Raw genomic sequence first — 72,089 nt, forward strand, 5'->3', positions numbered from 1 at the left:
TACATTGTATACGTGTAGTCCAACAACTGTTACATACCTTGGATACGTGTAGTCCAACTACTGTTACATATCTTGGATATGTGTAGTCCAAGTACTGTTACATACCTTGGATATGTGTAGTCCAACTACTGTTACATATCTTGGATATGTGTAGTCCAAGTACTGTTACATACCTTGGATATGTGTAGTCCAACTACTGTTACATACCTTGGATATGTGTAGTCCAACTACTGTTACATACCTTGGATATGTGTAGTCCAACTACTGTTACATATCTTGGATATGTGTAGTTCAACTACTGTTACATACCTTGGATATGTGTAGTCCAACTACTGTTACATATCTTGGATATGTGTAGTCCAAGTACTGTTACATACCTTTGATGTGTGTAGTCCAACTACTGTTACATATCTTGGATATGTGTAGTTCAACTACTGTTACATACCTTGGATATGTGTGGTCCAACTACTGTTACATACCTCGGATATGTGTAGTCCAACTACTGTTACATACCTTGGATATGTGTAGTCCAACTACTGTTACATACCTTGGATATGTGTAGTCCAACTACTGTTACATACCTTGGATATGTGTAGTTCAACTACTGTTACGTATCTTGGATATGTGTAGTCCAAGTACTGTTACATACCATAGATATGTGTAGTCCAACTACTGTTACATACCTTGGATATGTGTAGTCCAAGTACTGTTACATATCTTGGATATGTGTAGTCCAACTACTGTTACATACCTTGGATATGTGTAGTTCAACTACTGTTACGTATCTTGGATATGTGTAGTCCAAGTACTGTTACATACCATAGATATGTGTAGTCCAACTACTGTTACATACCTTGGATATGTGTAGTCCAACTACTGTTACATACCTTGGATATGTATAGTCTAACTACTGTTACATAATTAGTTTGACAAAACTTGTACAAAATGTTTATAGGACAAAGACGTAAATAATTTAAAATATTAAGTGCTGGTAGTAAAAGTAATGAACTTTTAATGAGTTTTAAACAAAACTTAGCTTTATCAAGAAACAAATAACATAAAGTGTGTTAGGTGACAATAAATGAACTTGTGTTTACGACGATTTATTTATGAAAACAAGTTAGCGCTGTTCTTGTTATTGTAGTTTTATTCAATGAAGATGACAAATTATTTAATATTTAGTACATCATTCTGCTGATTCTAAATTAAACTCAGTAACGTATTAGTTTTTACTATAACACATGTAAATTGTTTGTTTAATAAACGTAAACTTCGACATTAATTTGTTGTTTGTTTCTTTCTCACATCCAATCAGTTGAAGAAAACACGTAACACTAACTACGAAACAGAAATGTCGGACGACCATTACACACACTTTCATCGTACTCAAAATGAGCGTTGTTTCTCTTTGCACCAAACGAGACTACTGTTCGCTCGGGTATCCTTTTGTCAGTATCTGTAACATATATCTCCTAGTAACATATGTACTTCCTACGCGTGTTTCATGTCACTTAGTCACCTCTTTACAATTTTTTTTTTCCACAGATGAATAGCTCAATACAGAACAAACGGAGGTATCTGTATATGCAAAAACGGCTCGTTTGGGTTGAGAAAATATTTTACATAGAAGAGCGAACAACGTTTCGACCTTCTTCGGTCATCGTCAGGTTCACAAAGAAAGAGGTAACTGACCGGAAACTGACCACATGTTTGAAAGGGGTTGTGTAACTCAGTGTCGGAATGTAGAGGGCGGTATTAGATGTTTGAATATACAATTTTATTTTATTTTATTATATCAATATAGGTATAAAGGCGTTCCTTTATATTGGTTTATTTTGGGTTTAAGTTGTTGTATAAGTAAGGCTTCTTTAATTTTGCGTTTGTTTATGTTTGTTTCTTTATTTAGTATTTGAGTGTTTTCTATGGTTATGTTGTGTTTATTTGACTTGCAGTGTTCGAAAATACGAAACCATATACTCCTGTATACCATATATTCCTGACATCAGCAAACAAATAACCAACATTTGGCAAAAACTAGTAACAAAATATGACATTCCAATTAATATCAAATTTATTCAAAAACCAGGCACAAAACTGAGGTCGAGACTATGTAAAAACTACATTGACAAACACCACACCAACATTATTTACAAAATACAATGTGATAACTGCCACGACTTCTATATTGGAGAAACAAGTAGAAAAATGGAAACCAGATTCAAAGAACATAAAAAGTCACCTTCACCCGTTTTCGAACACTGCAAGTCAAATAAACACAACATAACCATAGAAAACACTCAAACACTAAATAAAGAAACAAACATAAACAAACGCAAAATTAAAGAAGCCTTACTTATACAACAACCTAAACCCAAAATAAACCAATATAAAGGAACGCCTTTATTAATATAATAAAATAAAATAAAATTGTATATTCAAACATCTAATACCGCCCTCTACATTCCGACACTCAGTTACACAACCCCTTTCAAACATGTGGTCAGCTTCCGGTCAGTTACCTCTTTCTTTGTGAACCTGACGATGACCGAAGAAGGTCGAAACGTTGTTCGCTCTTCTATGTAAAATAGTTTCTCAACCCAACGAGCCGTTTTTGCATATATATTTCTCAACAAGTGGGTTTCTCGACATCACTGAAACGGAGGTATCAACATAGAGGTTTCAGGTCTAGCTATAGAGGATGAAAGTTGTACTCAGTGTTTATCATCATTGTAACCCCATGAAACCAAGTCCTACTGTATTTTCCTTTCCTCTTTTGAACGAGTATTTTAAGAACCATTTCTTTTACTGTTAAATGGTTCATTTCTAGTTGTGAGTCGTTCTGGTCTATGAATATAATATTACGGTAACACAACATCCTTAAATCACTCCCCAATCTCGTGAATCACTTCTTTTGGTTATTGTTTACACGAAAAACTCATCACGACAACTTTAGAAAAAATCTGTCACAATTTTAACAAAATAGTGATTATTAACCTGAGAAATTTGGAAATCAAACAACAAAACAAGAACATTTTTTACAACTAGATGTAGTTCTAATTAAACAATAGTAGTTTTTTACAACTAGATGTAGTTCTAATTAAACAATAGTAGTTTTTACAACTAGATGTGGTTCTAATTAAAAATAGTAGTTTGTCATAATTAGAAGTAGTTCTAACAAATCAAAAGTAATTTAGTAAAATTAAAAGCTTGTTTAGTACATCTAAAACAACTAATAACATATTGGTATCAATTACTCGGTTTTCCATAACACAGATTAATGTAAATAAGATACATGAAAGAAAACACAATTTTAATCAGAAATTGAAATGTAGTTATTAATAACGGATTACTTGTAACCGGTAATTAACATTGCAGGTGATAATAACAGATTATTCATAACTGGTAATTACATTGCAGGTAACAATAACGGATTACTTGTATTCGGTAATTAAGACTGTAGGTAATAATAACAGATTACATGTAACAGTTAATTAACACTGTAGGTGATAATAACGGATAACTTGAAACAGATAATTAACACTTTATGTGATAATAACGGTTTACTTATAACCGGTAATTAACACTGAAAGTGATTATAACGGATTACTTGAACCCGGTAAATAACACTATAAGTAGTAATAACAGATTACTTGTAACCTGTAATTAGCACTGTACATGATAATAACGGATTCCTTGTAAGTGGTAAATAACATTGTAGGTCATAATAACGGGTTACTCAAAACGGGTAATTAGCACTGCGCGTAATAATAACGGATCACTTGTTACCGGTAAATAACACTGAAGGTGAAAATAACGGATTACTGGTAACCATTAATTAACACTGTAGGTGATAATAATGGGTTACTTGTAACCGGTAAATAACACTGTAGGTGATAATAACAGATTACTTCTAGCCGGAAATTAGCACTGTAGGATTACTTATAACCGGTAATTAACACTGCGTGATAATAACGGATTACTTGTAACTGGTAAGTAAGATTGTAGGTGACAATAACGAATTACTTGTAACCGGTAATTTGGTCTTTAGGTAATAATAACGGATTACTTGTAACTGATAAAAAGATTGTAGGGGATAATAACGGATAACTTGTAACCGGTAATTTTGTCTTTAGGTAATAATAACGGATTACTTGTAACTGATAATTAAGACTGTAGGTGATAATAACGGATTACTTGTAACCGGTAATTAAGTCTTTAGGTGATAATAACAGATAACTTGTAACCAGTAATTAACTCTATAGGTGATAATAACGGATACGGCCCGGCATGACCAAGTGTGTTAAGGCGTTCGACTCGTAATCCCGGGATCGCGGGTTCGAACCTCAATCGCACCAAACATCCTCGCCATTTCAGCCGTGGAAGCGTTATAATGTGACGGTCAATCCCACTATTCGTTGGTAAGAGAGAAGCCCAAGAGTTGGCGGTGGGTGGTGATGACTAGCTGCCTTCCCTGTAGTCTTACACTGCTAAATTAGGGACGGCTAGCGCAGATAGCCCTCGAGTAGCTTTGTGCGAAATTCAAAAACAAACAAACAGTTCATACGTACGTCTTACTGCTTTTGTAAATTGTTTAATTTTCCGGTATCTACTAGTTGATTACTAAGCCTGATACACCTACGAATTTAACATGTTTTCAACTTCATGTCAAAAAATAAACGTTTTAAGTACAAGAATATTCACATGTGGTTTATTTTTATTTGGTATTTTTAAATGGTTATAAATGAAGATTCCAGCGCGTGTCAAAAGCAACAGCTGCTACAAGAAAATTGTTGTAATGTTGTAAACATCTTTCTTAACTGATCTGCCTGAGAGAAGATAAACCTAACCCTCTAGTTAGAAATAGTAACACCACGTGGCTTGTTACAAAGCAGGAGTTTAAAACGTTCAGAGGTTCAGTCTCCTTAGTTGAGTCGTGTAACCCATGCCGATGACTCAGTTTTATTCATTAGAAACTATATTTGGACAAGAACAGAATTTTTCCGAAAGGAAAATAAACTGATTTTTATTTTATTTTTTCTCACTGGATTTTAATGGATATTTTCGAGTGGTCGACGTCGCTATTTCGTACATTAACAACATAGGATTACAGCAGATTGTTAAGACATCTAGCACAGAATATGTAGGTTACATCCAAAGAACTTTGAGCTTCATTCTGACGTTACAGTCCATACTGTCACAACTGTTCACGCTCTCTCTTACGGCTGTGCAACATGACAATACTCCTACACCACAAATTCCTTTGCTTAAAGCTGTGTCATGAGGCATAACATGTTAAAAGCATATAGACTCTAATTGCATGCTTTTAATCAGCTAACTAGTATACATTATAAATGGTTTCCATCTCCTGTTTCAAACGTTCGTTCTCACAGACACATAATGATGATCACGCTTCGATTTCCAATAACATTTAACACGTATGTGACTGAAGCACGTTAGAACAAACGAATTACGTCGGTTTCGAAACATAGATCCTTCTAATGTGTTGTTGTTACAACAGTTGTTGCCTTTCATCTCTGTATTCGTTGACTTCCATCTGTAAAAAGGAAGCTACAACCTACTGCAGGATTCCTTGTGTAACTGTTTACGAATCAAATGTTGTGAACTGCTGTTCAATCTCTGAAACATTCAAAATATACGAGAGCTGTTCAAAAAATACGCGGACTGACGTCATAAAAGAAAATGTACTTTATTTAGAAGTTACAGGTCTGGGACCCCTTCAAGGTACCCTCCTCCCCAACGCACACACTTATCCCAAGGGTGTTTCCACTTGTTAAAACAGTCCTGGCACGCTTCTTTTGTAATGTCCTCCAGCTCCTTCTTCGCATTTGCCTTAATCTCGGAAATCGTCTCAAATCTTCGTCCTTTCCAGGGTCTTTTGAGTTTGGGGAACAAGAAAACATCGCTAGGAGCAAGGTCAGGTGAGTAGGGGGTGGGGAAGAACAGTAATCGAGTGTTTGGCCAAAAACTCACAAGTTCTGAGGCACAATTTTCGCAGCAACCCGGTGCATCTTCAATTTTTCGGTCAAAATCTCGTAGCAAGATCCAACTGATACCCAAACTCTTCAGCAAGCTCCCTAACAGTCAGACGTCGATTTGCCCGCACCAGGGTGTTGATTTTGTCGACGTGTGGGTCGTCAGTTGACGTGGAAGGACGTCAAGGACGCTCATCATCTTCAATGGACAGTCGACCATCCTTAAAACGTTCATGCCACTTGAAACATGCCGTACGCTTCATAGCAACATCACCGTAAGCCGTGTTAAGCATAGCAAAAGTTTCAGTCGCAGATTTTCCAAGTTTAACACAAAATTTCACAGCAAGTCGTTGCTCCTTCAGGTCATTCATTCTGAAATCCGCCAAACGAAAAAATCGCACTTTACTTAAAACCGCGTAGCTAATACACAAATGAAGATATCTGCAATCGGGAAATGGCGTCGTAATCAGCTGATCTGTGCGAACCTAGCGACACCAAGCGGATTCCACTGAAACCAACTGGAGCCGCGCAATTGAAACAGTCCGCGTATTTTTTGAACAGACCTCGTATCTCAACCACATTCATGCACAAGTATTCAAACATAGACACAATATCTGAAAGACTCTTGCATAATTCTCTAAAATATTTCAATAAAAATTGGCATAAAAATGACTTTATGTGTGATCTCGACAGATATCACGTACATGATGTAAATAGTCCTAAATACCTCTCCCCTTTTAACATATATTTAAAAAATGTAACACAAGCTGGCCACTATGCACTAGACACTTAGTCCTTGTTTCTTTTTTATTATTATTATTTTTCTTCTTTTTTTAATCATTTTTTCTCTTATTGAATTATTATTCAAGTATTGAATAATAATAATTATTATTTCTTTCTTTTTTTGTGCGTGTGTGTGTTACTACAAGTAGTAGTAGCATTCTCTCTATCGTGAAAAAGGAGAAAAATACAAAAATATATATATATATATATGAAAATACAAAAAATAAAGAAAAATAAGAAAATGAAGAAAAAAACACAAGAGAAATAATAATAATAAAAAAAAAACTTCTTGTTCGTCCATGCATGGACTGAGTCCTGAAATGGGCCTGAGTATGATGTTATACTTTTACTCTGGCCCAAAGCTTGAAAAAAAAAAACCCTAAAGACAGACGCTATAATCGTTCGGGAGGGAGGAAGAGGTCAAATGTACCTGACCCTCCTGGGTATTTAACAACATCAATACCCAAATACCGACACAGTCAAACTTGGAACAGACCTCGTATATTATCACTTAAAGAGTATACTGTTCTATACCGAAATTGATAAATTAATCCTTAGTAATTGCTAACTACTCATGATTGATAGATTAATTCTAAATTTATTATTCTACTATTGTTGATAGATTAATCCATAGTTTGTTATTGGTTAATCCTGTTGAGAGATTAATTCTATGTTTGCTATTAGCTACTCCTTTTGATACATTAATTCTAACTTTGTTATTAGCTACTCCTGTTGATACATTAATTCTAAGTTTGTTATTAGCTACTCCTATTTGATACATTAATCTTTAGTTTGTTACTAAGTATTTCTGCTTGATAGATTATTTTTAATTCACTTACTACATATTTCTAATTCGTTCATTAATCCTTAATTTGTTATTAGCTACTCCTGTTGATAAATTATTTCTAAGTTTATTATTAGCTACTTCTGTTCACAGATTAATTCTAACTTTGTTATTAGCTACTCTTGTTGATAAATTAATTCTAAGATTTTTATCAGCTACGGCTGTTGATAGATTATTTCTAAGTTTGTTATTAGCTACTCCTGTTGAAAGAATAAACCTTAGTTTGTTATTAGCTACTCCTGTTGATTAATTAATTCTTAGTTTGTTAATAGCTACTCCTGTTGATAAATTAATCCTTAGTTTGTTATCAGCCACTCCTGTTGATAAATTAATCCTTAGTTTGTTATCAGCCACTCCTGTTGATAAATTAATCCTTAGTTTGTTATTAGCTACTCCTGTTGATAAATTAATCCTTAGTTTGTGATTAGCTACTCTTGTTGATAGATTAATTTTAACTTTGTTACTATTTACTCCTGTTGATAGCTTAATTCTAATTTTGTTATTTGCTACTCCTGTTAATATATTAATTATAAGTTTGTATTAGCTAGTCCTGTTGATAGATTAAACCTTAGTTTGTTATTAGTTACTCCTGTTTATAAATTAAGCCTTCGTTTGTTATTAGCTTCTCCTGTTCATAGATTAATTCTTCCTTTGTTATTAGCTACTCCTGTTGATAGATTAATTCTAAGTTTGTTATTTGTCACTCCTGTTAATAGATTAAGTATAAATTTGTATTAGCTAGTACTGTTGATATATTAGTTTAATCTTTCTTATTAGCTATTATTGTTGATAGATTAATTCTAAGTTTGTTATTAGCTTCTCCTGTTTCATACACATTTTGTTTCTTACTAGGTATTTCTGTTTCAATCATTGTTTCTAAGTCACTTACTACGTATTCCTAGTTCGTTTATTAATCCTTAGTTTGTTATTTCCTACTTCCGTTTGATATATTAATTCTAACTAACTTAATAGCTACTCTCGGTTAATAGATTAATCCTTAGTTTGTTATTAGCTACTCCCGGTTAAAACATTAATCAGTAGTTTGTTATCAGCTACTGCTGTTGATTGATTATTTCTATGTTTGTTACTCTGCTCCTGTTGATAGGCTAATCCTTAGTTTATTATTAGTTACTCTTGTTGTTAGATTAATTCTAAGTTTTTTACAAGCTACTCTTGTTGACAGTTTAATTCTTAGTTTGTAATTAGCTATTTCTGTTGATAGATTAATTGCAAGTTTGTTATTAGCTACTCCTGTTCATAGATGAATTGTACGTTTGTTATCAGCTACTCCTGTTCACAGATTAGTTCTAAGAATCTTATTATTTTCTCCAGTTAACAGATTAATTCTAATATTGTTATTACCTACTTTTGGGGATAAATTAATTCTAAATTTGTTATTTGCTACTCCTGTTTGATGGATTAATTCTAAGTTTGTTATTTGCTACTCCAGTTATTAGATTAATTATAAGTTTGTATCAGCTAGTCCTGTTGATATATTTATTCAAAGTTTCTTATTAGTTACTATTGTTGATAGATTAATTCTAAGTTTGTTATTAGCTAGTCTTGTTTAATAGTTTAATTCTAAGTTTGTTATCAGCTTCTCTTGTTGATATATTAATTTTGTTTTTGTTATTAGCTACTTGTGTTGGTAGGTTAATTCTAAGTTTGTTACGACCTTCTCTTGGTTGATACAATAATACTTCACTCTAAATAAAAGTGTTTCATTTCGACTACCAGGTCATAGTCACGTTTGTTTTCTGCTTTAGAGATATCGTTGTCGCTTTCAAATTGACTATCTAAAATGTATCAATAATGAAGATGACTATGAATTTGTAATCGTATATATGAAATTGACTTTTAAGTTGTAACGATGCTCTATTACTCGTCAGTTTGTCTGACTCTTTGTCAATTTAAGCAATTAGTCACCTTGACTACTTCATAGTGTTATGCTAGTCTTAAGGACTACTTTGTGGTCAGGAAGACCAACACCGTAGGCAGCATTATCTCATGTATTGACACCCTTGATGTTTCTTATAGTATTAAGGTGCAGTTCAAGCCGATGACTGTATACATGCATTTTGTTCCATAAATACAACGATTGAAACGTAACCAGGGCTAAACTTTACAAGAATTTATTTATTTATTTACTTTTTATTTTCTTTTTTTTGGGGCGGAGAGGATAAATTTCTTTGACACAAAATAAATCCTACCTAAATAAATCTTATTTATCGACCACTACTATTTCTTCATTGTTTTATTTGACAATTGTGTTTTTATATTGTTGTGTGCGTGTGTTGGAATATTTGAATATGACATCCAATAATCAATACGTTTGTTATGACAATCCACAACCTCAGTTATGACTGAAATAAGCTTTACTCACGTGGTTAACACTCGCGCTGACACTACACGTTCGGAAAATGAATCCGATCCGTCTGGTGGTCCGCAACGCAAATCGAGTTCAAACGAAAAGCAGCTTCATTAGTCGTGAGCGAGACTATCTCTTTTCCAGAGGGGTGTACCAGGTCGAGTTTATCTGAAGGCGGGAGTTCCTTGAGCAAGGAGGGCTTGTAGGTGGTATTTGTGGAGAGAGGTTGATCATTCCTCAAGGTGGTCGAGGGGGGATTTAAGGGTTCACATACAATAATACATACACAGGGGGGAGTGAAGACGGCACTGTCCAATCCTAACCGGCAGCCGAAGGTAGAGATGACACTATAAACCTAAATGGGGAGGGGGGAGAGAAATCACACACTGCAATATTTTGTCGCACATAGGAGAATTACATATGACGTTTATAAAATTTATAATGACCGAAACTTGACATTACACAATTGCCATGCAACCGCGCGGAAGACGGGAAGAAGAAATCCAGGTAAATATTAATCGTTTATGTCTTATTTTCCTATAATATGTTTCAATAAAACAATATAAGTATACGAATGTTTAACTTCAGATTAGCTGAAATAAATCCATCCGTATTTTTTGTACAACTCGTTATGTAAACAAGGATAGTTGCCCGTTACATTGTGTAGGTCTGTACGACTGTTGTCTTGTAGTAATAGAGTAGGAATATTTATATTAAGGAATTGCTTTGAAGCAAGTATGAAATCAAAAACATTCTCCAGTCTTGACATCACAAATGTACATATTTGGTATCTTGAATGCATATCCTGTGTTAGAATCAAAAGCCCGCAATGATCCATGTTGCTGCTCTGTTACATTTAGCGCCAACTACACCGCTGCTAAAAAAGATTTGTTACGGCCACCGCTACACAGATGAAAGTTGTATACTCATTAAAAGGGACCTCGTCTGTTATTATTTTATAGACATTTGATAATGAAAGATGACATACGATAATACATAAATAATAAATCCTTATTTTTAATACATCAGCAGAGCTACAAATGCTTAAGTGTACACACTTTGTGCAACGTGTGTATTATGGCGGGATCCACTAACACAGTCAACAATGGAGTTACAAATGGAGGCGGCAAGACAACTCATTTGAAAACAGTAAAAAAGTGAAACATATATTGTGTTTAATGTGTGTTTCTTTAATATTGTAAACTATCTAAAAATCTCTTTAGGTAAAAAATGTATTCAAATTTTTAAACTCTATTCTTTGAAATCGAATGGTGTGAGATAGGAGCCAGCACCAGGCCATACACTATGAATAGAAGGCCTGTGATCCTGCAAAATATTTTCTCAACCCTCTCCCTTTCCAGGGAACTTAACTCAGACTTTGGGTCCCTCCCATAATCCATACCACATTCATACCGTGAGAGAAATGTAGGATCCGGGGAATATTGCATCGAGACATGAGCAACAGAGTTGTGTAGTAAAATAATAAAAATTGTATACCCTTGGGAACATCGGGGGATACTCACACATCAGCATGCGTATGCGTCTGCAGAGATTTCCTTGTGTTCACTTTACAGTCCACAATTCCTTTCGGATTTCTGTCCAATTTGGTGAATATGTTAGTTAGGTTGTGGTCTGGCCAAAGAATATTTTTGGCCACCCCTGGCGGGAGGCTGTGGCAAGAATTTGCATTTTGAAATACGTTTTTATTCGCTAGATTGAGGGCAAGTCCGAGAATACACCGTCGGTTCGCGGGCGACCAACATTTGCTAGTTGTTATTGTTGAAATTTATCATTAAATTTAGTTAAATAAATGATACATTTTACGTTCCAGAATGAAAACCCGTGACATTTGGACGCATGTCTTGCATGATATTTATTAATAGACACTGAGAATTTTGGTAAACTTTGGAGTTAAACATGGCAGAACAGTCAGAATTTTTCAATATTTTCCCTTGCATTAAATGTAGTTATAAGGTTAGGCATTTTAGCAAGCTTCTTTCACATTTTTCTTTGGTTCATGAGCATGAGCCTGGATTTGTTGTCCCGTGTGGGGTTAATGGATGTGAAAGACCATTCAAAAACATCAGATGTTTGAAAAAAACACATAAATAAAAAGCATAGATGGTTTGCTACTACCAGTATGCATGATAATGAAGCTGGTGGTGAATGTGCCGAGCATTTCATGGAACAGAGGTATAAAAACTCTGACAGTGATGAGACAGTTGATGGTAATAAGGAGATGGTTGTCACAGACAAGTGAAGAACCTTAACTAAAACAATTCTGCACTGTGTGAAACAGTGATGAGACAGTTGATGGTAATAAAGAGATGGTTGTCACAGACAAGTGAAGAACCTTAACTAAAACAATTCTGCACTGTGTGAAACAGTAATAAGACAGTTGATGGTAATAAGCAGATGGTTGTCACAGACAAGTGAAGAACATTAACTAAAACAATTCTGCACTGTGTGAAACAGTGATGAGGCAGTTGATGGTAATAAGGAGATGGTTGTCACAGACAAGTGAAGAACCTTAGCTAAAAGAATTCTGCAGCTGCGTGAAACAGTGATGAGAAAGCTGATGGTAATAAGGAGATGGTTGTCACAGACAAGTGAAGAACCTTAACTAAAACAATTCTGCAGCTGCGTGAAACAGTGATGAGAAAGCTGATGGTAATAAGGAGATGGTTGTCACAGACAAGTGAAGAACCTTAACTAAAACAATTCTGCAGCTGTGTGAAAATGAAAACATTACTTACAAAACTACAAGTAATTATTTTAATTTTTCCTGTTCTATTATGGCTGCCAAAGATGAAAATTTATTTCAAACCATAACAAGAACGTTGATCAGTGAGGGGGTTCCTAGAAATAGTATAGTTACAGTGATGGAAGCTTGCAAGAAAGAAAGTCTTGACTTTCATTCCATTATTGAAAATTTCACTGACCACAATAATTTCCAGCCTTACACTGAAGATAATTTGTCATTTGTAAAACCTGTTGAGTATGACTTGGGAATTACTGGTGATGGGAAACATGACACAATCCAGTAAGGTTCTTTATTAGATACTCTGAAGTGTTTGCTTAAACATGACGATATTTTTAACCAGGTTGTTTATCCTCGCCAGTCAGCTAATGATTGTCTTAGAGATGTCGTTGATGGTGAACATTTCAAAAACAATCCATTCTGCCAAGAAACTTCCCTTCCCTTCAAATTATTCTCTATTTTGATGAGTTTACAGCTGTGGCTAGAATACGAGCTCCTGCTTACTGATATTTTGATGAGTTTACAGCTGTGGCTGGAATACGAGCTCCTGCTTACTAATATGCTGCTTTCTGCTATCAGTTAGTCAATATTGAACCTGCTTTGAGATCTCAGCTTTATTATGTATTCTTAGCAATCTTGGTGAAGAGCTAACACGTAAAAATAACATGGGCTAAATACAGTGATGAGACCTTTGATTGAAGAACTATCTGTTTTTTAAAACATTGGTATTGACATTGTCAAACCAGAGAGAACATTCAAATTCAGAGGTGCACCTCTTCTTGTTGTTGCAGATAATTTGGGAAGCCATGCTATTGGAGAGTTTCTTGAATCATTTTCTGCTCTCAGATCATGTAGATTCTGCGTGGTAATTCGGGATGATTTAAGAAAGTTAACTGATATTTCAAAATGTCCAGAGAGATTTATTGCATTCTATAATTAACGAATTGCAATGGTCGAAACTGAACCGACTTTGTCAAGTACATATGGGGTTAAAATAAGATCGCCTCTGAACGTTCTGCAGCAATTTCATGTGGCAAATGCTCTACCACCTGATATATTACATGACCTTTTTGAATCTGGCTTGGTGTCAGAAATTTATGTTTACTCATAGATCAGTATGTCTTGTCTGGATACTTCAGCCTTCAGTACCTTGCAGGCAGAGTGAAGGAGTTCCACTAGAAAGGAACTGATAAAATCAATCGGCCTGAGCTTGTTATTTTGAGAGGGTCTGTACACATTAAGCCAAAAGGTGTGCAAGTTTGGTGTCTCTTAAGGTTATTTCTATTACTGGTGGGTGATGGAGTGCCAGAAGGCAACAACAAATAGGAAGTTCTGTTGGATATGGTAGAATTGATAATGTGTCCATCAATGCCATATGCAAGCATTGAATTCTTAAATGATGTGATACAACAGTTCCATTCTCTTAATGAAAAAGAATTTCCAAATAGAACTCTCAATCCAAAGGAACATTTTACTTTGCATTACCCAGAGATGACCCGCAGATTTGGTCCACTGAGGAATGCGTGGATTATGAGATTTGAGGCCAAACGTAGTTTTTGGTTGATGTTGCAAGACGTACCAAAAACAGGAGGAATCTAGGCAAAACAATAGCAATGAGACACCAGTATAAACTCTGTTCACATCTGGAAAGCAATGGATTTCTTGGAATAGATGTCTTTGACCTGACAATCCTGTCAGATTGCCTGTGAACTCACTCGAAGAAGAGCGAAATCTTGTCAGTGCATTTGTTGGGAAGGCGATTTTGTCACTAAAGCATCAGGTTGTACAGTGAACTGCCTCACATACAACACCAGGACAATGGTTGTCAGTAGCTATGAATTCGACAGTCTTCAATTTTCTTCAGTGATCTGTTGCTTTGTTCTTTGGACAAAACCTTTTTTGTATTGTTAAAGATACCAAACTGTTGATTATTACAGGCATCTTCATGCTTACATTGTAGAGCCAATGAGAAGCTATGAACTCCTGAGCATTCCAGATCTTTATGATCATTACCTTGTTATGTGAACAAAGGTGAAAATATGATCATCCTACACCACTACATTCGTGGCGAATGATGGATGACAAATTTGAAACAGAACTCGGTAATCAGTGGTAAATTTTAACTTATTTTATGTAACTTGGTTTGTACCTTCCAGTGACAAATTTCATCAAAATATTTGACATATTTTATGTAAATTTGTTTCTGCCTTTTTGTGACAAATTTCATCACAATTTTCAAACAGAGAGAACTTGTGTCATATTAATATGTATCATGCATATTTGCACCAAAATCACCACTATCATCACCATCTATTGAGGTCAGACTACTTATATTTGCTTTCACCTTTTAAAGGCTACTACTTGTTAGGAAAAAAACCAAATTACTTATTTAGTTGATTTATACCAGTCCTGCTGATGTTAAATTTATGGAAATTTAATATATCTTTTTGTTGTTTTTCTTCAATGATAACCTTTCTGCATGTGTATACATAATAATAATTTTTTATCAGAACCATACTTTTAGATTCTAGAGAGATGGCTTTATCTTACCAGTTACCTACAATGAAATAAAAATTGTGGTGTTAGTAGATGATCTGAGATTGTTGCCCAATAAGATTTCTGACAACCTAAATCTGGATGTATATGCTACCAACTTGTCTGCTCAAGTGTACATGGAAAACTGGCAGGACTGGATGGATGTTCAATTGTCTGAAATTCCAAAACCACAAGCAAAGTTGCGCGTTTCTCTAGTTTCTAATGCTGTGGCCTCTGACGGAGATATAGTTGTTGTGGTAAATCGTTTGTAAGAATGCGCAACCCATTTAGATATGAGTGATTATAATCATTTATGTAGTCATTGGAAATCACGGAAACTTTATTCCGAATAAAAGAAGTAAAACTGTTCAATATACATTATTCAACATAACACAATTACTGTTCTTAATATTTTAATTACAAATTTAGACCTGTTAAAAATTTATTTTTGACCATAATCCACCGAACCCTGAAGTGCCTTCAAGCAAGCAGAGTGCATCTTCATGCGGTCCCAGTACTGAACGAATTCAGTCCATATCATCATGGTAGGATATGTCCTAATGAATGTCAAACAGATCTTTCAATCTGTTGGAGAAATAGTTTCATCTTTCACTTGAGACAATTAGGCCTTAGTTAGTATTTCATTGCAATCAGTCGACCCCAATTTGTAAGTGTTTTGAACTATTTGATATATTCTTTAGTCAGCATCTTAGCATTCAAGCCTTGCCCAGTACCCTTTAAGCTGGAAAATTTGTCAAGTCTGCCTAGATCTACTGCTTTGCAGTTGTCGCAAGGGAAGCCTGTTGAGAAAGAATGTCGCTTCCATTTACTGGATGCAGTCTACACTGAGGTTTCCAACTATACCTTGTAAGTGCTGTGCAGTGAATACCATGTGTACCATTTCTGATTACAAGCGTGTAGTTACATCTCTTCAGATGTCTTAATATGTACTTATAGCTTGCCCAACCTCTATTTTTCAGATATCCCACGTCAAGGCAGTATGACCAAGTAGCGGATGAAATATTTAAGCACTACCCTCAGCTGTCAGATGCCCCAAATCTAACATTCCAAGGTGTTCGTGTAAGTTCTATCCACATGTGCATTATGTTATGTTTGTTGTGAAATATATTTCCATCACAAATATATTCTTTTATCTATACAATTGGCTATATAAGCCCAATAGCCAATAAGCCCAATAAAATTCGTTTCAAGGTGCATAACAGGAATGACCATATCACCACTTGTAAGGGTGTAAAAGTATTCTGAAAGAAATATGTTCATTAGTTACAAAATAACTTAAATGGCATTTTTGTGTTGCATAATATTAGTGAAGAAACAAGTGAAATTTTGTGGGACGCTATGTTTTAAAATACACACAAGTACATATGTCTACCAAGGAGGAGCTGTGGAAAATACTATTTTGATACTTTGAAATATTTGTTTTGTTTGTATATGATGTAACATGACTCATCTAATGAAACTCAACTAATTTGACGATAAAGAGAATACATTGTCAAGATGAACTCGTACAACTGATTTATTAACCAGTATGTGTTTTACTTTCAGTTTCTCAGATTAAACCTGCAAAATGCCAAAAGTGGTTTAAAAGAAATACTGTTTAAAATAATTATAGTTATACCAGGGCGGTTTTGTTATTCATTCTCAATAGAACTAATTCTGTTAATTCTAATTGCATGAGCTTTGGAGGATGAGGCTTCGTCAGAAATTCCAGAATAATAGAAAGCGGAAAGATTCATCATTGCCTATAGTCCAAGAAAGAAAGAAAATGACGAAAACTGCAACAGATGAAACCCCATCTCCAAACCACATCTCAGAACTGAGGCTATATGGATTAAAGCAATACTTGTGTGAAAAGCCAGTTGAGGAGGATGAAACTTCCACCGAAAAACACAAGGAATGGATGAAAACTCGACTGTATTGCAGAAAAAATGTGATCTTTGTAAAGTGGACTTGCTTATGGACAAAACTTTGCATGATCGTAGTAAACTGGTCATTGACAACACTCCTGTCAATGAACTTATAGAGCATTATCCTTTCCTTGTAGCATCACCAGCACAGCTATTGAATGAATTTAAGCGGCTAGGAAAAGATGCAGAAAAAGGGGGTGTCCAACTTTCTCAATATAAGGACTCAGTAAATTCTAACCTGCAGGACAGAAATATATCACCAGAAAATAATCCATTGCTAGCATTTCTTATGAAACAGTCCTCACACATGCCTGATGTTACATCTAGTATTGTCATTCTTGCTATCCCTTTGCTTCTAAAAGAAAGTAAAAGTATCATGGTGGGTACTGAAGTTAGGGAACCTGCTGAGAGTGGTATATACATTCAATGTGGTTCAGTTTTGTGATCAGGAATTCAAACCATATGTTGAAAATGAAAGTATCATGGTGGGTACTGAAGTTAGGGAACCTGCTGAGAGTGGTATATACGATCAATGTGGTTCAATTTTGTGATCAGGAATTCAAACTATATGTTGATGGCTTTGATATTTGTGCCACTAAAGGTTTTGTGGAAGCATTCACTATGTATGTAGGGAGTTTTTATATCTTCAACTTTGCATTTCCAACAAAACTCAAGAAAACTTTCAACTTTGTTGAAAGAGTTGTCCTGAAGCTCTATGATGAGTCCAGGATAATTACCAAATCTGATAAAGATGCAGACAGATGTGTTTTTCAGTTGCTTGATCCCTTGAATGTCAAAAAACATAGCAGCGGGAAATCTGTCAAAACGTCCCAGGTAAAGGAAGAGGAAAGTGTTCAAAGCCATAAGGTTATATTAGATCTGGTAATAGTACCTTGTCATGTGGATTTGATCCAGAGTGATTTTTCAAAAAACATGTGTAAGTTCAGTTGTTTATTTTCAAATTGTTGCTGCATTTTGAATTTTATTTGGGTACATGTATATTGAAGTACACTTGAGTTCAGTTTGAAATCAAAATGGTGCTGCTAAAATGCATTTTATATTTTTCAGGATGGTGGCAGGTTACTGGGACTTAGGTTGAATGATCAGATGGCTGTGGGATTGACTACTCAGTGATAGTTCTGCTGACCACAATTGACTGAGGATGGTGTCTTTGCCTAGCAGTGACATTGCAGAGGTGGTCCTGACCGAGTCAACATGACTTATCTTCCATGGTCGTTGGATAGTCATAATGACAAGAGTCCATTGTTTATGTATGGCCATAATGACAACCGCTCCTGGAACGAATAGGGTCACACTAACTATGTCATGACTACTCTGTAGTGGTTTGCAGGTGGGCAATGCGACTATTCTCAGGTAGTCAGCATTGGTCAGAATGACTACCTAACGAAAGTCATAACGACTATCATAGAGCAAGCAAATTTATTACCTGCCACGTATCCTGCCACCATCACCTGGCTATTTTCCGACTACACAATAGTAAAAATGACTAATATTTAATAGTCATATTAGGTAGTCATCGATTTTAGCGACTACTTGGAGGGTCTTTTTTGGCACCGCTTGACTACCTGATTCACTATTCAAAATTCGTCGCCTTCACTAGTTCTTATTTTAAGTGTTTGTTACTTACAACTCCTTGTTCATACATTAATCTTTAGTTTTACTCATGTTTTATACATTAATTATAAGTTTGTTACTATTACTTCTATTTTATTAATTAATTCTGAGTTTGTTACTAGCTATTCCTGTTTGACACATTAATTCTAAGTTTGTTTCTCCTTACTCCTGGTTAATACATTAATTTTCAGTAGTTTGCTAGCTACTTATCTTTTATACATTAATCCTTAGTTTGTTATTGCCTACTCGTTGTTGATACGTGAATCTCTAATGTTTTACTTGCTTCTCCTGGTTGCTAGGTTAATCCTTAGGTTCTTACTACCTACTCCTGGTTGATACATTAATTTTCAGTTGTTTGCTAGCTACTTATCTTTGATACATTAATCCTAGGTTTGTTATTGCCTACTCGTTGTTGATACGTGAATCCCTAATATTTTACTAGCTACTCCCGGTTGCTAGGTTAATCCTTTGTTTGTTAGTAGCTATCCTGGTTTGCTAGGTTAATTTTTTGTTTGTTAGTAGCTATCCTGTTTGATAGATTAAATCTAAGTTTATTAATTGCTACTCCTGGTAGATACATTATTTCTTAGTTTTTACCAGCTACTCTGTTTGACGGATTAATTTTAATTTTTATAACTACTAGTTAATCCTTTGTTTGTTACAAGCTATATCTGTTTGATAGATTATTTTTGAGTTTGGTACTAGGTACTCCTGTTTAATAGGTTATTTCTTAGTTTGTTACAAGTTATATCTGTTTGATAGATTATTTCTAAGTTTGTTATGAGTTACTCCTGTTTGATAGATTAATCAATATCTACAGTTTATTACTAGCTACTCCTGTTTGTTACATTAATCCTTAGTTTTCACTACCTACTCCTGGTTGATACCGTAATCCTACGTTTATTACTAGTTACTTCTGTTTGTTACATTAATCCTTAGTTTTCACTACCTACTCCTGGTTGATACCGTAATCCCACGTTTATTACTAGTTACTTCTGTTTGTTACATTAATCCTTAGTTTTTACTACCTACTCCTGGTTGATACCGTAATCCTACGTTTATTACTAGCTACTCCTGTTTGTTACATTAATCCTTTGTTTGTTACCAGCTATATCTGGTTTGATACCGTAATCCTTGAGTTTGGTACTAGTACTCATGTTTACTAGTTACTTCTGTTTGTTACATTAATCTGTTTGATAGATTTTTTCTAACTTTGTTACCTTACTCCTGTTTGATACCGTAATCCTACGTTCATTACTAGTTACTTCTGTTTGTTACATTAATCCTTAGTTTTCACTACCTACTCCTGGTTGATACCGTAATCCTACGTTCATTACTAGTTACTTCTGTTTGTTACATTAATCCTTAGTTTTTACTACCTACTCCTGGTTGATACCGTAATCCTACGTTCATTACTAGTTACTTCTGTTTGTTACATTAATCCTTAGTTTTCACGACCTACTCCTGGTTGATACCGTAATCCTACGTTTATTACTAGTTACTTCTGTTTGTTACATTAATCCTTAGTTTTTACTACCTACTCCTGGTTGATACCGTAATCCTACGTTTATTACTAGCTACTCCTGTTTGTTACATTAATCCTTAGTTTTTACTACCTACTCCTGGTTGATACCGTAATCCTACGTTCATTACTAGTTACTTCTGTTTGTTACATTAATCCTTAGTTTTTACTACCTACTCCTGGTTGATACCGTAATCCTACGTTTATTACTAGTTACTTCTGTTTGTTACATTAATCCTTAGTTTTTACTACCTACTCCTGGTTGATACCGTAATCCTACGTTCATTACTAGTTACTTCTGTTTGTTACATTAATCCTTAGTTTTCACTACCTACTCCTGGTTGATACCGTAATCCTACGTTCATTACTAGTTACTTCTGTTTGTTACATTAATCCTTAGTTTTCACTACCTACTCCTGGTTGATACCGTAATCCTACGTTCATTACTAGTTACTTCTGTTTGTTACATTAATCCTTCGTTTTTACTACCTACTCCTGGTTGATACCGTAATCCTACGTTCATTACTAGTTACTTCTGTTTGTTACATTAATCCTTAGTTTTCACTACCTACTCCTGGTTGATACCGTAATCCTACGTTTATTACTAGCTAGTCCTGTTTGATTGATTAATTCTATGTTTGTAACTACTGTTTGACAGATTATTCCTTAGTTTGTTATCAGCTTCTCCTGTTTGATTGATTAATTCTATGTTTGTAACTAACCGCTACTGTTTCACAGATTATTCCTTAGTTTGTTATCAGCTTCTCCTGTTTGATTGATTAATTCTATGTTTGTAACTAACCGCTACTGTTTCACAGATTATTCCTTAGTTTGTTAGCAGCTTCTCCTGTTTGATTGATTAATTCTATGTTTTTAACTAACCGCTACTGTTTCACAGATTATTCCTTAGTTTGTTAGCAGCTTCTCCTGTTTGATTGATTAATTCTATGTTTGTAACTAACCGCTACTGTTTCACAGATTATTCCTTAGTTTGTTAGCAGCTTCTCCTGTTTGATTGATTAATTCTATGTTTGTAACTAACCGCTACTGTTTCACAGATTATTCCTTAGTTTGTTAGCAGCTTCTCCTGTTTCATTGATTAATCTCTTCTTCTTTGCTACTTACTTCTAGTTGATATAATAATCCTTAGTTTGTTATATTAACTACTCCTGGTTTTTGCATTAATTCTAAGTTTTTAACTTTCTACTTCTGTTTGATTCATTAATTCGAAGTTTGTTACTAGCTTCTCCTGGTTAATATATTCATTATATTGATTGATACATTTATTCTGAGTTTCTTTCTGTCCACTTCTGTTTGATATATTAATCCTTTTTTGTTACAAACTACTCTTGGTTGATACACTAATTCTTTGTTTGTTACTTGCTATACTGTTTGATACATTAATATTTAGTTTGTTATTACCTTCTCCTGATTAATAAATTAATCCTTAGTTTGTTACTAGCTACTCCTGATTTATACATAAATTACAAGTGTGGTACTAGCTACTCCTGTTCGATAGGTGACTTTGTTTCGACCTTCTCCTGGTTAATACGCTAATCCTAAATTTGTTACCAGCTATTCCTGACCGATACATTATTTTTAGATAGTTACTACCTACTCCTGGTTGATACAGTACTCATTTGTTGATTACTAGCTACTAATATTTACAAATTAATCCTTAGTTTGTTAGTAGCTACTCTTGCTTGACAAATAACTTGTAAGTTTGTTACCAGCTACTTTAGTTTTATACATTAATCTTCAATTTGTCACTAACTACTCCTGGTTGATAGATTAATTCTAAGTTTGTTAATAACTACTTCTATTTGATATAATAATTCGGTGTTTGGTAATAACTACTTGTATATGATAGATTAATTCAAAGTTTGTTACTAGCTACTCCTGTTTGATAATATAGCATTTTGTTTGTTATTAGGTACTTCTGTTTCATAGGTTATTTTTTAGTTTGTCTCTATCTACAAATAATTACTATATTTAAGTTTTTATAAACTTTGTTTAACGGAAGTACAGATTAGGAGCGGATTTATTTGTGTATAATTGTTTTATAAACTTTGTTTAATGAAGAAAAGGTTTGATGCTGGTTTAACTATGTTTAAGTTCTTGATAAAGTTAGTTTAATGGATGTAGAGGATTGAAACTTGATATACTCTGTTAGAAGATGGTTTGACGCATTGTAATTGTTTTATAAACTTTGTTTTATGAAAGTACAGATTAGAAACGAGTTTAACTGTGTTTAAGTGTTTTATAAACTTTGTTTTATGAAAGTACAGATTAGAAGCGAGTTTAACTGTGTTTAAGTTTATTATAAACATTATTTAATTGAAGTAAGGTTTGAAACTTGCTTAACTCTCATTAGGTATTTATAAACTTTGTTTGATGGAGGTACAGGTTAGAAGCGGGTATAACTATGTTTAAAGCTTCTAAAAATTTTGTTTAATGGAAAGAAAGTTTAGAAGCGAATTTAACTGTGTTAAGGGATGAATAAACTTAGTTTGAGGGAAGTACAGGTCAGAAGCTGGTTTAACTATGTTTAAGTAGTTTATAAAATTTATCTAGTGAAAGTACAGATTAGAAACTGGTTTAACTATGTTTAAGTAGTTTATAAAATTTGTCTAGTGAAAGTACAGATTAGAAACTAGTTTACCTATATTTCATTGTTTAATAAATTTTGTTTGTTTGAAGTACAGGTTAGAAACCAGTTTAACTACGTTTAATTGTTTTATAAATTTTGTGTATTTGAAGTACAGATTAGAAACGAGTTTACCTATGTTTAATTGTTTTATAAATTTTGTTTGTTTGAAGTACACGTTAGAAACTAGTTTAACTATGTTTAATTGTTTTATAAATTTTGTTTATTTGAAGTACAGATTAGAAACGAGTTTACCTATGTTTAATTGTTTTATAAATTTTGTTTATTTGAAGTACAGGTTAGAAACCAGTTTAACTACGTTTAATTGTTTTATAAATTTTGTGTATTTGAAGTACAGATTAGAAACGAGTTTACCTATGTTTAATTGTTTTATAAATTTTGTTTGTTTGAAGTACACGTTAGAAACTAGTTTAACTATGTTTAATTGTTTTATAAATTTTGTTTATTTGAAGTACAGATTAGAAAAGAGTTTTCCTATGTTTAATTGTTTTATAAATTTTGTTTGTTTGAAGTACAGGTTAGAAACTAGTTTAACTATGTTTAATTGTTTTATAAATTTTGTTTATATGAAGTACAGATTAGAAATGAGTTTACCAATGTTTAATTGTTTGATAAATTTTGTTTATTTGAAGAACAGGTTAGAAACCAGTTTAACTATGTTTAATTGGTTTATAAATTCTGTTTATTTAAAATACAGGTCAGAAACCAGTTTACCTATGTTTAATTGTTTTATAAATTTTGTTTGTTTGAAGTACAGGTTAGAAACCAGTTTAACTACGTTTAATTGTTTTATAAATTTTGTTTATTTGAAGTACAGGTTAGAAACTCGTTTAACTATGTTTAATTGTTTTATAAATTTTGTTTGTTTGAAGTACAAGCTAGAAACCAGTTTAACTATGTTTAATTGTTTTATAAATTTTGTTTATTTGAAGTACAGGTTAGAAACTAGTTTAACTATGTTTAATTGTTTTATAAATTTTGTTTGTTTGAAGTACAGGTTAGAAACTAGTTTAACTATGTTTAATTGTTTTATAAATTTTGTTTATTTGAAGTACAGGTTAGAAACTAGTTTACCTATGTTTAATTGTTTATAAATTTTGTTTATTTGAAGTACAGGTTAGAAACCAGTTTAACTATGTTTAATTGTTTTATAAATTTTGTTTATTTGAAGTACAGGTCAGAAACCAGTTTACCTATGTTTAATTATTTATAAATTTTATTTATTTGAAGTACAGGTTAGAAACTAGTTTAACTATGTTTAATTGTTTTATAAATTTTGTTTAATTCAGTACAAGTTAGAAACTAGTTTAACTATGTTCAATTGTTTTATAAATTTTGTTTGTTTGAAGTACAGGTTAGAAACTAGTTTAACTATGTTTAATTGTTTTATAAACCTTTGTTCATAGATATACAAGTTAGAAGCTTGTCTGTTTACGACTTCAGTTACCAATCTGGAGAGGACGTGTAAAGAACGTTATTCACTACTCTCATCACACACAAGGAGAAGAGAGAGAGAGCAGCTTAGGTACAGGGAATTATGGGAAACTATTGAGTTGCGATTCTGCACGCGTCAGTCACGAACAGATTTGAAGGACGTCGAGCTCCTCTGAAAGACTGTTTGTAATGTTCTCTGTAATTCCTTCAGTATTCTAGTGTACAGAGAGAGACTAACTTCCATAACCTGCATCGTCCATATAAACAAGGTTCTGGGATTTCAGGAGTACTTCACTGCGGTACGTTCTATCTTGGTGATGTTGGTCTCTGATTAATTGTTTCCAATAACAGATATTACGAATATTAAGTAATCTTAACTATATGGCCAGAAAACGTAAATTAGAAAAAATAATGGTAAAACATAACTTACGAAAGAAGTGTATGAATTGTAAATCCTTGAAAATCTGTGTATACAGCTATAAAATTAGATAATAAATAGATGTTTCACATAAAAATATACACTACGGAATAAGTAACATGGTTTATAAGTGTTAATTATTCAATTGCGAATCATGGTTTATAAGAACTAATTATATCAAGGTGTAACATATTTTTTATAACTTCTAACTATACAATTGTAAAACATAGTTTATAAGTACTAATTATGCAATGACGTGACATAGCTTATAACTACTAATTATGCAAATGGATAACGTACTTTATAACTACTAATTATATAAGTGTGTAACATACTAAATATACAATTCTGTAACATAGTTTGTAAAAAATAATTATACAATTGTGTGATATAGTTTATTATTACTAATTATACATTTGTTTAACATGGGATATAACTACTAGTTATATTATATATTAATATATATATAAGTTATAATTTATATTTATTATTTATAATCATATATTAATCAATAGTGTAACATAGTTTATACCAACTAATTAATCAACTGTGTAAAATGGTTTATAATTACTAATTATGCAATTGTGTAACTTAGTTTATAACTACTAATTACACAACTGTATAACATAATTAACTACTAATGATACAATTGTGTAACATAATTAATTATTAATGATACAATTGGGTATCATAGTTTATAACCACTAATTATACTATTGTGTAACCTAGCTTATATCTACTAATTATTCAATTGTAGAACAAAATTAAGTATTGACAATACAGTTGTGTAACATAGTTTTTAACTATTTATTGTACAATTGTGTTACAAAGTTTATAGCTAATAATTACACAATTGTATAAAATGGTTTATAACAACTAATTATACTACTGCGAGAAATACTTTATAAGTAATAATTATGCAAATATGCAACATAATTAATAACTACTAACTATACAATTGTGTAACATGGCTTATTACTACTAATTATACAAATGTGTAACATAGTATATAAGTACTAATTATACTATGATATAGCATAGCTTATAACTACTAATTATACAATTGTACATAATTATACATTGATAGAATTATATATCGTTTGTAACTGCTAATTATAGAATTGTGTTACATGATTTATAACTACAACTTATACAATCGTGTAAGATGATTTATAACTACTAATTATACAAACTGCTAATTATAGAATTGTGTAACATGATTGATAACTACAATTTATACAGTTGTGTAAGATGATTTATAACTACTAATTTTACAATTGTGTAACATAATTTGTAACTACTAATTTTACAATTGTGTTACATAATTTGTAACTACTAATTCTACAATTGTGTAACATATTTTACAACTACTAATTATAAACTTGTGTAACATTGTTTATTACTACTAATTAAATAGTTGTGTAATATAATTTATAACTACTAATTATATAATTGTGTAACCTGGTATTTAACTACTGATTATACAACTCTGTAACACAGTTTATACGTACTAAATATACAATTGTGTAACATAGCTTATAACCAGTAATTTTACAATCGTATAATATGGTTTATAACTAGTAATTCTTCAAATGTGTAGCATAGTTTGAAACTAATAATTAGACAATTCTGTTATAACTACTGATCATACTGTCGTGTGACATGTTTATAACTACTAATTATAGAAGTCTTCAACACAGTTTATAATTACTAATTATGCAATAGTGCAACATAGATTATAACTATTAATTACACGATTGTGTAAAATAGTTTATAATTACTAATTACACAATTGTGTAACATAATTTCTAACTACTAATTATACAGTCGTGTAACATAATTTATAATTACTAATTATACTCTTGCGTAAACGGGCTATACCTACTAATTATACAATTCTATAATATAGTTTATAACCAACAAGTATTGAATTTTGCAGCATACTTGATATCTACGAAATATACAATTGGGTAAAATAGTTTATAACTACTAATTATAGAATTTTGTAACATAGTTTAGAACCACTAATTATACAGTGGTGTAACATAATTTATAACTACCCATTATACAATTGTGTAAGACAATTAACTACTAATGATAAAATTGTGTAACACAGTAAAAACTACTAATTATACAATTGTACATTATATTATATAACTACTAATTACACAATTGTGTAACATGTAAATACAGAAAAGGTTGAAGCACTGTTTAGATTGTAGTTCATTAACCAGTATACAGTCTGTTAAATATAGAATAGTTTTATACACTGTTTAAATTGTAGTTTATTAACCAGTATACAGTCTGTTAAATATAGAATAGTTTTACACACTGTTTAGATTGTAGTTTGCGATCCAGTATTAAGTATGGTAAATACAGAAGAATTTTAAACAGTTTTTATATTGTAGTTTATGAAACACTTATCGTCTCTTAAATACAGATGAGTTTTAAACAGTTATTAGATGGTAGTTTTTAAAATACCACAGTCTTGTAAATACAGATGAGTTTTAAACACCACTTAGATTATACTTTTTGAACAAGTATGTGGTCTGGTAACTGTAGAATATTTCAAACACTGTTTAGATTGTAGTTTATGAAGCAGTAATAGTCTCTTCAATATAAATGAGTTTTAAACGTTAATTAGATGGTAATTTTTGAAATAGTAACAGTCGTATAAATATAGATGAGTTTTAAGCTCTACTTAGATTGTAGTTTTTGAACCAATATGCGGTGTGGTAAATATAGAAGAATTTTATAAACTGTTTAGATCGTAGTAAATGAAACAGTGCGCAGTCTCGTAAATATAGAAGAGATTTAAACGCTCTTTTATTTGTACTTTATGAACAAGTATATAATCTGGTAAATATATAAGGGTTTTAAACACTGTACAGACTTACGTTATGAATCACAATGCAGTTTAGTAAACATAAAAGAGTTATAAACACTATTTAAACTGATCTTTATGAATTAGCAAATAGTCTTGTAAATATAGAAGAGTTTTAAACACTATTTAGTTTATCTGACGATGACCGAAGAAGGTCGAAACGTTGTTCGCTCTTCTAGTAAAGTACAGAGCCGTTTTGCATGTTTATAGTTTACGAATTATATACAGTATGGTAAATATAGAAGAGTTTTAAACACTATTTAGTTTATAGTTTACGAATTAGTATACAGTATGGTAAATATAGAAGAGTTTTAAACACTATTTAGTTTATAGTTTACGAATTAGTATACAGTATGGTAAATATAGAAGAGTTTTAAACACTATTTAGTTTATAGTTTACGAATTAGTATACAGTATGGTAAATACACAAGAGTTGTGTACTTTTTGGACCAGTATGCATTATGGTAAATATATTTCGACTTTATACACTGCTTATATAACAGACCATTAACCAGTATTTAGACTGTAAATAGTGAAAAGTGTTAAACACTGTTTAGATCGTTCTTTATTAATAAGTATATAGACTGTTAAACATAGAAGAGATTTAAACACTCTTTAGATTGCAGTTTATGAACCAGTATATAGTTGGGTAAATGTAGAAGAGCTTTTAAAATTGTTTAGATCGTAGTTTATAAACTAGAAAACAGTCTGAAAAGTACAAAAGTGTTTTAAACACTGTTTAGATTGTAGTTTATGAACCAGTATATTAGTTTCTAAATGTAGAGAAATTTTTACACTGTTTACCTCGTAGTTTATGAACCAGTATACATCTAGTAAATATAAAAGCGTTTTCAACACTCATTAGATTCTAGTTTATGAACCAGTATACAGTCTAGTAAATATAGAAAAGTTTAAACACTTTTTATAGTGAAGTTTATAAACCAGTATACACTATGGTACATACAAAAGTGTTTTAAACTCTGTGTATAGTGAAGTTTATAAACCAGTATACACTATGGTAAATACAAAAGTGTTTTAAACTCTGTGTGTAGTGAAGTTTATAAACCAGTATACACTATGGTAAATACAAAAGTGTTTTAAACTCTGTGTATAGTGAAGTTTATAAACCAGTATACACTATGGTAAATACAAAAGTGTTTTAAACTCTGTTTATAGTGAAGTTTATCAACCAGTATACAGACTTGTATATGCAGCAGAATTTTAAACACTGTTTACATTATTGTCTAGGAACCTGGATACAGTCTGGTAGATATAGAAGAGTTTAAAAGACTGTTTATATTGTAGTTTATGAACCAGTTTACAGTCTAGTAAATATAGAAGACCTTTAAACACTGCTTAGATTCTAGTTTATGAACCAGTTTACAGTCTAGTAAATATAGAAGACCTTTAAACACTGCTTAGATTCTAGTTTATGAACCAGTATATAGTTTTGTAAATAAAGAAGTCTTTTAAACACTGTTTGGTTGTACTTTATGAACCAGTATATAGTCTTGTAAATAAAGAAGCCTTTTAAACACTGTTTGGTTGTACTTTATGAACCAGTGTTCATTCTTGTAAATATATTATAAATTTAAACACTCTTAAGATTATAGTCTATGAGCCAGTGTACACACTGTAAACATAGAAAAGATTTAAACACTGTTTGATTGTACTTTATGAACCAGTATTCATTCTTGTAAATATATACTCTTCAAAAAAAGAAACGCAAAAGGCAAAATATGAGACAAACTGTTAACAACTTTATTCCGGGTATTTCTGTATGACATGTGTGAAACTTTGCACATTCACTGCTGAACATCCAAAGTCTGCAAAGGCGAAGTCCACGCTCACTAGGTGAAGTTTAACGTCATTCAACGTATGCCCACGTGAGTATCAATAACTGCTTGGCATCTCCTGCCCATGGAAGCGATGAGATGACGAATAACATCCTGTGGAATGGCTGTCCACTCAGCCTGCAAAATGCTGCAAGCTGAGGTAGAGTCTGCAGTTGAGGTTGTCGCCGTCGCAGACGTCGGTCCAACTCGTCCCAAAGATGCTCGATGGGGTTTAAATCTGGTAAGCCAGGGAAGAACGTTGATGTTGTGGTGTCTCAAGAAGACAGTGGTGAGTCGAGCTGTGTGAGGACGGGCGTTGTCATGTTGAAAAACGTCGTTGACGTTCACTATGATGGGTTGCACATGGGACCTAAGAATCTCGTAGACGGTTGCGTACGGTCTGGTCAGAATTCCTACGTAGCCCTGGTATGGTTGAGGCAGTAGACGTTGCAGTGGTGGTCCTATCCCGAAGGTGACGTAACCGGATGCTGCGATCTTGTGCGGGCGTGGTCACACGAGGTCTGCCAGATCGTGGACGGTCACGAGTTGATCCATGTTGTTGATGACGATTCTATAGCCTTGTGATGTTGCTTGGGTGGACATTCACAGCTCTGGCAACATCTGATCGAGATTCGCCTGCTTCCAAGCTACCAATGGCGTTGTGCTTCAGTCAGTCTTGGCGTAACTGTATTGCGTGTCGGTGGCTTAACACTGAGCTATGGAAACCGAGACCCCGTCACTTTTATAGGGATTTTGCGCATGTTGCACTTGCAGAACATGCAGATCTCTCAAACAAATTTATTGGACACAAATGCGTTTTGGCGAAAATTCCGATGTTTTCTTCCGTTTTCAAAGTGCACGACTTTTATTGTCATTTTGGTCTGACAATCAGTGCCTTAACACGTGTAACATCACATACTCTGAGCTTGTAACGTTATTACATATATTTATCTTTAAAATAAGAAAAATATCCCTTTTGCGTTTCTTGTTTTGAAGAGTATATTATGAACTTCAACACTCTTATGATTATAGTCTATGAGTCAGTGTACACACTGTAAACATAGAAAAGATTTAAACACTGTTTTGGTCTTTGTTTATTTACCAGTATACAATCTATTAAATATCGAAGAGATTAAAAATCACTTTAGTTTGTAGTTTATAAACACGTATATTCTCTGGTAAGTATGGAAGAGTTTTAAACATTCTTTATATTGTAGTTTCTATTTCAGTATACAGTGTGGTAAATACAAAAGAGTTTCAAACACTGTTTAAATAGTAGTTTATGAACCCGGATACAGTCTAGTAAATGAAGAAGAGTTTTAAACAGTGTTTAGATTGTAGTTTTCGAATAAGTTTACAGTCTGCAAAATTCAGAAGAATTTTAAACCTTGTTTCTACTGTAGTTTATGAACAACTATACAATCTGGTAAATCTGGAAGAGATTTAAACACTGTTTAGATTGTAGTTTATGAACCACTATACATTATGATAAATATAGAAGAGATTTAAACGCTGCGTATATTGTAGTTTGTGAACCCTGATACAGTGTTATAGATATTGAAGAGTTATAAACACTGTTTAGGTTGTAGTTCATAAACCAGTATACAGTCTGGTAAATACAGAATTAAATCACTGTTTAGATAATAGTTTATGAACCTGTATACAGTCTGGAAAATATAGGAGACTTTAAACAATGTTTGATTGTACTGTATGAACCAGTACGGATTCTGATAAATATACTACGAATTTAAACACTCTTTAGATTATAGACTATGAACCAGCATATAGACTGTAAACAGAAAAAGTTTTAAACCCTGTTTAGATCGTTTTTTAACCTGTACACAGTCTGTTAAATATAAAAGATTTAAAAATACTTTAGTTTGTTCTTTATGAACCATTATACACTCTGATAAATATAGAATAGTTTTCATTCTTACAAGGTGTTTCATTCTAAACACTGTTTAGATTCTTGTTTATGAAACCGGATACAGTCTGGTAGATATAGGAGAGTTTTAAAGACTGTTTATATTGTAGTTTATGAACCAGTGTGTATTCTGGTAAATATATTAGGAAGTTAAACAGACTTTTAGATTATAGTCTATGAACAAGAATACTGACTGTAAATAGACAAAACTTTTAAACCCTGTTTAGATCGTTGTTTATTTACCAGTCTGTTAAATATAGAAGAGATTTAAAAACACTTCAGTTTGTAGTTTATGAACCAGTATACAGTCTGTTAAATACAGTAGTGCTCTAAACACTGTGTAGATTGTATCTTATGAACATGTTTTAAACATTGTTCATATTGTTGTTTATGATCGAGTATATAGTGTAGTAGGTATAGAAGCGAATTCAACACTGTTTAGATAATATTTTATGAACTAGTTTACATTCTGGTAAATACAGAAGAGTTGTAAACCTTTTTCGTATTGTAGTTTATTAACCAGTATACAGTCTGATAAATATAGAAAAGTGTTTAACATATTTTAGATTCTAGTTTATAAACCAGTATATTGTCTAGTAAATATAGAAGCGTTTTAAATACTGTCTAGATTGTAGTTTATGAATCCAGATACAGTTTGATAGATATAGAAGCGATTCAAATACCATTTACATTGCAATTTATAAATTAATATACAATTTTTTAAACACTTTAGATTATACTTTATGAATCAGTATACACTCTCATAAATATAGGAGTTTTGAACAGTGTTTAAATTGTTCTTTATGATCCAGTATACTGTCTAGTAAATAAAAAAGCATTTTAAACACTGTTTAGATTGTAGTTTTGAGCAGTTATACAGTCTCTTAAATATAGAAGAGTTTTAACTATGTTTACATTGTGGTTTATGAACCTGGATACAGTCTGTTAAATAACGAAGAGTTTCAAACACTGTTTGATTGTACTTTATAAACGACCATGCATTCTGCTAAATATATTACTAACTTAAACACTCTTTAGATTATAGACTATGAAAAAGTATACAGACTTTTATGTATAGAAAAGTTTTAAACACTGTTTACATCGTAGTTTAGATATAGAAGAGTTTTCAAGGAGTGTGTAGATTGTATTTTATGAACCAGTAAATAAAGACGAGTTTAAACACTGTTTAAATTGTAGTTTAGGAACCACTACACTGTCTGTAAATATACAAACGCATTAAACTATGTTTAGATTATTGTTTATGAGTCATTATACATTCCGGTATTTGAGAAAAAATTTAAACACTCTTTATTTAGTAGTTTACTTTGTGAAAAAATGGAAATGTTTTTAATCACTCTTTAGATATTAGTTTATCAACCAGTATTCAGTGTGGAAAATACAGAAGAGATATAAACACTCTTTAAATTGTTGTTTATGAACCAGTATACAGTCTGGTAAATATATTAGAGTTTTAAATACTGTACAGTTTGAAGTTTATGAACCAATATATAGTTTCGTAAACATAGAAGAGTTTCAAACACTGTACAAATTGTGCTTTATCAGCCAGTATACCGTACAGTAAATACAGAATTTTTTAAACGCTCTTGATATTTTAATTTATGATCCATTATTCTTTCAGGTAAATATATTACGAATTTAAACAATGATTATATTGTTTTAAATACTGAGCCAGTATATAGACCGTAAACATAGAAAATTTTAAACACAATTTGGATAATAGTTTATGAACCAGTATACAGGCTTGTAAATATAGAAGAGTTTTAAACACTTTTTAGATGGTAATTTATGAACCAGTATACATGTAGTAATATAGAAAAGTTTTAACCACTGTTTAGATTGTACTTTATGAACCAGTATATAGTCTAGTATATATAAAAGCATTTTAAACACTGTTAGATTGTAGTTTAGTTTATGAACGAGTATACAGTGTACCAAATATAGAGTTTTCAACTCTGTTTAAATTTTACTTTAGATTTCTGGCAAATATAGAATAGTTTAAACACTATTTATAAAATAGTTTATGAACCAGTACACAGTCCGTTAAATATAGAAGAATTTTGAACACTATTTAGATAATAAACCATGAACCAGTATATAGACTGTTAATATTGAAAAGTTTTTAGCACTGTCTAGATCGTCGTTTATTAACCAGTATACAGTCTGTTAAACAATGAAGAGATTTAAACACTCTTTAAATTGTAGTTCATGAGCGAGTATATCATCTGGTAAATACAGAAGAGTTTTAAACACTGTTTAGTTAATAATTGATAAACAGTATACAGTTCGGTAAATATAGAATCATTTTAACACTGCTTAGAATGTAGTTTAGAAATCAGTACACAGAAGGGCAAATAAAGAAGTGTTTTAAACACTGATTAGATTTTAGTTTATGAACCACTATAGAGTTTGATAAATATTGAAGGGATTTAAACACTGTTTCGATTATAGTACATGAACCAGTATACAGTCAATAAATTTACACACTAAATTAAGATCGTTATTTCTTAAACAGTCTGTTAAATACGAAAAAGATTTAAACACTTTTTATATTGTAGTTTATGAACCAGTATACAATCTTGTAAACACAGAAGAGTTTTAAACACTGTTTAGATTGTAGTTTATGAACCCAAATATAGTCTGTTAAACATAAAAGAGATTTAAACACTCGTTAAATATTAGTTTATGAACCAGTACATAGTCTGGTAAATACAGAATAGTTTTAAACATCGTTTAGATTGAAGTTTATGTTTCAGTATAAATGGTGAAAAATACAGAACAATTTTAAACACTTCACGTTGTAGTTTATGAACCAGTGCACAGTCTGGTAAATAATGAAATGTTTTAAACACTGTTTAAATTGTACTTTATTAACAGTATACAGGCTTGTAAATATAGAAGAGTTAAACACTCTTTAGATTGTAATTTATGAACATGGAGACAGTCTGGCAAATACAGAAGTGTTTTAAACACTGTTTGAATTCTAGTGTATGAACCATAATACAGTCTACTGAATGTAGAAACTTTTAAAACACTGGTATGAATGTAGTTTATGAACCTCTACACAATCTGGTATACCAATATACAGCCTAATAAATGAAGAAGAGGTTAAACATTCTTTAGATTGTGGATTATGGTCCAAAATACTTTCTGTAAATATAGAAGAGTCTTATACACTGTTTAGATTGTAGTTTACGAACCTGTATACAGACTGGTAAATACAGATGAGTTTTAAACATTTTTCAGTTTGTATTTTACGAACCAGTTTACAGTTTGTTAAATATAAAAGAGTTTTAAAAACTGTACAGATTGTAGTTTTTGAACCAGTATACTGTTTAGTAATTATAGAGTTTTTTAAACACACTTTACATTGCAGTTGATTAACCTGTATACAGTCTGGCAAATATACAAGAGTTTTAAACACTCTTTAGATTGAAGTTCATGAACATGTGTACAATCTCGTAAATATAGAAGAGTTTAAAACACTCTTTAGATAATAGTTTATGAACTAATATACAATCTTGTAAATATAGAAGCGTTTAAACATTGTTTAGATTGTAGTTTGTGCAACCGGATACAGTCTGGTTGGTACAGAAGAGCTCAAAAGACTGTTCAGATTGCAGTTGATGAACCAGTTCACAGTTTAGTAAATATAGAAACGTTCTAAACACAAGTTAGGATGTAGTTTATGAACCGGTATAAAGTTCAATAAATATACAAGATTTCTGAAAATTTTTTGATTATAGTTTATGAACCAGAATACATTGGGGTAAATATAGAGAGTTTAAACCCTGTTTAGATTGTAGTTTATGAACGATTTTACAGTCTGGTGAAAATAAAAATGTTTTAAACACTGTTTAAAACATTGTAGTTTGTGAACCAGTATCCTGTCTGGTAAATATAGAGACCTTTTAAACGCAGTTTAGATTACAATTTTGATCAGGCATACAGTCTCGAAAATATAGAAAAGTTTTATCCACTGTCAAAATTGTAGTTTTAACATTCAGCATACAGCCTGGTAAATACAAAAGTGTTTTAAACACTGTTTAGATTGTAGTTTATAAACCAGTACACATTCTAGTAAATACAGAAGCGTTTTAAACACCACTTTTTATATAATAGTTTATGAATAAGTATAAAGTCTGGAAAATATAGAGTAGTTTTAAACACTGTTTAGATTGTTGTTTATAAACCAGAATACAGTGTGGTAATGTAGATGAAATTTGAATGTAACTAATGTAAAGTGTTATTATTTTTAACGTTTTTTTATTAGATACCAAAGGATGGTGTTGATAGCAGTAGATGTATCATATTCTTGTCTCCTTTCTATCACCTTCGCCTTACTTTGGGCAAATGGTAAGAGTGAGTTTTCATAAACAACGTTCTGAAATTTGTTTTCTGATTAAATTATTGTAACAATTTCTCTCTTCCTCCCTATGGCCATGTTAATAATCATAATCGTTGTTTCACTTGCTACTCTTCAAGTGACTATTTTAAATTTGATTTCTGATTATATTATTTTAACAATTTCTCTTTTCATCCCTATGGCCATGTTAATAATCATAATCTTCGTTTCACTTGCTACTCTTCAAGTGACTATTTTAAATTTGATTTCTGATTATATTATTTTAACAATTTCTCTCTTTATCCCTATGGCCATGTTATTAATCATAATCGTTGTTTCACTTGCAACTCTTCAAGTGACTATTTTCTTTGAATGATATCATATATTATTCTCTGATTATATCCTTTAGTTCTTCGAATGCAGTTTTCGTATTTCAACACTAAGAAAATTTTATTTCGTTGTATAAATTTCGGTTCTACACCAGTGACATAATTTGGTTTCACTATGACACTTTTTATTTCTCACCAGTAAGATAATTTAGTTTCATTAACACATTTTACATTTCTCACTAGTCAGATAATTTGATATCGCTATAGCAGTTTACGTTTTTACCAGTAAAATAATTAGGTTTCAATATAACAGTTTCTTTTCTTCAGAAGTAATATAATTTGGATACACTATAACACTTAGGGCAGCTCACCAGTAAGATAATTTAGTTTCACTGTAACATTTTTTGTTTCTCACAAATAATTTGGTTTCAACACAACAGTTTTCGTTATTCACCAGTACGATAATCTGGTTTCACAATAATAGTTTTAGTTATTCACTATCAAGATAATCTGGTTTCATTTTAACAGTTTCATTCTTCACCAGTAAGATAATTCGGTTTCACTATAACAGTTTGCGTCCTTCACAAATAAAATAATTTTAGTTTTTGTTTCTTTCCACTAAGAAAATTTGGTTTCATTAAAACGGTTTACGTTCCTCACAAGTAAGATAATTTGGTTTCTATATTACAGTTTACGTTTCTCACCAGTAAGATAATTTGTTTCACTATAACAGTTTACGTTCTTCACAAATAAGATCGTTTCGTTTCAGTATAACAGTTTACGTTACTCACCAGTAAGATAATTCAGTTTCACTATAACAGTTTACGTTCTTCACTAATGAGATCATTTGGTTTCAGTATAACAGTTTTCGTTACTTACCAGTAAGATAATTCAGTTTCATTATGACAGTTTACGTTCTTCACTAATGAGATCATTTGGTTTCACTGTAACTTGTTTACAATATTCTTCAGTTAACCAAGTTCTCGCTGATGAACAAGAATATCGTCTCACTCGATATCTTATGTCAAATTATGACTTGGCCGTCCGTCCTTCCCATATGCTTCACTTCCTCTCCGTATAACCTTTGACCTCTCTCTTCATCAAGTGATTGATGTGGTAAGTTATTTACTGGAATCTTAACATCTGGCAACAATCGAGTTCCGTTTATCACAGCGAACTTCTCTAACTGCCCGTCCAAACAGGTCACCTGTGAAAAGGAATGTCTGAAAACACACGTGTTAAATTTTACATTTCCCATGATACAATTGATTAATTTCTGTATAGCGTTAAAATATTTAGTGAATTATTTTATCTGAAGAACTCACATAATCGCTATTAGAATTTCAAACATGTAAGTATGTATTTTTACACATAACAATATTAGGGTAGAATATTTTTTTCCATTATGTTGATTTTATATAGGAGCATTTCAGTACAAGTCTCATTATACTGATTTCATGTACGAGTATTTAAAAAACATTACATTACAATGATTTTAGATTGGAGTATTATAGAACACGTTACATTACGGTGGTTTTAGGTAGGTGTATTATAGAACAAGTTATTGTGGTGATTTTAGGTAGGTGTATTATGGAACACGTTGCATTTTAGTGATTTTAGGTAGGTGTACTTTGGTATGAGAAATTTAATAACAATATTAACACACGTATAGGAGTATCTCCAGTTTCTTCAAAAATCTATTATAAAATTGAATTGTATGTATTTCTATATAATCTATATTCATATTATCACATTGAAATAGTAATCCCCTTTCTTCCTTAAATTATTCCCCACCGTTCACTCACTGTGTTAGGTTCAGAGTTACTATTTGTTAAATATTGTTTCCTAGGATGAGAGAAGACACATACTTACCACAAGCTGCTGGATAACACAGGTAAGCTTTAACTTTATTTCTTAAAATTAACACTTGTCTAATGATGAGGATAAAAAATTATTAAAGTAAGCTTAACTTGAGTAGTATTGATGTCTTTTTTAATATTTATGAAAAAAACATTTTCTTTCTTCAGCCTTTTAAACCTAAAACAAATTAAAATTTTAATCATTCAAAGGAAATTTCATAATAAAGAAACCACATTTCTGGAAATAAAAGTTTCGAGAAAAGACAGTAAAGACGGATCTTCTAAACAATTGCGAAAACTTTATTATAAAAGCACGATGTTTCTACTTAATTTTGTACCTAAAGATGACAAAATCTTTTCAAAGTACCTTACGTCATACAAAAGCTACTTCATCAACAATACAACACAACTACTAACAATTTACTTCTAATTCTTTCTCTCTTCCAAATATAATAATATGATCAATTTAAATATTTCTAAAGAGGACCAAACAAAGATGCTTCAATTGATGACAACAAACTTTCTAAGTAATCTAACATATTTAGTGTAAACCGTAGGATATCTAAATATTCTAATTTTAAGTAGGTAACAATATTTTATATACAGTTTCAAAAGTAGGTAACAATATTTTATATACAGTTTCAAAAGTAGGTAACAATATTTTATACACGGTCTAACAAGTAGGTAACAATTTATTATATACACTCTAACAGGTAGATAACAATATTTTATAAACGTTGTCTACCAATAGATAACAATATTTTATAAACGTTCTCTACCAATAGATAACAATATTTTATACACAGTCTACCAATAGATAACAATTTATTATATACACTCGAACAAGTTCTTAACAATATTTTATATAAACTTTAACAAGTAGGTAACACTATTTTATACACAGCCTACCAATAGATAACAATTTATTTTACACGTTCTAACAAGTAGGTAACCATTTATTATATACACTCTAACAGGTAGATAACAATGTTTTATAAACGTTGTCTAACAAGTAGATAACAATATTGTATGCACAGTCTATGAAATAGATAACAATATTTTATACACGGTCTAACAAGTAGGTAACAAGTTATTATATACACTCTAACAGGTGGATAACAATATTTTATAAACGCTGTCTAACAATAGATAACAATTTATTATATACACTCGAACAAGTTCTTAACAATATTTTATACACAATATTTAACAAGTAGAAAACAATATTTTATATACATTCTAACACGTAGAAAACAATATTTTATATAAGTTTTAACAAGTAGATAACAATATTTTATATACATTGTAACAAGTAAATAACAATATTGTATATGCATTCCAACAATTAGGGACGACATGGCCAGGTGCGTTAAGGTGTTGGATTCATAATCTGAGAATCGAGGGTTCGAATCGCCGTCGCTCGATCCATTCATCCGTGGGGGCGTTATATTGTAATGGTGAATCCCACTATTCGTTGGTAAAACAGTAGCCAAAAAGTTGGTGGTGGGTGGTGATGACTACCTGCCTTCCCTCTAGTTTTTCACTGCTAAATTAGGGATGGCTAGCACAGATAACCCTGGAGTAGCTTTGAGCGAAATTCAAAATCAAAAACAAACTAACTTGTAGATAACAATATTTTATATACTCTCTAAGAGGTAGATAACTATTTTATATACACTCTAAGAGGTAGATAACAATATTTTATGTACTGTGTCTGAGAAGAGCATAACAATAATTTCCATACACTCTAACAAGTTTATAAAAATATTTTATATTCGCTCTAACAAATAGACAGCATTATTTTACATACACTCTAAAGAGTAACTAACAATATTTTATAAACACGATATCAAACAGACAACAATATTGTATATACACTCTAACAAGAAGACAACAATATTGTATATACACTAACAAATAGACAACAATATTTTACATACACTCTAAAGAGTAACTAACAATATTTTATAAACACTCTCACAAGAAGATGAAAACATTTTGTATGCATGCTAACAACTACATACCAATATTATATATACCCTCTGACAAGTAGAGAAAAAAAATTATATACACTCTAAAAAGTAGATAACAATACCTTGTATACACCCTAACAAATAGATAACAAGATTTTGTATGTAGTCTAACAAGCATATTTTACATATGCTGTCTAACTACTAGAAAACAATATTTTGTATGCAGTGTGTAACAAGATGATAACAATATATAATATACAGTGTGTTTCAAGTTGATAACAGTATTTTATATCCAATGTTTAACAAGAAGATAACAATACTTTATGCATTGTCTAACAAGTAGATAACAATAATTTATACACTGCCTAACAAATAGGTAACAATAATTTATGTACACTATGATAAATAGATAACAATATTTTAAATACTCTGAGTAACAAGTAGTTAACAATATATTATATGTAGTCAGAGAAATAGCATACAATATTTTATGTATTGCTTAACAAGTACATAACAATATTTTATACCCAGTGTTTAACAAGTAGATAAAAATATTTCACATGCATTATAACAGCCACATAACAGTATTTTATGTACAGCGTCTAACAAGTAGATAACATTATTACATATACTACGTCTAACAAGTAGATAACAATATTTTCTATACAGTACCTAACAAGTAAACAACAATATTTTACATACAGAGTCTCAAAGGTAGATAACAATATGCTATATATGGAGTCTAAAAGGTAGATAACAATATTTTATATACACCCAAAGAAGTAGATAACAATATGTTATATACAATCTAACAAATAGATAAGAATAATTTATACACAATCTAGCAAATAGATAACAATATTTTACATACACTCCAAGAAGTAATTAACCATATTTTATATACAGTCTAAGAAATATATAACAATATTTTATATACAGTGTCTAGTAGTAAGAATATTTTATATTCAGTGTCTTACAAGGACATAACAGTATTTTATATTCAGTCTATAACGTAGATAACAATATTTCATATACAGTATCTACCCAATATAAAACAATATTTTATACACAGTGTCTAACATTTACATAACAGTATTTTGTATACAATGTCTAACAAGTAGTAATAATATTTTATACACATTCTAAGTAGATAACAATATTTTATTCGCAGTCTTACAAGTAGATAACAATATTTTACATGCAGTCTGACAAGTAGATAACAATATTTTACATGCAGTCTGACAAGTAGATAAAACTTTTTCATATAAACTATCTGAGAAGTAGATAACAATATTTTATATACAGCATCTAAAAGGCACCTAACAATATTTTATATACATTGTCTAACAAGTGCATAACAATATTTCTTTAAACTCTAACAAGTACATACTATTTTATATGCATTCTAAGAAGTAGATAACAATATCTTGCGTACAGTGTCTAACAAGTAGATAACAATATTGTATATATAGTGTCTAACAAGTAAATAACAAAATTTTATTTCCCTTATAACAAGCACATAACAGTATTGTATATACAGTCTGAAAAGTACATAACAATATATTATACACAGTCTAACAAGGAGATAACAAAATTTTCCACACAGTCTAACAAATAGGTAATAATAATTATATACACTGTGATAAATAGATAATAATATTTTGTAAACAGTATCTTACAAGTACATAACAATATTTTTTCCTTCTAACAACTACATAACAATATTTTATATACTCTATCTAAGAATTAGTTAATAGTAGTTTATTTCCAGTCAGATAAGTAGGTGACAATATATTATATCCTGTCTAACAAGAACATAACCATATTTTATATATTCTGTCTGACAAGAACATAACCATATTTTATATATTCTGTCTGACAAGAACACAACCATATTTTGTATAATCTGTCTAACAAGAACATAACCATATTTTATATATTCTGTCTAACAAGAACATAACCATATTTTGTATATTCTGTCTAAGAAGTAGATAAGAATATTGTTTATACAGTGCCTAATAAATTGAAAACTTTTTTTATATACAATGTGTAACAAGCGGACAACAATGTTTTATATACACTCTCACAAGTAGATAACAATATTTCATATAAAATATCTAATAAGTAGATAACAATATTTTTTATAAAGTGTCTAACAAATAGATAACAAAATTGTGTATGTAGTCTAACAAGAATATTTTACATAGCTAACTACTAGAAATAAATATTTTGTATAAAATGTGTAACAACAAGATAACAATATATTGTATGCAGTGTGTTACATGTTGATAACAATATTTTATACATAATCTAAGAAGTAAATAACAATAATTTGCATACTGTCTAAAAATAGGTAACAATTTATATATACATAAATAAAAAGAAAATAATATTTTATATGCAGTGTGTAACAAGAAGATAACAATATTGTAAATACAGTGTCTAATAAGTAGATAATATAATTTTATTTCCCTTTTAACAAGTGCATAACAATATTTTATATACACTCAAACAAGTTCATAACAATATTTTATACACAATGTCTAACAAGTATAAAAAATATTTCATATGCAATATAACAACAAGATAACAGTATTTTATGTACAGTGACTAATAAGTAGATAACAGTATTATATATACTACGTCTAACAAGTGGATAACAATAATTTCTATATAGTATCTAACAAGTAAACAATATTTTACATTCAGTGTCTATAAAGTAGATAATAATATGCTTTATACAGTCTAACAAATAGATAAGAATAATTTAAACACAGTCTAACAAATAGATAACAATATTTTGTATTCCCTCTATGAAGTACATAACAATATTTTATATACACCCAAATAAGTAGATAACAATATTTTACATACACTTTAACAAGTAGATAACCATATTTTATACACAGTCTAAGAAATATATAACCATCTTTTATATACACTGTCTGACAAGTATTAAGAATATTTCATATTCAGTGTCTCACAAGAACATAACAATATTTCATATACATTGTCTAACACGTATATAACAGTATTTTGTATACAATGTCTAACAATTTGTAAAAATATTTTATACACAGTCCAAGAAGTATACAACAGTATTTTAAATACAGTGTCTGAAAAGAAGATAATGTTTTGTACACACTGTCTAACAAATAGATAACAATATTTTATATACAGTGTGTAAAAAGTAGTTAATATGCTATACACACTGTCTAACAGCTAGATAACAATATTTTATACACAGTGTCTAACAAGTGGAGTGCAATTTTTTATATACAATGTATTAAGTAGAAAACATTGTTTTGTATATCATGTGACAGGTTGATAACAATATTCTATATACTCTTTCTATCAAGTTGATTACAAAACTAAGTGTTTACACAGTGTCTAAGAAGTTAATAACTATTTTACATGCAGTGTCTAACAACTAGATAACAATACTTTATATACACTCTAACAAATTGATAACATTATTTTACAAACACTCTAACTAGTAGATAACAATATTTTATATACACTATAAGAAGCCGAAACTAGTCTAACAAATATGTAACAATATTTTACATACACTGTAACAAGTAGCTATCAATATTTGAAACACAATCTAACAAACAGGAACAATTTTTTATATACAGTGACTGAAAAGTATGTAACAATATTTTATATACACTCTTAGGAGAGCTAAGAATATTTTATATAGAGTGTAATACACGTAGATAAAAATATTTTATGTACTCTCTTTTCAAGTCTGAGAGTGTCTAAGAATAAGATAACAATATTTCGTATTCTGTGAAGACATAAGCAATCTTTGTTTATTTTATTTTTTCTATTCATAAACAAAACACAAAATGAATCAAGTAACTTATGAGATACCTAAAAATATAACTACATATAACAAGACACAAATGCTTTCCCAAAAATAGATAGATATGGACAACAATTACCACCTATATCATATTATTACATATATGGTTGTTGTACAAATGAAGAGATTACTCACAATGACAATATATGACATATTTTCTGGTTCTAGAAATGGACAGATTACCACCTGAGATGGAACGTTTCTGATTTTAATGGTATTCCAGTTATTCGGATTCCAGCAAGTCAAGTTTGGAGACCAGATATCTCACTATATAACAAGTAAGAAAAAATATTATCTTGCACTATTAATGTATACATCTATCTAACAGTTTATGTTTGTAGTTCTCTAGGTTGATTTCCTTCTTCTTGTAATGTTTACAGGTACCTAACGGTTGGTGTCAGTAGATCTCTGTGTTAGTTTGCTCCTTATCTAATGTATATATAACTCTAACAGTTTATGTTTGTAGTTCTCTAGGTTGATTTCCTTCTTCTTGTAATGTTCTTTGTAATGTGTTAGATGTATCTAACAGTTTATGTTTGTAGTTCTCTAGGTTGATTTCAGTTTATGTTTGTATATAACCTAACAGTTTGTGTTTGGTTTACTTCTTTGATGTCAGTAGATCTTGTAATGTATAGATGTATCTAACTAACAGTTTATGTTTCTATTCATCTGTGTTGGTTTTCTTCTTCTTGTAATGTATCTAACAGATTATGTTTGTATTTCTCTGTGTTGGTTTACTTCTTTTTGTAATGTATCTAACAGTTTATGTTTGTATTCCTCTGTGTTGGTTTACTTCTTCTTGTAATGTATCTAACAGTTTATGTTTGTATTCCTCTGTGTTGGTTTACTTCTTCTTGTAATGTATCTAACAGTTTATGTTTGTATTCATCTGTGTTAGTTTATGTCTTCTTGTAATGTATCTAACAGTTTATGTTTGTATTCATCTTTGTTGGTTTACTTCTTCTTGTAATGTATAGATGTATCTAACAGTTTATGTTTCTATTCATCTGTGTTGGTTTTCTTCTTCTTGTAATGTATCTAACAGTTTATGTTTGTATTCATCTGTGTTGGTTTACTTCTTTTTTGTAATGTATCTAACAGTTTATGTTTGTATTCATCTGTGTTGGTTTACTTCTTCTTGTAATGTATAGATGTATCTAACAGTTTATGTTTCTATTCATCTGTGTTGGTATACTTCTTCTTGTAATGTATAGATGTATCTAACAGTTTATGTTTGTATTCCTCTGTGTTGGTTTACTTCTTCTTGTAATGTATAGATGTATCTAACAGTTTATGTTTGTATTCCTCTGTGTTGGTTTACTTCTTCTTGTAATGTATCTAACAGTTTATGTTTGTATTCATCTGTGTTAGTTTACTTCTTCTTGTAATGTGTCTAACAGTTTATGTTTGTATTCTTCTGTGTTGGTTTACTTCTTCTTGTAATGTATGTATGTATTTGACAATTTATGTTAATAGTCCTTTGTGGGTGTATACTTTTTTGTTAAATCAATACACTTAGCTAAAAGTTTACTACGTTTTCCCCTTATTCTTTGCCTCTATGATATACCGGTTTGTATTTATATTCACCGATTTATTCACCGATTCTAGTGCAGGTTTTTATCAGCATGCTGATGGTGATAAACTAACGTCATTGTACGACATACGGGTGATGTCACGTGGCGTGCTAGAGCTGTGTTACGGAGTTCTTGTCCTATGGACATGGAGTATTTTCCATTCGATGTTCAAACATGTTCTCTGAAGTTTGCTTCCAGAAGCTACGACGTTCTTCTATTAGGGTTCTTCTATTGCTGGTTTCATAAAGTGTATGGACAAATAATACAGTGACAAAGACACTGTTCAAGAAAGATTTTCGGTTAGATATAATTAGTCTACTCTTTAGACCTAAATAACTTGGAATCCTTTCAGAACTTAACGGAGTTTTATTATATAACCGAAACTTTAATACAAGTCCGCAATTGATTCATGGGCTATCTCAGGGTTTTAACAACTGGTTTGTGATATGTTAGATATAACGATACATTCACGAGTTATCGCCAAGATATGTGACCTTTTAACAGTAACAAATTATTTGAACCAATATTGGTTAAGGAAACTAAACCAAGTTAGCTAACTACTACAATATACTTGAAGTAGGGAAAGAGATATTGTACTAAACAACAAAATGTGAACCATAGTTAGCTAAATGATTAACGTTATTAAATTATCGAGCACAGGCTAGCATATATAAACAATATATTTAAACCAGGTTGGGCTAACATAAGTAAAGAACAGTGGTTTGAAGAAAGGTAAAATAACAGTAATTCAAAGTTAAGTTCTTCTTTTCAAGTGACCCAAGCTATTGAATAACGTGACAATTTCTCCCGAGATGCTTCTCCATTGCAGATCATATAGTTGATCTACTAGGAAATGGCAGGATGAAACATAATGTTGCTGAAGGCACGACTCGAACAAGCAGGAAATCTCTCTAACCCCTAACAGATTATATTATTTTTTGTTGCTTTCCAAGTAATGACAAATATGGAAACTGCACACAAGTTACTCTTTGAACTGGAACTTGATATGAAACATTAAAAACGTTAATACACATCGTTTCGCAAGAGAACAATATCATATATATTACAATGAAGTGAGAACAATATTTTATATTTGTTTTACTCCAGCTGCTATTAAACATCAAACCTTAATAACCAAAGTTATACTTTCAATTTTTGTTTACCTTGCCTAGAAATCTCTCCCACAACTTCGTTTATCAGTCAACTAACTTCCCATAACAGTTCATTCAACAGTCGACTGGAACTCCTGTCTTCATTAAAAACGTTATTATTTTAAGAAATGTTTGGTTGCTCATAAAGTACATCATTCTTTGATGATAATATCAACATAAGATAATCTCATGGTGATGTTTATATCAATACAAGATAATCTCATGGTGATGTTTATATCAATAGATTCTTTTGCTATTTTTATTCTTGTTTTTCTGAAATCCTTAAAGACCAAACAAAACCTTTTAAAAGAGGTTTCTTTGCCTTAACTGTACATTCTCCACGTTTTTGAGCTTGATAACGAAAGTCGATAAATGTTTGTTTGTTTATTGGTAAAGTGATAATACGGGTCTGGCCCATTTCTATAGAATATTGTGCATCTGCTTTTTAAAAAGAAATGCTTTATTACGTGCAGATAGAACTAATTAAAGAAGCGGGCCAATCAGAGTTGAACGAGTACCAAGAAAATGGAGATTTTGAGTTGAGTGACTTTTCAGCAACATCAACTGTTTTCCAGTATTCCTGTTGTGAAGAGTTTTACCTCGAGATCAGTTACAGACTGGAGCTGCGCCGACGGCCGCTATACTATGTGTTTAACCTCATCCTGCCTTGTCTCCTAATGAACTCGCTGGCCCTGGTCACTTTCTGCATGCCTTGTGAGTCTGGAGAGAAGGTTACCTTTAGCACGTGCATATTTCTAACACTTATTCTCTTCTTTGTTTTGGTCAGAGACATCTTACCGCCGTCTCACAAAACCCCTCTAATCAGTAAGTACGGAAATATATTCTCCTTTTAGCTGAGATAACTCATAGACCTTCTGTAATCAGAAAGTTCAGAAACAAAACACACTTTTCCTTTAGCTGTGTTAACTCACAGACCTTCTCTAATTAGAACGTTCAGAAATAAAACTTTTTTTTATCTTTAGGTTTTTGTAAACTAGTTTTATCCGTAATTGTTCCATATCGTTTCTTGTTTCTTCTGTAACTGTATCAAAAAATATTAAACGTTTTGTTTGTGTAACTTTATTTTCAGTGTTAACACTAAACATTTCGTTCCTGTAACTGTATCGGTAGTGTTAACAATAAACATTTCGTTCCTGTAACTCTATCGTTAGTATTAACATTAAACATTTCGTTCCTGTAACTGTATCGTTGCCCCCCGCTTGTACAGCGGTATGTCTCCGGATTTACAACGCTAAAATCAGGGGTTCGATTCCCCTCGGTGGGCTGAGCAGATAGCCCTTTGTGGCTTTGGTATATGAAAAACACAAACTGTATCGTTAGTGTTAACATTAAACATTTCGTTCCTGTAACTCTATCGTTAGTATTAACATTAAACATTTCGTTCCTGTAACTGTATCGTTAGTGTTAACATTAAACATTTCGTTCCTGTAACTGTATCGGTAGTGTTAACACTAAACATTTCGTTCCTGTAACTGTCTAAACAATCTATTAATGAACAGTTAGACGCTACGTTTCTGTACTTTCTACCAAATGTTAACACTACACGTTTCTTTCAGGTTTTCACTACGTTATCACTATATGCCTGGTTGCCTCCACCACCGTTTTTACTGTCTTTTCATTGAATGTCCACCACCAAGGTCGTTTTGATAAGGAAGTTCCACAGTGTCTTCGTAATGTAATGTTGGGATCTCTTGCCAAGTTCACGTGCTGCAAGTGTTCCTCTGACAGTGAATGTAATCATGAGGCAAGCTGTTTGTATACATTTATATATAAACACCTTTTATACTCTGTACGTACATAAACCTCAGGCGATTCTGAATATATGTTAGTTTGTGTTACTCTCGAACGCTTGTGGTTTCAAAACTTATTCTGAGAAAGTTCAGGATAGACTTTAACTCTTCATTTACACTTTCGCGCCTTTCTAATAAACAGAGAACAATTTTCATATTACACATTCTATGAAAGTTAACAGAATATCTGGTTCTATGTTTCATTGATGTACAGTGTGTATTGACACTTTACCTAACAAATCAGGTATAACGGACATCATATTTTTTTTACTTCTGTTAGAATCAAAGTGATGACGAGAAATCCAACGTTGAGCATCTGTCAGTAAACGAAGACAACAAACTTTGGTTTGGACGTATAGAACAGTACAAGTTCTCGCCTCGACTTCGACAGCGCAAGGAAACGAAAGAAATGTCTGGAAACATCGATTTTTTCGAAGACGAACATAATAAGCAGCATCTAAAGATATTAAGTAAAATCCATGAAAGCGTCAAAAGGAACGATATGCGGATGTGCGAAAAGAAAAGAAGAGAAAACAACAAGAGTGAGTGGCACCAGGTGTCACTAGTGTGCGATAGGCTGTGGCTCGTGCTGTTCCTTATAGCGTCAGCTGTGGGCACTTTACTAATACTGCTGTCTTCTCCGTATGTCCCTTAAAAACTTATTTTTTCCTATAAACTCTTGTTTTGTGAGCAAATAGAAAATGTATAATAATACATCCTTTCTTTCTTACTTCTTCCCAGGGATTTTGTATAATAATACATCCTTTCTTTCTTACTTCTTCCCAAAGATTTTGTATAATAATACATCCTTTCTTTCTTACTTCTTCCCAAAGATTTTGTATAATAATACATCCTTTCTTTCTTACTTCTTCCCAAAGATTTTGTATAATAATACACCCTTTCTTTCTTACTTCTTCCCTGATATCCCGTTTAATAATACATCCTTTTTCAATATATCTCGTCTTCTTCTTTTAATACAACAAGGAAAACTATTAGTTTTAGACGTGTAGAAACATGAATAAGATATATTTTACCAGAAATCGGATAAGATTACTGTAAATATTTCTTGACCAGATGTGGTTTGACGTAAATCTAGAGGTCTATGAATCCATGACTAGAGTACTCCACTTTGGGTGAACTCCTAGACTTAGTCGAAATCCTTTGTTTTTCAAATACAATGATTTCAAACAAAAATCAGTTGTTTATTATTATATAGTATTAAAACTGTGTTAATTTCGAAGTGATCAAAGTGTATATATAATATAAAACAGATTGTGTTCATTATTAAAAAACAAAAAGCAGACCATTCAAAACTAAGCGTTAATACCAGAGATACTGAGACCAATCGTACAAAACGTTAGTGTTTTTTTTTCTAAACTTGTAAATTTATTATGTTCTATCTTAGCCATGGCCACGTAATCAAACTAAATTTTCTTCGTAGGAGTTTAAACTTTATCATATTTTACTGTAGACTATTTACAAGTAAAGACAGAAAGAAGGTAATGATACTATCTTTACAAATAAACAACTGAACTCTAGAAAAAGAACGAACTCTTTCTGTATGTATAAAGAAAATAAAATCCTACATTATGGTCGTAATTTAATTTCTTTGAAAATTAGCACACACATTCAAACAACGTAATGCTACAAAAACTTTTAAAAATTATTAACAAATAAAGACAGATATATAAAGAACATAATGTTACAGAAGGGTTTCAACTTTGATTAACAAACAAAGACATATATAAAGAACATAATGTGGCAGAAGGATTTCAACTTTGATTAACAAATAAAGACAGAAATATCAAGAACATAATGTTACAGAAGGATTTCAACTTTGATTAATTAAGACAAAAACATAAACAACGTAATGCTACAGAAAGTTTTGAAACATTCTTTAATATATAAAGACAGAAACATAAACAGCATAATGTTACAAAAAACTTTGAAACATTTATTAACAGGTGAAAACATAAACAGTATTTAGTCACCTGCCTTTAAATAAGAGGGAATTCTCAATAGTCATACTTGAAATTCATTTAGGTAGGATTTAAATATTTTAAACTATTTTCTCTGATTTTATTAGTTATATTTTTATTCATCAGCAGTGAATACCCGATTGGTTCTTATTACTTCTCAGGATTTTTTTCCATCTATAAGTTTAGGTTGGATTAAAATAATTGAAACCGTGAACTTCTTTAAATACAGCAAAAAAAAAAAGTTCAAAATCACGAAATGATAAACTTTAAATATATCTCAGATAAAATAATAAAAACAAACTCAGAGCCATTCTACGAGCCGCTGTGTTACTACCAAAATGTGATTAATTGATGTCATGAATACATTATTGGCTCAGCCAGTACTGTTTCTATAATCAGGCACATTATTGGCTCAGCCAGTACTGTTTCTGTTATCACATTTCGTTGAAAGGCCTTGATATAGAGAAGTGATGTTGTCTCAATAGGCTGAAATCTCTGAAATTGTTTTCTCTTGAAAATGGTGGGCTCAGCAGATAGCCCGATGTGGCTTTGCTACAAGAAAACACACACACACACTTTTGAAAAAGGAGAGTTAGAGGTGGTCTGAATATAAAGGGAAATGATAATGTTGATGTGTCATCTTTTTCCATATTTAACAGAGTTAGAGGTGGTCTGAATATAAAGGAAAATGATAATGTTAATGTGTCATCTTTTTCCATATTTAACAGGGTTAGAGGTGGTCCGAACATAAAGAGAAATGATAATGTTGATGTGTCATTTTTTTCCATATTTAACAGAGTAGGAAGTGGTCTGAATATAAAGGGAAATGATAATTTGATGTGTCATCTTTTTCCATATTTAACAGTCAGACTGTGGTCTGAATATAAAGAGAAATAATAATGTTGATGTGTCATTTTTTTCCATATTTAACAGAGTAGAAAGTGGTCTGAATATAAAGGGGAAATGATAATGTTGATGTGTCATTTTTTTCCATATTTAACAGAGTAGGAGGTGGTCTGAATATAAAGGGAAATGATAATGTTAATGTGTCACCTTTTTCCGTATTTAACAGGGTTAGAGGTGGTCCGAACATAAAGGAAAATGATAATGATGATATGCCATCTTTATCCATATTTAACAGAGTTAGAGGTGGTCCGAATATAAAGGGAACTGATAATTTGATGTGTCATCTTTTTCCATATTTAACAGAGTTAGAGGTGGTCCGAATATAAAGGGAAATGATAATTTGATGTGTCAACTTTTTCCATATTTAACAGAGTTAGAGGTGGTCTGAATATAAAGAGAAATGATAATGTTGATGTGTCATTTTTTTCCATATTTAACAGAGTAGGAAGTGGTCTGAATATAAAGGGGAAATGATAATGTTGATGTGTCATTTTTTTCCATATTTAACAGAGTTAGAGGTGGTCCGAATATAAAGGGAAATGATAATTTGATGTGTCATTTTTTTCCATATTTAACAGAGTCAGACTGTGGTCTGAATATAAAGAGAAATAATAATGTTGATGTGTCATTTTTTTCCATATTTAACAGAGTAGGAGGTGGTTTGAATATAAAGGGGAAATGATAATGTTGATGTGTCATTTTTTTCCATATTTAACAGAGTAGGAGGTGGTCTGAATATAAAGGGAAATGATAATGTTTATGTGTCATCTTTTTCCATATTTAACAGAGTAGGAGGTGGATCAAATATAAAGGGAAATGTTGTTGATGTGTCATCTTTATCCATATTTAACAGAGTAGGAGGTGGTCTGAATATAAAGGGAAATGTTGTTGATGTGTCATCTTTTTCCATATTTAACAGAGTAGAAGGTGGTTCAAACATAAAGGGAAATGTTGTTGATGTGTCATCTTTATCCATATTTAACAGAGTAGGAGGTGGTCTGAATATAAAGGGAAATGATGTTGATGTGTCATCTTTTTCCATATTTAACAGAGTAAGGGGTGGTACGAATATGAAGGAAAATGATGTTGATGTGTCATCTTTTTCATAGTTAACAGAGTTACAGGTGGTCCGAATATGGAGGGAAATGATGTTGATGTGTGATCTTTATCCATATTTAACAGAGAGAATAAATGGACTAGAGGTCACAAGTATAAATTTGACAAGATAAGAGTCATATTAAAAAAGTACAGTTTTATTTTTCTAACAAGAACGTTTCATTTGGCAGTACATTTTAAAGATGTTCAAGAGAAAGACTGATAATTGTATAAAGGATAATGGCTGCTTTAAAAAAAAAATTAAATTATTTTAGTTCAGCGTAGAGAATAGAACAGCCGAGATAGACAAAAAGAATCCACGGTGACCAAAATTGTTATGTCAAGATGTTACCTAAAGATAGAGTGATGTATCTCAACAGGAAGTGATGTTAAAAAATAAAATAAATTCATTATTCAAATGTCTCTCTTATCATGGAACTCTTATCATATATGTAAGTACATCAATATTTCTTTATATAAGTACATCAATCTTTCTTTATATAAGTACATCAATATTTCTTTATATAAGTACATCAATCTTTCTTTATATAAGTACATCAAGCTTTCTTTATATAAGTAACTACATCAACCTTTCTTTATATAAGTACATCAATCTTTCTTTATATAAGTACATCAAGCTTTCTTGATATAAGTAACTACATCAACCTTTCTTTATATAACTACATCAACCTTTCTTTATATAAGTACATCAATCTTTCTTTATATAAGTACATCAAGCTTTCTTTATATAAGTAACTACATCAACCTTTCTTTATATAACTACATCAACCTTTCTTTATATAAGTAACTACATCAACCTTTCTTTATATACAGTAACATCAATCTTTCTACATCATATATAAGTAACTACATCAACCTTTCTTTATATAAGTAACTACATCAACCTTTCTTTATATAAGCTTTCTTTATATAAGTAACTACATCAAGCTTTCTTTATATAAGTAACTACATCAACCTTTCTTTATATAAGTAACTACATCAACCTTTCTTTAATAAATAACTACATCAAACTTTCTTTATATAAATAACTACATCAACCTTTCTTTATATAAATAACTACATCAACCTTTCTTTATATAAGTAACTACATCAACCTTTCTTTGTATAAGTACATCAACATTTTTTTGTTACCAGAATTTTAGAACGTCATTTTATAGTCCTGTTTAATAATAGTTTATTTGTAATACACTAAATATAGATGCCAGTTGTTTCCTATCATAATATTACAATAGACACACAATATATTTGCAGTCACATTTGCTGCTTTCGTCCATAGTAATTTACGTTCTACATTACGTATACATCACGTTGTAAGCCCAATATCTGTATTTTATTTTTGATACACTTTTGGTAACCCAGGATGATTTTAATATATATATATATATATATATATCTTTCCGTTTGGTTTTAGAAAGTTTCTGTATAAAGTTTTAGTGTTCTCTTCTGGTGATTCTAAACTTGATGTATTTCCTTGTTCGCTAGTCGTTAATATTTCGCTATTATTTGTTAAACCTATAGGGTTAAGAACGTATTTAAACTGTGTTGTAACCACATTTAATAAATAGCGTTATTACTTGTTAAACCTATAGGGTTAAGAACGTATTTAAACTGTGTTGTAACCACATTTAATAAATAGCGTTATTACTTGTTAAACCTATAGGGTTAAGAACGTACTTAAACTGTGTTGTAACCCCATTTAATAAATAGCGTTATTACTTGTTAAACCTATAGGGTTAAGAACGTATTTAAACTGTATTGTAACCACATTTAATAAATAGCGTTATTACTTGTTAAACCTATAGGATTAAGAACGTATTTAAACTGTGTTGTAACCACATTTAATAAATAGCGTTATTACTTGTTAAACCTATAGGATTAAGAACGTATTTAAACTGTGTTGTAACCACATTTAATAAATAGCGTTTATTTTCACAATCTTAAGTTTTTACCTTTCTTTCTTTCCTTATGTAGAATGTCTGATTCTTTTATCACATTATTTATCAGGCAATAAAAACAATAAAATAGATTTCCTGTATTATTTAATAAATAGCAATGGAACAAACAGTCTTATTTAGAAGTGGTTGAAGAGAATAGTTTATGGTTGCCTTCTTACGTTAACCGTACTCCACCTTTAAAAACAGATCTGTTATTGATTCCTAAGTTTCCTTGGGGTCAATTGAAAGAACTGTAACAAAATCAAAATATTTATATTGAAAATAGTTTTAATTTGTATTCAGATTATGAAAATAGTTGGTTTATGTAATACTTGTTCGAAGTAACGAATCATAAAATTAGTTAGCTTATGAAAATAGTTGGTTTATGTAATACTTGTTCGAAGTAATGAATCATAAAATTAGTTTAATCAGGATATAAGGTTCAACTCGCCTTCTTAAGCGATAGAGTATATCTGTTTATCCAGTGAACTTACGTCCAAACAAGTACAAAACGGTTTAGGAAATTAGTTATCAGACTTATTAAATGGTTCTAATACTTGTAATCAGTGCCATATAATACTGCTAATAATTAAATTAATAACTGAAGTTTGTACTTTAACGATAAAAAGGATTCCAGATTCTAATAATCTTATTACATTTCTCTTTCATAGAATTTCCTAAATACAATTCAAATACTTATAATCGTGGTTCGACAATGTATAGCTAGCCTAATCTATTTTCTGTTGTGTTTTACAAGCGCCAGACCATAAACCAAGGGACGTATCTTTGTAACATTTTGATTCAAAAAATCTTCAAATTCACTTCCTATATTTGTAATAACATCAATTCTGACTTCTGTGTAATATAGATGTTTATGTCGTTAACATAAATAATATAATAAATCTTCCTTGGTAATTATACCTTGATGTTGATATCATGGAACTAATTGTTTTCCTTAAATTATAAACAAAATGTTATGTGGTTAGTTTAAATAAACAATCACTTATTGGATCTCCTTGTCTCAAGTTGAAACCGACAATAAACTACATAAATTATGTACAGCTATCTTTATAATATTCCCAGTAAAACCAGTAGATTTCTAAATAATAATGACTTAAGAGGTTAAAGGCTTTTTCAATATCTAAATTTACCTAAACTTGTGTTCTTTTACTTACGAGATTTATATTATCACACATTACATGTGTATAAACACATCGATCTGGAAGAGAGTTTGGGTGACTCTCACAACAGGTTTCATACTGTTTTTTATGGCTTTTAAATGTATTTTATAATCACTTCACAAAAGTGGTGCTGGTCGCCTATTTTTAATTCTGTCAAATTTCCATTTTTAGGTATTAACTTTGTTATTTATTTTTCATACTTCTAAAACATTCATCTGTCTCTAGAGATTCAATTGAAAACTTCTAGTAGACAAATTTAAATCTTAGGTCTAACTCTAACCGTCATACCAACAGTTCCAAGTGAATTGTCTTCTGCTAATGAATAATAAGCGACATTTATTTCTGTAAGTGTTAACAGAATATTTAAAAGCTCCATTAGACCATTTGGTGACCTCGGAAAGCCTTCAGAGAAAGAATCGTTAATTTAGTTTACCCTTTCTTGTAAACATATCTTATAAAAATGAATAATACTATAATAGATTTCATTTAAATTTCGTGTTTAATATACCATTTTTATTTAAAGCTGTTTATACGTCTGTGTACTAGATGTCTTTACTAATCTAAAAAATAAAATGGTGGGTTATCAATTTATCTGATTCTTTGTATTCACTCATAAGTCTCACAATATTTGGTTCGATTTATACGAAACTCTTTCATACATATGATACACACTGTCCGTCTGTGATAATTCAGACAACAATCTCCATCTTCCATTTATTTACTTAAGTCAACTTTTCACACTGTCCGTTTGTGATAATTCAGATAACAATTTCTATCTTCCATTTATTTAATTAATTCAACTTTTTTCACTGTCCGTCTGTGATAATTCAGATAACAATCTCTATCTTCCATTTATTTAATTAAGTCAACTTTTCACACTGTCCGTCTGTGATAATTCAGATAACAATCTCTATCTTCCATTTATTTACTTAAGTCAACTTTTCACACTGTCCGTCTGTGATAATTCAGATAACAATCTCTATCTTCCATTTATTTAATTAAGTCAACTTTTCACACTGTCCGTCTGTGATAATTCAGATAACAATCTCCATCTTCCATTTATTTAATTAAGTCAACTTTTCTCACTGTCCGTCTGTGATAATTCAGATAACAATCTCATTCTACCATTTATTTAAGTAAGTCAACTTTTCACACTGTCCGTCTGTGATAATTCAGATAACAATCTCTATCTTCTATTTATTTAATAAAGTCAACTTTTCACACTGTCCGTCTGTGATAATTCAGATAACAATCTCCATCTTCTATTTATTTAATTAAGTCAAATTTTTACACTGTCCGTCTGTGATAATTCAAATAACAATCTCTATCTTCCATTTATTTAATTAAATCAACTCTTCTCACTGTCCGTCTGTGATAATTCAGATAACAATCTCCATCTTCCATTTATTTAATTAAGTCAACTTTTTACACTGTCCGTCTGTGATAATTCAGATAACAATCTCCATCTTCCATTTATTTAATTAAGTCAACTTTTCTCACTGTCCGTCTGTGATAATTCAAATAACAATCTCTATCTTTCATTTATTTAATTAAGTCAACTTTTCTCACTGTCCGTCTGTGATAATTCAAATAACAATCTCTATCTTTCATTTATTTAATTAAGTCAACTTTTCACACTGCCCGTCTGTGATAATTCAGATAACAATCTCTATCTTTCATTTATTTAATTAAGTCAACTTTTCACACTGTCCGTCTGTGATAATTCAGATAACAATCTCTATATTCCATTTATTTACTTAAGTCAACTTTTCACACTGTCCGTCTGTGATAATTCAGATAACAATCTCTATCTTCCATTTATTTAATTAAGTCAACTTTTCACACTGTCCGTCTGTGATAATTCAGATAACAATTTCTATCTTCCATTTATTTACTTAAGTCAACTTTTCATACTGTCCGTCTGTGATAATTTAGATAACAATCTCTATATTCCATTTATTTACTTAAGTCAACTTTTCACACTGTCCGTCTGTGATAATTCAGATAACAATCTCTATCTTCCATTTATTTAATTAAGTCAACTTTTCACACTGTCCGTCTGTGATAATTCAGATAACAATTTCTATCTTCCATTTATTTAATTAAGTCAACTTTTCACACTGTCCGTCTGTGATAATTCACATAACAATCTCCATCTTCCATTTATTTAATTAAATCAACTTTTCTCACTGTCCGTCTGTGATAATTCAGATAACAATCTCCATCTTCCATTTATTTAATTAAGTCAACTTTTCTCACTGTCCGTCTGTGATAATTCGGATAACAATCTCTATCTTCCATTTATTTAATTGAGTCAACTTTTCTCACTGTCCGTCTGTGATAATTCAGATAACAATCTCCATCTTCCATTTATTTAATTAAGTCAACTTTTCACACTGTTCGTCTGTGATAATTCAGATAACAATCTCTATCTTCCATTTATTTACTTAAGTCAACTTTTTTTTTCACTGTCCGTCTGTGATAATTCAGATAACAATCTCTATATTCCATTTATTTACTTAAGTCAACTTTTCACACTGTCCGTCTGTGATAATTCAGATAACAATCTCTATCTTCCATTTATTTAATTAAGTCAACTTTTCACACTGTCCGTCTGTGATAATTCAGATAACAATTTCTATCTTCCATTTATTTAATTAAGTCAACTTTTCACACTGTCCGTCTGTGATAATTCAGATAACAATCTCCTTCTATTCCATTTATTTAATTAAATCAACTTTTTCTCACTGTCCGTCTGTGATAATTCAGATAACAATCTCCATCTTCCATTTATTTAATTAAATCAACTTTTCTCACTGTCCGTCTGTGATAATTCAGATAACAATCTCCATCTTCCATTTATTTAATTAAATCAACTTTTCTCACTGTCCGTCTGTGATAATTCAGATAACAATCTCCATCTTCCATTTATTTAATTAAGTCAACTTTTCTCACTGTCCGTCTGTGATAATTCAGATAACAATCTCCATCTTCCATTTATTTAATTAAGTCAACTTTTCTCACTGTTCGTCTGTGATAATTCAGATAACAATCTCCATCTTCCATTTATTTACTTAAGTCAACTTTTCACACTGTCCGTCTGTGATAATTTAGATAACAATCTCTATTTTCCATTTATTTACTTAAGTCAACTTTTCACACTGTCCGTCTGTGATAATTCAGATAATAATCTCTATCTTCCATTTATTTAATTAAGTCATCTTTTCTTAGAAATAATGAAACTGTGCTTTAGTTATTCTTTCAAAACGATTACATCAAAATCTAACGTTGTTGCACGTTTTACTGTGTCTGAAAATCTTCATAAATAGGTTAATTTCACATTTATTATTCTTCAATAATTTATTACTAAAACATCAATAACCGAACACTTTCTGTTCCTATTTGAACCTCTGTATATCCTACAACTGCTGATGTGTGATCAGAAATGAAAGTTTCTACAAGAGACAATCAGAATATTCTCGTTAACATAAGAGAACTAACTTATAACTTATCCAACCTATGTTTTAATACAAGACCTGCTCTTTGTCCAGTCCACGTAAATTCCATCGTATTGACAAGAAGGTATCAAAAACATCGAATAAACTAATCAGACACACTCTTAATAAGTTAGGACAATTTATAAACCAATCAGACACACTCCTAATAGGTTGAAGTAGTTTATAAACCAATCGGACATATTCTTAACAGACTAGAGTAGTTTTCAAAGTTCAAAATCGAAAATTAAAATCCTTAAGATTAAAAACAAACTTTGAAATATCGAGAAACTTCCAACAACAGACTCGAAGGCTCTTCGATCAATAAAACATATCTTTTTAGTAGGTCACACTGAAGTTAATGTATCGATTTTCACGTTTCACTATATGAACCGAAAAAATAGTAAAAGGCCTTCATCAAAAGAAATCTGTTTCTAAACGCAGCATTTCTCATGACACACGTGTTTTAAAGTATGCTATAACACATCTTGTAATGTGTTGTGCATTTCTAAACACTAAATCTCGTAATACATTTACCCATTCCAAACACCAGTTTCCTCAACACATTTACTGTTTCTAAACACCACATTCGTTAACACATTTACTGTTTCTAAACACCACATTCGTTAATACATTAACTGTTTCCAAACACCACATTCGTTAACACATTTACTGTTTCTAAACACCACATTCGTTAATACATTAACTGTTTCTCAACTCCATATTCCTTAACACATTTACTGTTTCTAAACACCACATTCCATAATGCATGTTCTGTTTCTGAAAACAATAATTTCTTATTAATATTCGGTACTGTCGATCTTGTTTGATTGATTCTTCTGTAATGTGTTAACGAGTTGTTTTTTGTAGGATAAAAAGCACTAATTATATGTGATATAACTTGTTGTTATTGTATCAAATTAAGATGTTTGTACGTAATAGTTGAGGTGAAAAGATAAACTATTTGCTCACAGAAAACTTTTCTTCAAAAATTGTTGTTGTCTCAACTGTCGTTCCTAAATCTCTGTTTTCACTACTCTTCTAGCAACTCTATCTCACCTGCAGTTACAAAATATCTACATGTTTTCACTACTCTTCTAGCAACTCTACAGTTACAAAATATCTACATGTTTTCACTACTCTTCTAGCAACTCTACAGTTACAAAATATCTACATGTTTTCACTACTCTTCTAGCAACTCTATCTCACCTACAGTTACAAAATATCTACATGTTTTCACTACTCTTCTAGCAACTCTATCTCACCTATAGTTACAAAATATCTACATGTTTTCACTACTCTTCTAGCAACTCTACAGTTACAAAATATCTACATGTTTTCACTACTATTCTAGCAACTCTACAGTTACAAAATATCTACATGTTTTCACTACTCTTCTAGCAACTCTACAGTTACAAAATCTCCACATGTTTTCACTACTCTTCTAGCAACTCCACAGTTACAAAATCTCCACATGTTTTCACTACTCTTCTAGCAACTCTATCTCACCTAAAGTTACAAAATAGCTACATGTTTTCACTACTCTTCTAGCAACTCTATCTCACCTACAGTTACAAAATATCTACATGTTTTCACTACTCTTCTAGCAACTCTACAGTGACAAAATATCTACATGTTTTCACTACTCTTCTAGCAACTCTACAGTTACAAAATATCTACATTTTTTCACTAATCTTCTAGCAACTCTACAGTTACAAAATCTCCACATGTTTTCACTACTCTTCTAGCAACTCTATCACACCTACAGTTACAAATTATCTACAAGTTTTACTACTCTTCTAGCAACTCTATCTCACCTACAATTACAAAATATCTACATGTTTTCACTACTCTTCTAGCAACTCTACAGTTACAAAATATCTACATGTTTTCACTACTCTTCTAGCAACTCTACAGTTACAAAATATCTACATGTTTTCACTACTCTTCTAGCAACTCTACAGTTACAAAATATCTACATGTTTTCACTACTCTTCTAGCAACTCTACAGTTACAAAATATCTACATGTTTTCACTACTCTTCTAGCAACTCTACAGTTACAAAATCTCCACATGTTTTCAGCTACTCTTAATTAATATATATATTTTCAAACTCTTTGCTACAATATATTTGTTTTCAAGTACCATTCTTAAAACTCCAGTTAAAGTAGATTTCTATGAGTTCAGAACTTTCCGGCCTGGCATGGCCACATGACTCGTGTGTGCTCTTTCAGCCCTGGGGCGTTATAATGTACGGTTAATCACACGATTCGTTGGTAAAAGAGTAGCCCAAGAGTTGGCGATGGGTGATGATGACTAGCTGCCTTCCCTCTAGTCTTACATGGCTAAATTAGGGACGGCTAGCACAGATAGCCCTCTTCCCTCTAGTCTTACACTGCTATTTTAGGGACGGCTAGCACAGATAGCCCTCTTCCCTCTAGTCTTACACTGCTATATTAGGGACGGCTAGCACAGATAGCCCTCTTCCTTCTAGTCTTACACTGCTATATCAGGGACGGCTAGCACAGATAGCCCTCTTCCCTCTAGTCTTACACTGCTATTTTAGGGACGGCTAGCACAGATAGCCCTCTTCCCTCTAGTCTTACACTGCTATATTAGGGACGGCTAGCACAGATAGCCCTCTTCCTTCTAGTCTTACACTGCTATATCAGGGACGGCTAGCACAGATAGCCCTCTTCCCTCTAGTCTTACACTGCTATTTTAGGGACGGCTAGCACAGATAGCCCTTGTGTTGTTTTGTGTGAAATTCAAAACAAACCAAAACTTTTATTTTTTTAGTTTTTCTCCAGTTGCCCCCCTCCATTTGTGTTCGAGAAGGTTTGAACGAGTTTGGAGACAAATATGTGATCATATGTGAAGAACGTCTTGTTAACCAGGTTAGGCTAGAGTGTTATGTTAAAATTACGTTCTACAAACGTATAGCCTCTTGTGATAACGTGGACCCACCCGTCGCCATGCATGTTGATACTTCATATCTGACGGAGGTTTCTGGGAGATATTTTCTTATATACTTTATAAACAATAATATGTTTAAACATAAAGTCAAGAAGGCTTAAGATTTGTATGCGATCTGTAAAAGTTATAATGCTGTTTGAGATGGATTGTTATAGAAACCTGTGAAGTTTATATATGTATAATACCGGTTATAGATTTTTAAATACTGAAAGAAGGAAACAAAAATAACTTTTGTTTATATGGATGAAAGTTAGAGGTAAGTAAAGATAGTTTGGAAACTAATCAACTTAAAGATTTGATATGTTTCCTTTCCTAGGTTCTCGAGCGTTATTTTGGTTTCATCAATCAAAGACAAGAAAATTAGTTTATTTTTCTGTCAACAGGGCCATGCTATATAAATATACGTAAAATGAGTAGAATACTAAATAACTTTTTGTCTGGATCTATAAATCATCTATTTATAAAAAAATTAAAACGTTTTTGAGAAAATAATTTGTTGCCACCAGGCAGCGCCTCACATGAATTTAAAAAAATATATTACTATATTAAGTCGTTTTAAAACAGTAGTATAATGTGTGTACAGCAAATATAATGTGTTAATATTGCTATTATTATAGAGTGTTCTTCGTTTTGAAAATACCTGGGGTACTAAATAAAGAGATTGGTGTTTAAAATATAAAAGGCTTAGCACTAATGTCTTAGGACGACGTAATTATAAACAAGCTTCGTCATCTTGGAAAAACAAACATCTCATAACGTTAAACTGTTTATATATAAACAATCCCATAAACACCTCTAAGGGCCTAGATAAAGGTTTCTCACAAACACGGTCAACTTAGTACAAGTCTCTAAATTATTTGTAAATTAGAAGTCTCTCTCATGAAATTGTATTTTGTTGAAAGGTCATATAGTCAATTGTTTTAAAATGTGTCTTTAGATCAGCGTTACGTCTCGTAGCTTACAACGCTAAAATTTGGGTTTCTTTATCACAGTAATAACTAATTCACTAAAACCGTTCGATATTTTATGACACGAAATAAAATTGATAGGAAAGAGTAAAACACAAGAAATATTAAACACGAGCACAAAATCGATGTAATAAATGTATAGGAATCATACGAAATAAAAAAAAATGAACACAAATCAGATATGACTATTCGTTGTTTGTGAGCCATTTTCGGTGCTGTATTAGCGACAGAGATCGACATGGAGTTTTAGAATTGTAAACCCGGTGTTTACACATCATATAGAAATACAGTAGAAGTGAACAAATTAATAAATATTATTAAACTTTGTTAAAATAAAAGTAATATAAAAGCGTCCTTGCAAGAAGATTGTTTTTGTTCAAAGTTTCGCAAACTTATCGGAGAGGAAGTCGAAGCTGACTGGGGTTTGTTTGTTTGAATTTTACGCAAAACGAAGAGGGCTGCCTGCGCTAGCCGTCCGTAATTTAGCAGTGGAAAACTAGAGGGAAGGCAGCTATTTATCACCGCCCGCTGCCAACTCTTAGGCTACTCTTTTGCTAACGAATAGTGGAATTGGACATCACAGTACAAAGCCCCCAGGGCGAAACGGGCGAACATGTTTGGTGTGACAAGGATTCGATGTCGAGACCCTCGGATTACGAGTCGAGTAACCACCTGATCATACGGGGCAGACTAGGATTTGAAGTGAAAGATAAACAACTTGTCAAAACTGCATATTACACCATTTATAAAAGTGACAGTTCATAACACTATAACGACCTCACGCCTGATGGAGTGAGAGAGTCGAGCGGTCTAATTACAAGATTAAAATAGCAAGTGACTAAATCGTGTTTTTGTTCTTCACATAGTGCACGCCTAAAATGTCAAATATCTATTCTCTGTATAGTGGAGAATCAAACCCAGGATTTTAATTCATGAAGTCACATCTCATTTATCTGAGAATTTTAACCAATGCGGAAAATAAGATACCTGTGACAGAAAATTTAATAAAATAACAATCAAGAAAGTTTACGATCAAATTTAGACAATCATTTTATCAATAGAATGATAAACAAGTGAAATGTCTTATATTAATATACTAGTTGACAAAGATATTATATAATTACTGTTTAATATAATGTCCGTCCAACATGCGGAGTTCATCCATAGTTTATCATATAAAAAAATGGATGTATTTTAAAAATATCCAGGAATTTGTAGATAGGTGAGGTTGTGACTTCAAAACTTAAAATCGATGGTTTTCATTAGTTATGACTGACTAAAATTTATACGTGTACTCTACATATTTAATATTCACACTGTATATTCGTAGTGTTATATCTAACTAAGGTCTCTACGTGTACTCTACATACTCAATATTCACACTGTATATTCGTCAGTGTTATATCAAACTGAGGTCTCTACGTGTACTCTACATACTCAACATTCACACTGTATATTCGTCAGTGTTATATCAAACTGAGGTCTCTACGTGTACTCTACATACTCAACATTCACACTGTATATTCGTCAGTGTTATATCTAACTGAGGTCTCTACGTGTACTCTACATACTCAATACTCACACTGTATATTTGTAGTGTTATATCTAACTAAGATCGCAACGTGTACTATATGTACTCAATATTCACACTGTATATTGGTCAGTTTTATAGCTAACTAAGGACACTAGGTGTACTATATGTACTCAATATTCACACTGTATATTCGTAGTTTTATATCTAACTAAGGTACCTACGTGTACTATATATACTCAATATTCACAGTGTATATTCGTCAGGGTTATATCTAACTGATGTCGCTACGTGTACTATATGTACTCAATATTCACAGTGTATTTTCGTCAGTGTTATATCTAACTGATGTCGCTACGTGTACTATATGTACTCAATATTCACACTGTATATTCGTAGTGTTACTTCCAAGTAACATATGAATTCTTATTTATATTTATGAAAATATGGAACCGTGGTCTTATGGATATGTTGTTGTTACATTTTATCTTTGGTACATACTTAAACTTACGTAGCTTGTAATATGGAAAAATATAATACTTATTAATTAAGTTTATTGGAGTTACTACAATTAATAAAAACGTATATATGAAAGTCAAGGAGTTTCACCTCTTTTCTATATTTTTGAAACAACCTCACAAATGCTTACTACAAACATTTATTTCAATTTATCGGAACTTAAATAAATGTTGTTGTTGTTTGTTTTTTTTGAAACTTTACGTAGTGCGAAATTGCTATGTAAAACTCACACACCAGAAACCACGAAAGTTTTCAACTCAGCAAGGTCGACATCTTCCCAAGGGTCTGACCGTAATGGTCACGTTCCCAAAAGTTTTGATAACAACTTATACACAGAAGTTTAATATTATTAAACTTATTATGTTATTATATTACGAATTACACGAGAGTATATATACTGATATTTTATAACTGTAATTATACAAATTTATTGTCGTATTGTGTTCCTACAGCTAATACATTTTGGTATTACTCCTTGTATATTGGATGATTTAGAAATACATCAGTTACTTAGCCTTCAGTCACAGAACTGAAGGACATCTATATTCACGGCTGTTTTCCAAACTTCATTTTTCGTATACTTTCTCTTCTGCTTTGGTTTCTTTTCTTTGGCCTGCTCTGATTGGTTGTCTCTCATGAAGCCACATACTAATCGGATTTCTCAACCATTAGCCACTTCAACTCACCCGTCTCTGGGTCAACACATTTTCTTTGTCATTTTTCTATGAGATAAAATAGAAGTTAAAACAATTTCTTCTTCGTCTGTTAAACTTATTAATTCTATGATTGACCTATTTTCCGTACAAGAAATGGGATACCGATTGAGTAAAACACCAATAATTCGAACATTTACAACAATAATACAAACATAATACAAATAATAGAAATATCATACAACAACAATAATACAAACATAATACAACTATAATAGAAACAAATTACAAAGATAATATAACAATAATAGAACTACAGTACAAATATAATACAACAATAATATAAAGATAATACGACAATAATACAAACATGATATCACAATATTACAAACATACTATGAACATAATACAACAGAACTACAAATAATACAGAGATCTGATAAAAATACAAACATTTTCCAACAATAATACAAACTTAATAAAAATAATTTAAAAATCATACAACAACAATAAAACATCATACAATAATAATACAAACCTAATACTTATATAATACAACAATAATATAAACATGATATAAATAATACAAACAAAATACAACAATAACACAAAGATAATAGAACAATTGTACAAACATACTACAAAAATAATGCAACAATAATACAAACATAATAGAAAATATACAAACATAATACAACTACCTAGTGTGTTGTTGACAAATAGATCAGATAACCCTAATCAACTAGCTGTTTGTGGTTTCTTTTCAAGTTCGACCAAATCTCTCTCTCTCTTGTTGTTTGGATATATATATGTGTGTGACCCTCGAGGGTCAGGTGCACTTGACCTCTTCCTTTTCCTTTTTGGTGTGAACTGCTTAATATATTAATAATTACTACATGAGGGCAAGAGTAACCCACATTTACTCAGCTCCATTTCAGGGCAATGTTCATGTATCTTGCACCAACAGTTCCTTCATTAATGTCTAGCGTGCTTTTATTTTAGTACTTAATTATTATTATTATATTTATTTTAATTTTTTGAATTATTTAATATTTTTTATATTAATGATCTAATTTATTATAGGTTAATCGGGAAGAGGTGCTTAGAACCATCTTCATCATATCTGCCGAGTTCGCATAATAACTCTTTTGTTCCAATTTTTATCAAAATATGTTATTGCACTATGTAGGAGTGTATCTGCTCTTGTTTGTGTGTTTTAATATTTATGTTTAAACTTTGAAACATGGTTTGTTGTGCGCCAAATTTTAGTTTTTATATTATTTACTTGGTTTGTCCATGTAAGTGTAAAATCATACGTTAGTCCTAGAAATTTTGCAGATGTAGCAGTCTGTTAAAGTGCGCCATTCATGTAAATATGTGTCTGTGCTTTTTGGTGTTTCGTTGACTTTGTAAATATGACTAGTTGGGTTTTTGCTGTGTTTATTTTCATTTTTTATTTTTGGGAGTATTCACATATTTTGTTTAATTGTGGCTATATGTTTGTGACTGCTACTGCTGGTGTTGGGGCACTTTTCCAGATTACTACATCATCAGTGAACTGTGACGAGTATCCATGATTTGGATCTTTAAGTGGCATATCGTTCACACACATGATGAAGAGAATAGGGTCTAGCCACCTCTCCTTGAAAGACGCCAGTGAAGAACTGAGAGAAAGTTCCCTCTGCATTGTCTGTTTTCCAAAAAGTTAGATAACCAGCAAATAATTCCTCGCGGTAGTCCCATTTCATTCATACAGAACAGGAGACCATTGTGCCATAAAGTGTCGAATGTTTTCTCGATATCGACGAAGCAAGTGGCAGTGCATTTATTTTTATTAAAGCTGTTTGTTATTGTTTCAGTTAACCTAACTAAATGATCTGTCGGTTGTCTAAATTTTCTGAATTCGTTTTTTCCCTCAGATAATGTTGATGTTACCTTCAAAAATATGGAGAATCTATTACTTATTATTCGTTCAAGAATATTGCTTACACAACTGGTCAAACTGATTGGTCGTTAACTGTTTGGTTTATTGGCTGGCTTTCCTTTTTTATGGAACATTAATATATTATCTTGCTTCCAAGAAACTGGGATATACCCAGAGTAAAATGATAAATTAAAAATTGCTAATAGATGGTCAAGTAATTTCGGAGTGTCTATTTTTTATAAGAATCGTTGAATGCCTTCATTTCCTGGTGATTTGTTTTTGAATTTCTACTGCTTGCTTGTTTGAGTTATGTTTTTGTGATTTTTTTGGTGAGCAGTATATTATTATAATCGTTTGTGTTTTTGATATTGACTGGGAAATATGCTTTGTATAGTTCTGTGTTATTTGTTACATTATTGTTTACTGCATTGTAAAAATCGTTGTTCATGTCTGGGTCGTTATGTGTTTTGAATGTGTGTTGTCTGAAAGCTTCTGCTTATACTTTGTTGATGTGCGCTGAGGTGTTATTATGTTCTAATGTTGGGTATTTTTTTACCGTGGCTTCGTTGTTGAGTATTATTAGATGTGACCACAATATTCTAGTATCTGTGTTTTTCATTTAGCTGGGAGCAGAAGCTATCCCGTTTTTCTGTTTTAACAATTTAATTTCTGCTCTGATTTTATTTATAATACTATTGATTTGTGTTTTTATTTATTTATCTCTTGTTACCATGAGGTGTTTTTTTAAGTGTCTTCGTTCTTAAATTAGTGTTATTAGTCGTTTGTTTGATTTCCATGCGTTATTTATGGTTTTCTGTTTTTCCTTTCGTACAGTGTCTGGTAATATGTCATCTATATAATAATGTCTGGTAATATGTCATCTAATAATAATGTCTGGTAATATGTTGTCTAATAATAATGTCTGGTAATATGTTGTCTAATAATAATGTCTGGTAATATGTTATCTAATAATAATGTCTGGTAAAATGTTATCTAATAATATTTGCTGGTAATATGTCATCTAATAATAATGTCTGATAATATGTCATCTAATAAAATGTCTGGTAATATGTTATCTAATAATAATGTCTGGTAATATGTCATCTAATAATAATGTCTGGTAATATGTCATCTAATAATAATGTCTGGTAATATGTTGTCTAATAATAATGTCTGGTAATATGTCATCTAATAATAATGTCTGGTAACATGTTATATAATAATAATGTCTGGTAATATGTTGTCTAATAATAATGTCTGGTAATATGTTATCTAATAATAATGTCTGGTAATATGTTATCTAATAATAATGTCTGGTAATATGTTATCTAATAATAATGTCTGGTAATATCTTATCTAATAATAATAATTGGTAATATCTAATCTAATAATAATGTCTGGTAAAATGTCATCTAATAATAATGTCTGGTAATATGTCATCTAATAATAATGTCTGGTAATATGTCATCTAATTCTTTTTTATATTCTTGCCAATTAGCTTTTTTGTTGCCGAATTTGTCGTGTTTAACGGTTATATCTTTATGGAGGACGAGATTGAAGACACACCGTGTAGCTGAATGATCACTGTCAACGGTTATATCTTCATGGAGGACGAGATTGAAGACACACCATGAACGTGAATTATCACTGTCAATGGTTATATCTTTATGGAGGACGAGATTGAAGACACACCATATAGGTGAATGATCACTGTCAACGGTAATATCTTTATGGAGGACAAGATTGAAGACACACCATGTAGGTAATTATCACTGTCAATGGTTATATCTTTATGGAGGACGAGATTGAAGACACACCATGTAGGTAATTATCACTGTCAATGGTTATATCTATATGGAGGACGAAATTGAAGACACACCATGAAGGTGAATGATCACTGTCAACGGTTATATCTTTATGGAGGACGAGATTGAAGACACACCGTGTAGGTAATTATCACTGTCAACGGTTATATCTTTATGGAGGACGAGATTGAAGACACACCATGTAGGTAATTATCGCTGTCAATGTTATATCTTTATGGAGGACAATATTGAAGACACACAATGTAGGTAAATGATCACTGTCAACGGTTATATCTTTATGGAGGATGAAATTGAAGACACACCATGTAGGTAATTATCACTGTCAACGGTTATATCTTTATGGGGGACAAGATTGAAGACACACCATGTAGGTAAATGATCACTGTCAACGGTTATATCTTTATGGAGGACAAGATTGAAGACACACCATGTAGGTAATTATCACTGTCAATGGTTATATCTTTATGGAGGACAAGATTGAAGACACACCATGTAGGTAATTATCACTGTCAATGGTTATATCTTTATAGAGGACAAGATTGAAGACACACCGTGTAAGGTAATTATCACTGTCAATGGTTATATCTTTATGATCATTGTCAACATCTCTTTCCATATTAAATTTCACTAACTTCTGACTTACGTTAAAAGAAGTGAGACATATGTCTAAGATGTCACTTGTATTTGAAGTATACGTAGTATGCGTTGGCGTACCCTCGTTTATTAGGGCTATATTCTAATACGTGTCTTCCGTTTGTGTTGGTAGATTTACATCCAAGGTTCTAATGTTTACTGTACAGATCACCTATTACAATTGTATTTTGGTTGTGGGAAGGATATTGTGGTATAGGTTTATATCAATGGATTTTGTTGGTGAATAATATATTACTGCTACTGTTGGGTGTTTATCTAACACGTTATCAACAATTATATTTTCATTTCATTTATTGAAAGAGTGTTTTCATATAGCAACATAATTCCTCTGTTAATGTCGTGGGTGTTTGTTCTATCCTTCCTAATTGCTGTATAACTCCATATCTCAAATATATTTTAGTATAAATCAGGGTTTTCTTTAGAATAATATCAGGGTTAGTTTGATTAATTATGTCTTGGATCTCTTGTTTCTTGGAAGCGAGTGCACCTTGGATGTTTTAGTAAGTATCCAGTGATTGTTGTTATTAATTGTGGTATATATGGTATTATGTGTGTAAGTATCCAGTATTAATTGTGGTATGTATGGTATTGTGTGTGTAAGTATCCAGTATTAATTGTGGTATGTATGGTATTATGTGTGTAAGTATCCAGTATTAATTGTGGTATGTATGGTATTGTGTGTGTAAGTATCCAGTATTAATTGTGGTATGTATGGTATTATGTGTGTAAGTATCCAGTATTAATTGTGGTATGTATGGTATTGTAAGTATCCAGTATTAATTGTGGTATGTATGGTATTTTTGTGTGTAAGTATCCAGTATTAATTGTGGTATGTATGGTATTGTGTGTGTAAGTATCCAGTATTAATTGTGGTATGTATGGTATTATGTGTGTAAGTATCCAGTATTAATTGTGGTATGTATGGTATTATGTGTGTAAGTATCCAGTATTAATTGTGGTATGTATGGTATTATGTGTGTAAGTATCCAGTATTAATTGTGGTATGTATGGTATTATGTGTGTAAGCATCCAGTATTAATTGTGGTATGTATGGTATTGTGTGTGTAAGCATCCAGTATTAATTGTGGTATGTATGGTATTGTGTGTGTAAGTATCCAGTATTAATTGTGGTATGTATGGTATTTTGTGTGTAAGCATCCAGTATTAATTGTGGTATGTATGGTATTGTGTGTGTAAGCATCCAGTATTAATTGTGGTATGTATGGTATTATGTGTGTGTAAGTATCCAGTATTAATTGTGGTATGTATGGTATTATGTGTGTAAGTATCCAGTATTAATTGTGGTATGTATGGTATTATGTGTGTAAGTATCCAGTATTAATTGTGGTATGTATGGTATTGTGTGTGTAAGTATCCAGTATTAATTGTGGTATGTATGGTATTGTGTGTGTGTAAGTATCCAGTATTAATTGTGGTATGTATGGTATTGTGTGTGTGTAAGTATCCAGTATTAATTGTGGTATGTATGGTATTGTGTGTGTAAGTATCCAGTATTAATTGTGGTATGTATGGTATTGTGTGTGTAAGTATCCAGTATTAATTGTGGTATGTATGGTATTATGTGTCCAGTATTAATTGTGGTATGTATGGTATTATGTGTGTAAGTATCCAGTATTAATTGTGGTATGTATGGTATTGTGTGTGTAAGCATCCAGTATTAATTGTGGTATGTATGGTATTATTGTGTGTGTGTAAGTATCCAGTATTAATTGTGGTATGTATGGTATTGTGTGTGTAAGTATCCAGTATTAATTGTGGTATGTATGGTATTGTGTGTGTAAGTATCCAGTATTAATTGTGGTATGTATGGTATTATGCGTGTAAGGAACCAGTATTAATTGTGGTATGTATGGTATTGTGTGTGTAAGTATCCAGTATTAATTGTGGTATGTATGGTATTGTGTGTGTAAGTATCCAGTATTAATTGTGGTATGTATGGTATTGTGT

The 72,089-nt window shown here is 31.4% G+C and overlaps 1 protein-coding gene and 1 pseudogene across 2 annotated transcripts; both read left to right on the forward strand.

Annotated features, from left to right (window-relative positions):
- Nucleotides 1-24,543: 24,543 nt before the first annotated feature.
- Nucleotides 24,544-47,240, forward strand: LOC143227013 (neuronal acetylcholine receptor subunit alpha-7-like; annotated as a pseudogene). Its single transcript, XR_013014825.1, has 6 exons — nt 24,544-24,770; nt 35,824-35,906; nt 37,196-37,340; nt 38,074-38,118; nt 44,093-44,202; nt 47,123-47,240. The product of XR_013014825.1 is annotated as a neuronal acetylcholine receptor subunit alpha-7-like (transcript).
- Nucleotides 47,129-52,454, forward strand: LOC143226963 (neuronal acetylcholine receptor subunit alpha-7-like; the record flags this gene model as incomplete). The annotated part of the gene is made up of 5 exons (XM_076458516.1): nt 47,129-47,474; nt 48,227-48,414; nt 48,741-49,102; nt 51,443-51,649; nt 52,064-52,454. Coding segments are annotated over 5 exons (1,494 nt in total), but the record flags the coding sequence as incomplete, so codon positions are not given.
- Between the last annotated feature and the right edge of the window lie 19,635 nt (nt 52,455-72,089).

Source organism: Tachypleus tridentatus, chromosome 9, assembly GCF_004210375.1.
Source record: "Tachypleus tridentatus isolate NWPU-2018 chromosome 9, ASM421037v1, whole genome shotgun sequence".
NCBI lineage: Eukaryota > Metazoa > Arthropoda > Merostomata > Xiphosura > Limulidae > Tachypleus > Tachypleus tridentatus.